This window comes from Scaptodrosophila lebanonensis, unplaced genomic scaffold, assembly GCF_003285725.1.
Source record: "Scaptodrosophila lebanonensis strain 11010-0011.00,11010-0021.00 unplaced genomic scaffold, SlebRS2 tig00000001-arrow-pilon, whole genome shotgun sequence".
In the NCBI taxonomy this organism is placed as follows: Eukaryota; Metazoa; Arthropoda; class Insecta; order Diptera; family Drosophilidae; genus Scaptodrosophila; species Scaptodrosophila lebanonensis.
Genome location: NW_022060529.1, coordinates 7,571,406 through 7,622,353, shown reverse-complemented (window position 1 = coordinate 7,622,353; position 50,948 = coordinate 7,571,406). Strand labels below are relative to the sequence as shown.

Here is a 50,948-nt window from a genome sequence, read left to right as displayed (position 1 = left end):
TCTTGCTTCTCGCCTATGGTTTGCCTATACATATATATTTCTTTAAAAAAAAGATGCGTGCAGACAAGCGGAAAAGTTGCGGTAATACACACACAGGATAGTAAGAGGGAAAACAAACATAAAACGAAAATTGCGACCCTCAGGTGTTAATGAGGTGAACTGCGACCCTCAGGTGTTATTGAGGTGAACTGCCCTCCCTACCATGGTCATTCCTTACCAAAAAAATAAGGACTAACTATTAGAATGACCCCTAAAATTTCCGGGAGACCTACAGGGGCGGCATGACTAGCATTGATCAAAAGAAGTTAAGTTAAAACATTATAAAATATAATTTATTCACAAAAAAAAACGAACGTGGAAAAATAAGAAGTGCATGACAACCAATTATAAATAACAATTAAATAGGTATAATATAAATGAAATTAAATGTGTATGTATATGAATGCTTAAAATATATAGATAAAAGGTAATAAAAAAAATGAATATGAAAAATAAATAGAATTCAAAAATGATTTATAAAGGTATAACCAAAATGAAAAATATACATTCTTATGAATTATTAAATTAGAAAAAAACTTTCGGCATGGAAACAAAATGGCAGTAGAAAAATGATGCAAGAAAAAAGAATTGAATCAGTTAAGCTAAGTAATGAAACTATATGTTCTGAGTTTTGCCTCTTTAGTTGAGTTTTTTTTTTTGTTACGTGATTCGCAAAAAAAATAATAACAAAAAAAATAATTTGCAAAAAAAATAACTTACTTGGCGTTATCCATCGCTGAAAGTACTTTCCCGATGAGACCGCTGCTGAAAAGGAAAATCTTAGATGATGGGAATACAATCCAACCATCTGTGTGGACACAAAACAGAATTTCGTTTCTTTTTCTTTTGCTGTACTCAAAAAAAACTCACTCGAAAGAAAACACTCAACAAAACATACAAAAAAAACGGTACTCCTCTTCCTCTTCAATATTCGAAGATACGGCCTCTCTTCGGATTTCGAGAACCAAGATAAACTAATAATTAAAATTCGGCCATGTGTTTCCCTATGCCTTCACAAAGTAAAATTAATGACATCGAACAATGTAATATAAATGGTCTGAACCAAGATTAACAGTAAAAAAAAACTGTATAACTAAATAGAACTTTAAATATAAATATAATGAAAATTTAACCTATGGAGAAGTTGATTCTGGCTGGCCATTATATCGTTTTTTTCCAACAACCAAAAATTTAGCCACTACTGCCTTTTCCCTTTGCTCAGAGCCACACGTCTTAGCTGCACTCAACCTTTTTATTTAAACCAAACACAACAATGAAGCCGACGCGGGTAAAATTTAGCAGCGTGGATACGACGGCGCTGGTAGCTGCTTCGCGTACGATAGAAGACTGAGTTGCACTCAGGTGGGTCGGACGATCGCCTGCGGTTGTTCTGCTGCGTCGAACATAGGGTCCAAAACTTGAGTGATTTCGTCTTTTAGAATTTTAATGCTGCTGGCGGCTGCTGTTTATTGCATATGCCAATGCAATGGACTGCTCTTCGGTTTCAGAAACCCTCCAATACGATCAAGGGCTGGCATCCGGCGAAAATAGCTCAATATTATCACTGGCCTTTGTGTGGGCCTTTGTTTTATTTTTTTTTTTATTTTTATAAAACCAATCTGGATACGCTCTTTTTGGCGACTTTAAAATTTTTCTTCGACTCGGATATAAAAAAAACTTTGAACTGCAATTTGCACACGTCTGATCTCGGCCAAGTATCACCAGAAAAAGAAAGCATCTGACGCCTTGGACCAGGCGGGAACCTTTTTACAGAGGCGGTAGGTCAGCGAGGTGAAAGTAGCCATTTTTGGCGAAAGTGACACTTGCACCTGTTAAGCAAGGAGTTACCCTATTGACCTGCTTGCGCCTTTCCATCATACGACCAAGAGGTGGCGCTAAGAAAAATTACGATATTCGCCTATTAAACTGATTTAACAAAACAGTTGCTGCTGCAAGCGTTACAAATGCCCCCCACCAAAATCAGACTTGGTGGTTTTTAAAAAAAAACATCAAGGCTGATCACACCTAAGCTTGAAGCAACTATTGCTTTAAGTCTTTTGCGTGATATTTGCCAACAATTCGACCCTGGAGATCCTCCAGCTCGTAATAGCAATTGCCAATTTTACGTCGAACACGGGCTTTGATATAGGCAGGTCCCAATTTTGAGTTATAGCCAGCTTGAAAATTACTCTGTCGAAAATTTCTGCGGTAAATTTCCTGACCTACCCTATACGAAACTGCTCTTGAGCGTAAATTGTAATTGCGCTCATTTTTCTCATTTTGTTTTCGCATTACCTCGCATGCTTTGCTTCGTATAAGTTCGAGAGAATCTTCCTTGCTATAAACAGCTGCTTTATCTTCTAGCAATTTTAAGTGTCTCAACAATTTGTAGGTTGAACCCGAATTTAAAAATTGTTGACCGAACACCATATAATATGGAGTAGCACCAATTCCGGAATGAACTGCTGACCTTAAAGCACAACTTATACTGCTCAAATGCTCGTCCCAGTCTTTTTGATCTGGCCTTATATAAGAACGAATAGCAGCAATAATTGAGCGATTTACACGCTCGGACGCATTAGCCTGTGGCGAATATACAGCTGTCAATGTATGAACAACTTGATTGTCCCGAAGCAACTTTTGAAAAGCTTCAGCCTTAAATTGCGAACCATTGTCTGAAACAACTGTCTCTGGAACTCCAAATGTGTGGAAAAGCTCCTGTTGCATATATTTCACGACAACATCTGCAGTCAGTTTTTTCACTGATTTAAGAAAAACAAACTTGGTGTAGTGGTCCATAACAATAAAAATACCAATATTTCCACTACGAGAACGCGGGTACGGGCCTAAGAAATCAATATACAACCTTTGAAAGAATCTCTGTGATTCTGGGGACTTTCCAATTGGCGGACGCTGAACTGTATTTGGCGCTTTAGTCGTTTTACATGTTTCGCAAGAATTTATGTAACATTTCACATCGTTCACTAAGCCTGGCCAATAATAATACCTTCGTATCCTTTCCAAAGTTTTATGCACTCCACCGTGAGAAGCTAACGGGTGGTCATGTGCGTTTTTCAAAACCTCTGAAACTAATTCCTTAGGAATCCATAACTTCCAACCAAAAGAATCATGCAACTGGTCTCCCGTTGCATGGTCTGATCTACGGTACACAAAATTTTCAACCACTTTAACATCGGGTAATTTGTCTGCATTTGCCTTAACGCGTTCCATGAGCTCAGTATAGTCATCGGACTTAAAAAATTTAGATTCCAAGTCGACTAACAAACCATTACTGGCCTCTATCGCAGCTATTTCGTCATCGTGCACCCTAGACAAAGCATCTGGAACAATATTCAATCTACCGCTTCGATGTTCAATTTTAAATCTAAAACCTTGAAGTTTTAGTGCCCATCGAGCAAGACGAGAATGTAAGTCTTGTTGTGACATGAGCCACTTTAAGGACGCATGATCGGTTATCACCGTGAATTCGTGACCTTCAACATAAGCACGAAAACGCTTAATGCATACTAAAGCTGCTAAACATTCTTGCTCAGTTACAGTATAATTTTTTTGAGCCTTGTTAAGTTTTTTCGAAACAAAAGCTATGGGATATTCATCTCCATCTTCAGTCTTTTGAACCAAGACACCTCCGACTCCAGTTTTGCTAGCGTCACAGTGTATAAAGAAAGGCTTGCTGAAATCGGGACTGCGTAGCACTGGTGCTAAGCAAAGCAACTGCTTTAATTTTACAAATGATTGTTCACCCTCTGGAGTCATAATAAATTTCTGTCTGGGCTTTAACAGATCTGTAAGTGGAGCAGATATTGCGGCAAAATTGCTAATAAACTTGCGGTACCATCCAACCATTCCCAAGAAACTCCTTAGAGCTTTGAGTGTACGAGGAATTGGAAAATCTGTCATTGCTGAAATTTTTTCTGGGTCTGTACGAATGACACCTTCACCTATAATATGTCCTAAATATTTAACCGAGCGCATGCAAAATTTGCTCTTTTCTACGTTTAGTGTTAAACCAGCAGATTTGATTCGCTCAGCAACTTGAGTCAAAACCTTTAAGTGCGACTCAAAACTATTCGACACAATTAACAAGTCGTCCAAATAAACAAATACCTCATTTCTGAGCGATGGTGGAATAACTTTATCCATTAGACGAGTCATTGTTGCGGCAGCATTGGTCAAACCAAAGGGCATGACTTTATACTGGTAAAGCGGCCTACCCGGTATCGTAAATGCTGTTTTATCTCGCGACGAAACATCTAACGGAATTTGCCAGTAGGCATCTTTCAAATCTAGACTTGATATAAACATTGCTTTTGGCAAACGGCTTAAAATGCCATCAATTTGTGGAAGCGGATACGCGTCTTTTCGCGATACAGCATTGACTTTTCTGCTATCCAAACAAATACGAAATTTTCCTGGCTTTTGTACCAACACAACTGGCGAAGACCAAGCACTGTCTGACTCTTCTATAACTCCTTGCTCAAGCATGCGATCAATCTCCGCATATAGAAGTTTTTCTTGTGCCGGAGAAATAGGAAAATGACGCTGTTTAATTGGTTTTGCATCACCAACGTCAATTATGTGCGATATGAGCGAAGTCTTGCCAAGACCAGAAACTACAAATGAAGGAAATTTGTCAATTACTGCCTGAAGGCTTTCCTTTTGTAAACCCAATAAGTTGTGAGAATCTGATGACAGTTCGGAAATTTCTCTGTCCGGTGGCAAAAGATTGAACGTTGTCCAAAAATCGATTCCAAGGTACAGATCCTGACTTAAGGAAGGAATAATATGCAACTCTATATCTTTCGTCTCGTTTTTGTATTTTATTGCAGTTTTAAACCGACCTACAATTTCTTGTTTTTTTCCATCTGCGGTACAAGCTGAACTTGTAATTCTTTTGAAATTGAATCTACTTCGTATTAATTGTTCTGCCAATCGACCACCTACACAACTAATAGCTGCGCCAGTGTCCATTAATCCAAGCACAATTCTATCCAGCATACGAACTTCAGCATACGGGCGCTTATCATTATTTTTATAGCGAATGGCATTTATTGTTTTTGCAGATTGCCAATACGCGCGCATGCGTTTTGCATTTCTAGAAACTGATTTTCTTCTACCTAAGTTTTTAAAATTAAATATATCTACAAAGTTTTTGTACTTTTGCGGCCAATGCAAAAGTGACAACGTAGAACTAGCTGTACTTGTGTTTTCATCGGTAATTATTCGGCATTCGTTAATTTGCTGCTCTGAACACACGGGTGCTGCCGAGCCGGTGCGTTCGACCTCGAGTTTTTTGAGCATTTGGTGCAAGTTGGTTTATATGTATTCTTAGCACCACAACCATAACAAAAAACTCTACGCTTAGCTTCACAATCTTGATATCGATGCCCCTCTTTACGACAATTCCAACAAACTAGAGCCATTGCGCCAATTTCGCCTTCGCTCTCCATGTCAGAAAATTCTGCGGCATCCTCAGTTTCACTATCCTCTACCAGCTCAGAAACTTGCTTTCTAAAAGGAACTGTTTTTTGATAGCTATAATCTCGCTTTACGTCTTTTAAAAACGCTTCGCGACGGCGACAAATTTCACGCAGGCGGCTAACCGAATTTATTTGAATGTTTAATAATTCGTGCCTTATTTCGGGCCTTAAGTTTCGACGTAGTGTTTCGACAACAATCTCTTCAGACATAGGACTTTCTAAACTATCCATTAGCTGAACTATTGCGTCATAAAATGAATCGAAATTTTCTTTTTCGCGCTGCTTTCGATCCCTGATAGCCTCTCGAATGTCTACATCTGCACGCGAATCTCGATATTGTTTTCGAAGTGCGTTACAAAGTAAGTCCCACCTTGCCAAAGGAGTAGTTCGATGGAACCGCCAATAAAATTCTCGTGCCTTTCCTTCAAAAAGCAAACTGGCATTAGAACAAAGAAGTGCAAAATTTCCCTCTAGAGTTTGGTGTGTCATTGCCTCAGCTCTATATATAAAATTATCGACACTAATGCCCTCCGGATTTCCATTGAAGCGTAACTTCCAACTATTCAGAATATGACCAACTTTATCTGGACGATACGTTAAATCGCTGTGCGAAGTTGGTGTTCCAGTAGGAAATACCACAGACATTGACTCGCGCTGACTGCGTTGCGCCTCTTGCTCATTATTATTTCTACGAGTATTTTGAGCCTGGTTTTGAGTCTGAGCCACTAAAGAACTCATCTGTTCTGCTATGTTGGTCCGTATCGACTGAGCTATTTGAGCTGACAATTGGCTAAAAAGGTCATTTTGCATGGCTCGAACTGCCTGAGCCACTATAGGAACGATAGAATTTTCTTGGGAATTCGTGCTATTCCGTTGTTCTGCTGATCTACTAGTACCCGGTATGTCGTCTTGAGTTGCATACGTTTCGTGTAATCGGACTTGTTGCCTGGTATTCTGCGCTATTGTGTCTGGTTGGCTTTTGAAACAAACAGCTACACAGAATGGGCAAGTATTTGCTGTGCGTGCATGAGCCATAATGCACTTTTTATGAAATTCATGGCCACAAGTAGTCGTGTAGCCAGTAGTTGCTGCTATGCTCTTTTTACATATATGACACTGTGTTGTAGGTTGGGCATTTGTGCCTGCCTCCTCATCCGAATGATCGACACCCATGATAAACAACAGAACTTATTAAGAGCAAAAAAAAATAACAGAAATACAAAACAGCTGATCTAAGCAATTTCAAGGGCAAGGTCAATAACCCTTGGAGCCGCTATTCGCTAATCTCTTCAACTGCTCTCTGCATGCGAACGAAACTGCAAACACAACCTGAGCGAAATGAGTGTAATTCTAAACAAATAATAATTATGCTAAGACCTAAAGTAAAACGTGTAAACAATAAAAACTATTGCGGTACTTGTAAATCAACAAATAAATATCAAGAAGAACAAAAAGCATAAACATAAATTGATCTTTTGCTTAGTCAATGCTCCCTGCATGAATCCCTTATCAGCAAATTAGCAGATTTGTTTACGTTTGCGTCGAAAAGAAAAAGTAAAATATTACGTTTGATGCTGGCGGCGACAAGTCATTACAATCGTCCACAGCTGATCCAATAGAATCAATTGCGGTAGACCTGTCCGTTTTTTTTCTTTCTTATTTTTCGCGCAACAACAACAACATGAGTAAGCTGTGGCCAAATGGTGATAACATTTATCAACTCAATTTGTCATCCAAAGCAACTTACATATTGAAATATTTTTTTTTTTTTTTTTTTAAAGGAAAAGATTTGGTTTTTGATTTATTAAATAATTTAAATGTGGTCAGAGGAATTCTTATAAAAGAAAATCACACTGCAAAATCCTATGCATTTAAACTACAAATAAAGTTTACCCATAGATTTGTTTTGAGTCTTTTCTTTCGCCTTTCAGCCGTGGTCAGTTGATTCGTTACTAATAACAAAGTCATCTGCATATCCTATGCGTCTTGAATAGCAAAATTAAAACTCAAAGGAAATTTGTTCAAATAGAAAAGCTTTCTGAATTACTTTCTCCTACTTTCAGCCGTGGTCAGGTATTCAACTACTGGAAATTTAAATACCTGCATATCCTATGCGTCTAAATGAGGGATCAAATAACTCATAGGAAGAATAAATTTTAGCGGCAACACCAACCGTGGTTGAAAAGACAGAAGATAGGTAGCTGAACTACAAAGTGTCTCCAACCCAATGTTACTGCTATAATTTAGGAAAATTGAAAATGAAAATAAAGAAAAGAACATTGTGTGTATGTGAGCCTCTATGAGATTATGGGCTTCTTTATCTGAATGTGAGTTCTAGAAAAAATTTATAAAGGTCTAGATAAAGTATGCCCCACGTTGGGCGCCATTTTAAATAATATTATTGTATATTATAATTCATAACTGTAACGGGTTACGTATATAATCCAGGCTAGATGGTGGGCATAGGTGAGAGCGCACGCGAAATTTTTCCGGCTCTGGCTCGTCGGCAAGTGGGGTGGTGATCTTGCTTCTCGCCTATGGTTTGCCTATACATATATATTTCTTTAAAAAAAAGATGCGTGCAGACAAGCGGAAAAGTTGCGGTAATACACACACAGGATAGTAAGAGGGAAAACAAACATAAAACGAAAATTGCGACCCTCAGGTGTTAATGAGGTGAACTGCGACCCTCAGGTGTTATTGAGGTGAACTGCCCTCCCTACCATGGTCATTCCTTACCAAAAAAATAAGGACTAACTATTAGAATGACCCCTAAAATTTCCGGGAGACCTACAGGGGCGGCATGACTAGCATTGATCAAAAGAAGTTAAGTTAAAACATTATAAAATATAATTTATTCACAAAAAAAAACGAACGTGGAAAAATAAGAAGTGCATGACAACCAATTATAAATAACAATTAAATAGGTATAATATAAATGAAATTAAATGTGTATGTATATGAATGCTTAAAATATATAGATAAAAGGTAATAAAAAAAATGAATATGAAAAATAAATAGAATTCAAAAATGATTTATAAAGGTATAACCAAAATGAAAAATATACATTCTTATGAATTATTAAATTAGAAAAAAACTTTCGGCATGGAAACAAAATGGCAGTAGAAAAATGATGCAAGAAAAAAGAATTGAATCAGTTAAGCTAAGTAATGAAACTATATGTTCTGAGTTTTGCCTCTTTAGTTGAGTTTTTTTTTTTGTTACGTGATTCGCAAAAAAAATAATAACAAAAAAAATAATTTGCAAAAAAAATAACTTACTTGGCGTTATCCATCGCTGAAAGTACTTTCCCGATGAGACCGCTGCTGAAAAGGAAAATCTTAGATGATGGGAATACAATCCAACCATCTGTGTGGACACAAAACAGAATTTCGTTTCTTTTTCTTTTGCTGTACTCAAAAAAAACTCACTCGAAAGAAAACACTCAACAAAACATACAAAAAAAACGGTACTCCTCTTCCTCTTCAATATTCGAAGATACGGCCTCTCTTCGGATTTCGAGAACCAAGATAAACTAATAATTAAAATTCGGCCATGTGTTTCCCTATGCCTTCACAAAGTAAAATTAATGACATCGAACAATGTAATATAAATGGTCTGAACCAAGATTAACAGTAAAAAAAAACTGTATAACTAAATAGAACTTTAAATATAAATATAATGAAAATTTAACCTATGGAGAAGTTGATTCTGGCTGGCCATTATATCGTTTTTTTCCAACAACCAAAAATTTAGCCACTACTGCCTTTTCCCTTTGCTCAGAGCCACACGTCTTAGCTGCACTCAACCTTTTTATTTAAACCAAACACAACAATGAAGCCGACGCGGGTAAAATTTAGCAGCGTGGATACGACGGCGCTGGTAGCTGCTTCGCGTACGATAGAAGACTGAGTTGCACTCAGGTGGGTCGGACGATCGCCTGCGGTTGTTCTGCTGCGTCGAACATAGGGTCCAAAACTTGAGTGATTTCGTCTTTTAGAATTTTAATGCTGCTGGCGGCTGCTGTTTATTGCATATGCCAATGCAATGGACTGCTCTTCGGTTTCAGAAACCCTCCAATACGATCAAGGGCTGGCATCCGGCGAAAATAGCTCAATATTATCACTGGCCTTTGTGTGGGCCTTTGTTTTATTTTTTTTTTTATTTTTATAAAACCAATCTGGATACGCTCTTTTTGGCGACTTTAAAATTTTTCTTCGACTCGGATATAAAAAAAACTTTGAACTGCAATTTGCACACGTCTGATCTCGGCCAAGTATCACCAGAAAAAGAAAGCATCTGACGCCTTGGACCAGGCGGGAACCTTTTTACAGAGGCGGTAGGTCAGCGAGGTGAAAGTAGCCATTTTTGGCGAAAGTGACACTTGCACCTGTTAAGCAAGGAGTTACCCTATTGACCTGCTTGCGCCTTTCCATCATACGACCAAGAGGTGGCGCTAAGAAAAATTACGATATTCGCCTATTAAACTGATTTAACAAAACAGTTGCTGCTGCAAGCGTTACACAAAGCATTTAAGTATACGAGAGTCATGCCATAACTGGCGCTTGTGGTGTGTCGTAAATTGATTAATAAAATCCATTGGAGCATACTTCCTCCATTAATTGGCTGATATATTTCGATAACAGTAGTAGCATAAATATGCATTATGAATTATTGAACAAATCAATAAAGGATACACATATCTTCGTAGTACTATTATGTTATACATCATAAAATGTGATTGAAAAGGATGTCAACGACTGCAAAAAACGTTTATTTTTTTGTTTGTAATTAAGAAAGTATTACATTTACTTGAGCTTTCATTAAAACTAAAAGGTAAACTTACTGAAAACGAGTGTTCATCCAAACGATTTTCTTTCTCATAAATGTTCACTTAAATGGTTGCACTTACATAAATGGTGTCACAGCTTTAAACGCTTTCCAATGAGACATGCGCCCCGAAGGGAGGGAGGTACTGGGCCAAAAGGGTCATAAATATGAGCACTTTGGCATATTGCTGAACCACACTGACATGCAGACAGAAGGACCCACACACACACACACAGAAATACTTATACGTACATACGCATATTCATATGCCATGCACATCACATACACAGACTCTGCGGCCAGCGCCAAAGGCAACATTAAAAGGTCACCCAACGGCCTTATACTCATTTATAAGCATTCATCATTCATTTGGCACAATGTCTTCTGGCCAGTGTTTGCCAGCGTAGGCTCGAACACCTACGAAAGCCCTTAGACAGCCCTTAGTCCCTCCGAAAACAAAAATTCCACAAATGCTGAGCTGCATTGTTTGAATATGATGTGTTCGCTACCTTCGGTCAGCGAGCCAGAGAGTCAACGATAAGGCAAGCAAGCAAGCACGCCTCCGGGGTACGTTCGGCATGAAGTGCTGCACGCCACTTAAATGTCTCGAGTAGCTGAACATACAAATTAATCTTCATCTACATGCATTCGCACTCTCTCTCTCTCTCTCTCTCTCTCACACACACACATACAGAAACAACCACACCCACACATAGCTACAGGCTATGTGCTGCAGGCACCGGCAGCCGTTTGCCATTTGTTAGTCCTTTAATGGTTATGATGTGTTGCTTCTCTGCCAACTCTACTTTGAAACGGTCATCGTTTATATATTCGCTTTAAGTAATCTCCATCAACTCATTGCACTTTTTCATCCCATCTTAGCAGACGCATTTGCTTTTCATTTATTTTGGGATAGAAGCAGCGGGCAACATTTTCAAAGTAATCAATAGAGGAGTGCAGTATTTTCTGAATGAAGTAATAGGGCACTTTTTCTAACTTTCTTAATTTAATTAATTTTATCTATAATAAAAATAAATACAAACAAGAATGAGAATATTCAACTCGCAAGTTTTCCAAACATTTTAAATAATGTTCCATTGGAAGATAATTGAAAAACCATAAGGTAAAAAAATAACGAAAAGACAACAAAACAAATATTCAAATTATTGAAAAAAAAAAGAATTTAATTTACATTTAATTAAGAGGTTGCAATGCTATGTTTCGAGCCAGCTTAAGAACGAATTATCCATCCATAATTTTGAGGTAGCTCAAAAGAAGTGCATTTCATTCAATCTTCTTATGTGCGTTATGTTATGTGGACTTTCTTCATCTTAATTGTGTGGTTGCTGTGGTGGTTTCAATCTTCTGGACCGGCTCAAAGAGCTCACTGGTTCTCCCGCTGCTCTTTTATTAAAAAACGTATTGGAATTGAAAGTAGGCCGTACATGATAGGACTTTGGTTTCTCTATGCGGTCGTTGATATTATGGAAATAGATATTTTGCCCTTTGGCGGGTGAAGTTTTTGCTAATACTTGTTACCTGCCAGCGGTGTTTTTGACGAATTGTAACGTTTTATTCATTTTGACGGCTGAAGCGGCCATTTGAATATTCGATTCGCATGCACAGCGGGAATGGCGTGCATTTTGAGTGCGAATTTTATGACCACAAACCGCATACGACAGAGAACTATCAGGCCTGCAGCGAAAGGGCGAAATGGACGACAACAAATGCAAACGCTTAGCTACTGGTTGGTGGGTTTTAAAATGCGAAATTTTGTAATTTTCAAGTTAACAGCTCTTGACCCGGTTTGTGGCAACTGCCCGATGGCACTGCTTCAGTCGGGTTGATTTTGTTTGCCATTTCGACTGCTGTTGTTATTTGTGTTGTTCGTGTATATTTTCAGCTCGCCAATATGCAAACGCGCAATTGTGTGTTAAGTTGGCTTAGTTCGCGGTACGTTCTTCCATGACTGCTTGTGTTTGCCGCAATAATCGCCACTTTGCAGACTTTCCCAATGACGTTGCATATTTTTAGGCGTGTGCCCGCAAAAGCCCACACTCTGAAATGTGGCAACTTTTTATGGCCCTGAAAAATGCTGTGCACAAGTTTGATTGAACGACCAAAAGGCCTTGTTAGAAAACTTTAAGCCTTTTCAAACTTTTCATTCTCTGCCAATTGTTAGGTGCAGGCAGGCCGTTACCTGCCTGATGTTCTCGTTGTCAGTATAAGTTTTTATGTGGGACTCTGTGAGTGAGTATATGTATATATTTAGTATGTCAGTGGCGAAGCTTTTAGCATACATTAACCCCTTTTAGCAAAGCAAAGTTTTGCATACTTTCGAGAATATACCTTTTTGTTATTTAAATAACAATTCAAGTTGCGTGTTCCATTCCACCAAGCTGAAATAAAAACAGCAACAAAAACCAAGTTAAGAGAGAATAGCGCTCAACAAAACAATCAGAATGTGCAACACACAATGCGCAGAAAACATGTAAACAAGTGAGAAAAAATATGCTTCAATAACAAAACACTCAGCGCTTTGTAGTCTGACATAATACTTGCATAAAAAAATAATCATAATAACGGAGGTAAGCGCTGCCTACAGCGCATCGGAGACTCCATACCCTTTTAGGCATTAATGGGGTGAGTTGGGGCTAGTTGTTGCAGCTTTAAAAATGGATGTTTGTTTGTTTGTTTGTATATATGAGGAGGGCTTTGTGAGTTTTCAAAACACCTAGAAAAGCTATAAACTAACACAGGAACATGATTTGTAAACTAATATCAATACATATCGCTCGTCTTCATGTTTGAATAAATAAATAATACATTTTATTAGTTTTATAGTAGATAGATTGAGAGGCTTGTTCATGATAAATCTGCATAAATCTTAATTACTTGTACTACCGGTTGCAGAAGATGAAATATGCCAAATGAACGATACAAAGAGATGTGTTATATGTATAGTATGTTCGTTGTGAAAAACACAAGCTTGGAAACAATTTTTATACCCTGTAACCAAAGGATTAAAAGTGTATATTAGGTTTTTGGCAGGTTTCTCCGACTCTATGCTGGATGTAAGAATTTTCCTTATCAGCATGACGAGACAAATTCATATATACATGTCTGTCCGTCCGTTTCGATCATTGTCTAGAGGCCACATTGACATTACTCGGTATCTAGACTGACCTTGTTTAAGACAAATACAACATTTTTATGTTACTCCACAGTGGGTTCGTTTTCCTTCTTCTTCTTTTTGCTTTTGCTTGTGCGCATTTAACACCGTATATACTGGACTTTTTTGGGTGCAGGGTATTTCACCGATGAGCTTGTTTTACTCTAATATCCTCTCTTGTAAAAAAGTGGGATTGAATCTGATAAAACGAAGCTTGTATTGTGCACTTGATAATGATTTTTCACTAAAAATAAATACTTGTAGACGGAATGCATCATATACCGCTCCGGTGTGATAGTTGATCTAAGTAATGAAATGCGAATTGGCGTAGAAGTCACATCGCTTCCAGCAGGAGTGCTGTTATAATTGAGGATATCTAGACACCAATCCTTTTCAGTAAACCCGATTTTATAGTTTCAGTTGAATTTTTGTGCTGTTGTCTTTTCTACTGAGCTTCATTATGTGTTTCATTTTCAAACTGAACAGAATAAGCGGAAATGTAGCCATTTTGAGAAGTGATTACGAATGCTAAGCCAGGCGAATGGTGCCATTGTGACACAGCTAGTTGACTTTATTATAGTACGAGTACCTACTTGAATGTTTGCATGGCAATGCTCACTTAAGTTTGGACATTTCGAGTCATGTTCGTTGCTCGTATAAAAAGCTATCGTTGTGTGTTTTTTGCCGAGCTTTGTAAAAGCGGCTCAATATCCTGCGGATGCACAAATGTTCCACCTCCGCTGCAACAACAATAAAAATGCCAACAACATCAGCTTCAGTAGCGGAAGTTGAACGCCACTGGTGCTTTGTGGCCAAGCGGCGACCGTGGCCGGATATCGGCGTTTTCATGTACTGCGCTTGACACACGAGCAAACAAAGGGTGCGGACACAAAGCGGCACAAAGCAAATGGGCTGACGGCAACGCCTACAGCTACACAGCTACAGGCTCCTCAAATATTAAAATCTGCCAAGAATGGGTGTGCTGGCCCATTTGCATTGGGGTTTTATTTTTTGTGCCCCGCTCTCCCTAGGCAACAGAAAAACTATTGTGCAATGGCCATCAAATGCAGCGTTAAAAGCCAACGCGAACTCATTAGGCATGCGCCACGTTGGCTTTTAGCTGCATTGGCTTTTAGCGCATCTAATTATGCGATGGCGTTCTAATGGCACTTCCTCTCTCTCATTCTACTCGTTCTTTCCCTCTCTGTTTGCCTAACTGTTAGCTGGTCTGTTAAATCCGCGGTCAGACGGAAAAACGAAAGACCGGCGGATAAATGTCTGTTAAGGCTGCGCTGTGGGCACAAAATGTAAAGTGATCTTAACATGCATCCATAAAACCTTTGTTATAAATTGAAAGGAGGCAAGGCAAAGAAGCCTTTTTAAAAAATGAGTATTACTATTGCTTCACTTTGTTTAAACTAAGGGGTTAGTCATTCAGGTGTTATCGGGTTCAATATACTTTTATCTCAACTCTCTTTCTTTCAGTAGTTGTGCAATTTTTTATCGAGTAAATTAACTTTCAAATACTTTTATATTTTTGACTAGCTTGATTTCTAAGAAATTTTTTAGATAATAAAAAAATTTATACAAATTTAAGAAAATCTTCAAATCAACTTGATGCCAATTAATATAGTTTGTTCGATTTTACAATAGTATAAATATACCATTTATATTGAGCGATTAAATGGATATGTTCGGTTTTTCTTAGCTAACACTATACCGTTCATTTAGTTCCACAAGTTTCTGAAATTTGTTTTCCTGTCTGAACGGCTCCATTAGCAAGCATTCGTTTTTATATCTCCCGCTGTGCCAACGGAAATCGTTGCTGACATTTCCGCTACACAAGCGCATTGTTCAAATTGGTCAGCCACTAGCCAGAATGTTGTCTATTATGGTCAGTTGGTTAGTTTGTCTTCCATTTGCAAAGCCTGTTATGTGCGAATGAGTTTCTGGAAATGTGAGCGCGCACGCCCGCATATGGGAAAAAATTCAAATCTGATGGAAAAGTGAACCAACTTTATGGCTACTAAATAAAGTCCATAAACCGGGCTCATCATCAAAAATGTTTGTGTTTTTTTTTGTTTTCTTGACCTTCGTAAACATTAAAAAGAAATAAATAATAAATCAACTCGAGCATGAAATATTCAATAACCTAAACCGACAAAGATTTACTGCTCAGCCATTTATTTTTGCGGGCCAGGCTGACAACAAGCGGGCGAAAACAGCCGTAGGGCAAAGACAGCAAAAATAAAAAAAAAAAACACTTTCTAAGCAATTTGTGCACGAGCGAAAGGTGTATGACATGCGCCCGATGAGGGCTGCGATATGTTTGAAGAAAGTTCAACGAATGGGGGACGGACTCAAACAAATTGAAAGAGTTGCCAAACTTTATTGCCAGCTAAACGAAAAGGTCGAAGCTATAGGACAGTCAATCATTTGCCAGCCTAAACTGGCATTTGTATACTTACATATAAGCCATATAGAATGAGACTTAGGTGACTTATAGTTGTGGCTTTGTATAAAGCTCAAATGTCAAATATTCCGAGGAGACGGACAGCAAGCAATAGGCCAATAGCAAAACTTCGAATTGTTCGCTTTGTAGATTCAGTAAACAAAAAATATTTATTCATAATAACCATTATCCAAGCATTCCTCTCACAAATATCTTCAAGTATGCCACGTGTAAACTATTGCCATGAAAAGTCTCACTGTTACGGAAATTAAGTAATAAAAATGTATTGTTCCAAAGAAAAAAGATGTCAAAACATTGACATATCCTGTCTGTTGCTTTTTCATCATTAGCACAAATGAGCAAACTTTTTGTTTTTATAGCCATACCTCGAAAACCTGCCAAGAAAAGTAATTTCAGCTGCCCAGCAACAAATACTGACACCAAACATGAGGAAAGTGCATATTAATGCGGGCTTTATATTCACACGCAAGGTGAATGGACTCATTATATATGCAGACACTGTCAGACAGCAACGAGCGACAGCCTTGAAAATGCGGGTATCGATTCGAAGTCGCCTGCAGTCTAAAGTGAAACAAGAGAGAACGCTACAGTCGAGCAAGCCCGACAGTGTAATACCCTGTACCCAGGTAAACTTCCGTCACTGAGTTATATGCGCCCATAGCAGCAACAAAAAGAGGAAGAAGAAGAGCGAACTTGTTGCTGCAGTTTGTGGGGGTTGTACTGGCGAGAATTTGTTTCGCTAATAACTTTTCTTAGAATTGACCGAATTGAATAAAATTTTGAACAACAGTAGACAATTATATATAAATTATGTGTGCAAAGTTTGGTTTAGGTAGCATTTGAAATGTGGACGCTATTGACGAAATTCTGTAGCGGGGGAAGGGGGGGAAAATTAAAAAAAATAAAATAAACTCGTCCTTACTCGGACCTAGGAGAATCTGGATGCCAACTTTGGTTATTCTAGCTTTTATAGTTTCTGAGATCCTTGCGTTCATCCAGACGGACGGACAGACGGACAGACGGACAGACGGACAGACGGACGGACATGTCTAGATCGACTCGTCTCGTCATGCTGATCAAGAATATATATACTTTATGGGGTCGGAGATGCTTCCTTCTGTATGTTACATACTTTGCACAAACCTAATATACCCTGTTTACCCTACGGGTACAGGGTATAAAAACAAAACGGCTACAATGACAATCAGCCAATTCCTTCCCCCGCTACAGAATTTCGTCAATAGCGTCCACATTTCAAATGCTACCTAAACCAAACTTTGCACACATAATTTATATATAATTGTCTACTGTTGTTCAAAATTTTATTCAATTCGGTCAATTCTAAGAAAAGTTATTAGCGAAACAAATTCTCGCCAGTACAACCCCCACAAACTGCAGCAACAAGTTCGCTCTTCTTCTTCCTCTTTTTGTTGCTGCTATGGGCGCATATAACTCAGTGACGGAAGTTTACCTGGGTACAGGGTATTACACTGTCGGGCTTGCTCGACTGTAGCGTTCTCTCTTGTTGTGTGTCCTTTTGGGTCACTGCATATACAGGAATAATCGTCAATATCCAATGCATAACTACATCAAAATAAATATATAATATAAATAAATAAATAAATAAAATATAAAATCAGAAAAAAAAAACAAGAAAGGTATGCAAAAGTCGAGCAGGCTCTACTCTTAAATAACCTGTACCACCACACAAAAAAAGAAGAAACAAATGTAATTAATGAAATTAAATATAAACTAGATCTTATACTTTCTGAGGTCCATGCTTTCATACAGGCAGACGGACAGACATACAGACGGACATGGCTATATCGACTCATCTTGTCACCCTGATCAAGAATATATATACTTTGTCTGCCACGCCTCCTTCTCTGTGTTACATGTACACTCTCGCACAAAACTAATATACCCTTTTACCCTTTGGGTACAGGGATTAATAAAATTGAAACAAATCATAGCAACAAATTATGTTAAATTAAAAGAATAAATTAAAAATTCAGTAAGTATTTTTAACCTTTTAATTCATCATTTCTAACATTGTGGAATAATTAGATATAGTTATAATACTAGTCTAAATTTTAGCTAAAAGTGACAGCTAGATTTTTTATTAACTTATTTTCATTATTCGATTAAGATTAACGAAGAAGAAATAATTCCGGATGACGAAATTTTCTCAGTGTATTAGCTTGAGAAGGCGAAAGCAGGAAGCTGTAGCGTAGGGCGAAAGACATTTAATACAGGCAAATAAATAAGCCAAAAATAAGTGAATGTTGCGCACACAAAACGGAAACACTGCTCCAGACAGTCGAAAGATGGGAAATTAGTGAAGTTTTAGTGTATGAGTGTGTGTATGTGTGTGTATGTGATTGTGTACTACCATATAAATTTGGAAGGAAACACAGACATACCAGCGACCATAACACAAATGTATAAGAAAAAAAATTATATGTGTACTCTTATGTCTGTTCATATTTCTGTATGTTTGTATACCTACATATATATATATGTGTGTGTATATGTTTGCTTGTGCACATTCATATGCGAAAATGGAAATAAAGCGCCACTGAAAGTCATGCTCATAATTTTCAATAAGCTACGTTATGCTTTGAGCTGTGATAACCTTGCGTATTCGTAATCACTTGCCGTGCATAACTTTCGAAAACTTTGCCAGCAACTAACTGATTACGAATATAAATGCACAATATACTATACTCGTATATTTGTGTTTGTAGATATATGTATGCATATGTGCATATGTATGTTTTGTACGCATTAGTCAAATGGAAACATTTTTGTGCATTTATCAGCTAGCTTAAGATGGCGGAGCGCTTCGCTTGAATATCATCCTGAGACTATTTCCTTGCCACGCATAACATTTCTCTGCTAATTAACATAGCAGCGTGAGAGCACTGTGAACATTAAACACTGCTCTAGAAGTGCGAGAGATCTCTGTTAAGTTAACAGTTTTGAATGCGGAGAGCTCCACTACTATATTACGATTGCACTACTAAATTACAATATGAAATTATTGGAACTATTTAATGCTATTTATTGCAGTTGACAGTGTAAGCGTTGGCTCCAATTCTAAAATTCTAGCATATGTTTCTATGTATATGTTTCTCTTTCCATCTATGTATGTATTTGTCACTCGGTTTTGTCATTTGCTGTGGTCGTCATGCGTAAATGTCATGCTTTGTGTGCTATAAATCATAATCAAATTAGGTATTGTGATTATCTAGATGCCCCAGTCATGGCACTGATTAATAATCCAATGTGCTGTAATAAATCAGCGCACACTCGGAGCTCGTCAGAACACTGAGCGTACCATTAATATTGCATGCAACAAGCACAAGGTTTGGTCTAATTAAATGTAAAATTAACATTACGTTATTTGGCAGACTTAACACTTCATTGATTTCACGCAGCAAACCATATGGTAATCATGTTCATTGCCAAACGAACTTAATTTATTTATTTTAAAAATGTATTTGAAATAAATATTCTTCAGTAAATGCATGTACGCAACAATCGAAAATTTACAGTTTATCCAAACCTAAGCCCATTTAGTCTACATAACTTGTAGCACAGTTAATTAAAATTTAGAGTGGGTGACATCTTCTCCTCAGGCTTGCTAACTGTTTAACTAGTTAAATATTTAACATCAGAGTTGCTTACTGATTAATACAACAAATGGCAGTTCGTTGCTGAAATATTTCAGCAAGTATAACTTGCAACAACATTTTTGACTACAAAGCAAAGAATACTAAATTTCAGGTTTCCTATATAGTACGTTTTTTGTTTTGGTGATGGTTGCTCAGCCACACTCAGCAATAATGTCCCATTGTTACTTTTGTGAAAAACCTCAACCGTTTCGAAATATAGCTGAGATTGCCTTAATACTTATATACAAATATGTTCACATCAATCTATATTGAGCTATTAATGCGCTGTCAAATCTGTAAACATTGAGCTCTTTCAATAAAAATTATCAAATTATTTGACACTGATTTCCTGCACAATGTGCCTGACTTGGTTGCCCTTCCCTTTCCTGCTGCCAAATCAATTATGCTGACGATTTTGGTATTTACATGTGCAGATGTGATTTATACGCACAAATGAATATTCAATTGCTGGAGCGGATAGACGTTGGCATGTCAAACGAATGCAAAATACATATAAAATCAATAATCATATAAATTGCACAACACAATGGAATTCCAAAAATTTGCCTGCGCTGTTCGTTGCCTGATTGCCTGCTTGTGGCATGCATTCTGGCTAAAATCAAAGTTTTTGCTCTGTTTTAAGCGGCGCTCTGTCAGTCAACTTTTTGCATTGACTGAAGTTTGTCTATCAAAAATTCATTTCAAAATTAAATTCCTTTTAAAAGAAAAGAAACAATTCCTATTGCGTATCGTATTAAGTTTTCCTTGTTGCGTGATCTCATCCACTCTGCAGCAGTGTCGGCTTTATGTACGCCTTTCATACCCGAGTAACGATAACAAAACGTTGGCGTTTATTTAATTTTGCTTGTTGTGTGCACACAACGAAACTTTTTGTTGGCATTGCATGTGCAGTTGACATCTTTATGCTTGTGGGTATACAGCATTTTACTGGCTTCAGTTGTTTTTATTTAATCTTGATTTTGTTGCCGCCCTGCATTGTTGACAGTTTCAACATCAGAGAGGTGCTTAGGCAGGGGGTTTCAGCATCTTTCTCTGCGTGATTATTTAATATACATATAGTATATGTATAGAATAAAAAGTTGTGCAATATTTACCTTTTCCTGTTTTTAAACGCAAGCGAAACAATTCGCCAACTTTAATTGTAACACACACTGTAATGTATGTTTAGGTGCGCTTGAAAAATTGTTAAGAATTAATCACTCACAGCGCACAAATATAAAATGAACGAAGGCTGCCGAAAACTCATATTCCAGCTGATAACAAAAAAGGTTGCTGGCAATTTTCAGGAGCGTACACCGACTCTATAGTGCCCGCTCGAAAGAGTGAACATTAAAAATATTTTCTTTTAAACATTACTGTGGAAGCTTTTGCCTTTTTCAGATAGATCTTGAATTAACTTAATGCGAATACGTGAACCTGACAGTTTCTACAGTTACTTAATTATTAACGAAAGTACTGTAAAGGGGTTGGGCCGCAATTGGAGCAATCCTTCTATAGTTTGTATATATTAAATTCCATTGGCTTAGTTCATGCTGTATAGTTGCCCATAGCGGGCACATTCTTTACATGCAGAATTTTCGAATGAGTAACACCTCTAATTGCCGTTGCTGTTGTTATTCGAGTGTATAGCTTGTGGGTGTAACAGGTGCAAGTCTCGCTAACCGTTGAAATATATTTAAACCATAAATTAAATAATGGCCGTTAAAAGTTTACACCACGCAGCCTGGCAGAGTGTTTATAGCCATGCCGTTGGCCAAAAGCATTTAGCAGTTATAAATTCAAGCCAGTGGAAAATGCGTTCGCCACATGGAGACTCATTTACGAGTAAAATGCTCGGTTAGACGTAACGCATGTGTGTGAGGGTGGAATTATAAGTGGATTTGCGAATGAAAAGGAGCTCACATTCTTTTTTGCTTTTATTATTTATCAGCTTAAATTATGTCTTTTTATGGCTCATATTCAATGACGAGAATAAACGCCAACTAATTATATGAAAACGCTCATTTTTTTTAACGTTTTATATGAATATGAAAATAAAAGCGTCGCTTTTAACTGCTCTAAACGAGTCTTGCTCATTTCTGCTGGCATAATACCTCCTAGGGTATTACGACTTAGCCATGTCTGCCAGCTTTGGCCCTCTAATATCCTTTCGCCTTTAGGCATTAACACCGTCATTTGACGCAGCAAGCTGCATAGGACCTGGTTGGAATTGACTCTAACAGGGCTGGTGCTCTATATTAAAAGTGCGCCTACGGTACAACACAATAGCATCAGGGCTCTTTTCCTCTTTTACTTTTCTCCTTTCCCCCTTCCCGACAGTTCCTCGATGCGTGTGTGCGTGACATTCGGCGGCCGTGACAGGCACAGGCACACGCTCCTTTCCATTGCCCCCGAGTGGCACGGAACGGCAGGCGCGACGCGCTTTTGAATGATGTCAGTCAAGTGGCGCGCATGTGACAATGTAGGCGGGTAGTGGGTGTGGACGTGGTCGTGGACGTGGGCACGGACATGGACATTGTGTGAGTTATATTTTGAAGAGCTTTGCTGCTTCACTGCTTGGCTGCTTTGGCTGCTCCGGCTGCTGCGCTTCTGCTTCATCGCTTGTTGAGATTGACGAGGTTTTTTATTGATTTCAGGCAGAGCCTTGTCTGGCAGTGCGCGTGTCAGTTATTAAATGTCGTGATTAAGTGTAAAGTACAAGAACCCCCTCTCTCTTATGATTTCCTTTTGAATTGACTTGAATTGTAAACACATATTTATGACAAATTGTGCTTGCGTAGCCAATTAAGAAGTACTCGAGGCAAATAAAAAAATATACTACATATCTAAGAACTACTTATGAGGATTCATTTAATTACAATGTACACTTAAAAGGATTTCATGTGTGCGATAAATGTATGTGTATATATATTACATTAAAAAAGGCTAAGCTTTCGTTTGATGTAATAGTGCCTTATATATCCCGCCTTTTAATCAAAAATCGCAAAATCCAAAAATTGACTCAAGAACTAACAACGAAATAGAAATGCAATGCAAAAGTAATTTTGAAGCTGTTTAATTTATTTTCAAAAGTGCTGTCGCCTTAACTTAATTTATAATAACTTTATTAATACGCGATGTATTTTATCATTGCTATCATAACATAATAATACAAAATAAAAAATTTGTATAAGCTTTTTATTTTAAAAAAAAAACGAAAATATTTACAAAAGTTGTCTCAAGAAATATGACTTTGATTTTAAACAAAACTGCATATGGAACAATTTGAATGGAAAATATTTTAAATCATGCAGTTGAGGCTTCTTAAGGCCTTAATTCCATTGCTTGACGCACTTGTCCTATCTTATGGTCAGCTGGGCTATTAATTTAAACAAATATGAGGCTTGGTTAGTTCTTAAGACTTTGAAATTAAAATGGTTTAATGTAATATAAGTATAGTACATGTATATTTTCAATTGACATTTTAAAGGCAATACATCCCACTTAAGATACATTTTTACAATCGGTAGCCGGTGGCAATAAAATATCTGAAGGCGCTATAGTGAAATTGTATTCGTTCGCTATTGTTGGCTTGATTGCCTTTTATAGTCCTTGCGCTAGCGTTGACAACAACAATAGTAAGCATTAATACCTTAAGAGGATTTCGCAAAGTGCAACAAATGCCAATAAACATGGTGGTGTTGGGCTTGCCAACCCATTGGAAGCCTTGAGGTGCAATCAGAACGTGCTCGGCATCGATATGCGATGTGTTGAAAGTGAAGCAAATTTTATTTATGTACATGGTAGCATGAATATAAATTTGCGATGTTTATGAAGCAGCTATGCACTCTATAGATCAATAGTGTTAATGTATCTAGGAGCTATGTAGGTGAATTTATTGGGAAGTAAAATAAGAATATGGGCGAGCACACAACACTCCACTCATACACTCGCAATCGTTAATACTTAGGACATGCTCCTCTCCCACTTGCACCAAATTGTAAAGAGCTTCCGGCCACTTTGACGCACGCTCTCGACACTTTCGCAACAAAATTATGCAAATTTTGCGGTTCGTTTTACTAATATGCTCATTTGCATTTTGCGTCCGCATTGTTTACCGCAGCACCGGCTCAGCCCCGCATTGGACATCGATTGAAGCGAAAAATGAGAGCAGTGAGTGGCGCACGTTTATCCTTATTATGCAGGACACAGCCAGCGGACACGGTATGCGATGAGGCATGTAATTTTTTGTTTTTCCTTCACACCAAAACACACAATTCGGCTGCAGGCAAACAAACATGATTTGACTTATTAATGTCCTGCATGCCAAAAATTTAACTCTTTGACTTGAGTGTTGGATATAAGGGTAAGGGCGCAATGAGGTTGAATCATTGAAAAAAATCTCTTTAAACAGCTGTATGGGCGAAGCTGATGCTGCTACTTATACTAGTGACCAAATCTGTCGAATGTTTCGCCCTGCATGATGTGGCCTGTTTACTTAGGTCTCGTGCTCACGTGCTTGACGCCTAATGGCCGCACATGGAGGCGCGCATTCACAGACACCCACAAGCTCGCACATAATAGATCACTTAACGGTAAATTTATGTGCATGCTCAGGCATGTGGAAGCCGCTGTTAGTGCTTGCGTGCTTGGGCTAATCACATGTGTGAAGAGCTACTCGTAGAGCTCAAATCACCTGCAAACATATCCATTTACAAAAGAAGGGCCAATTCGAAACGCAACTCACTTCTGCCTTTAAAGCAACGGCATGGAAACATTCCATACCATGCTCGACCATATTTAATTAAAATAAAATCAATGGTTCTTCTCATGTGTTAAACAAATGGTTTCGCTATCTTCCAATCAAGTTAGCAATCAAGTCCAATCAAATCCAATACCAATATACAAGAACATTTTGCAAATACTTGTATCTTGCATTGTTTATTTATTGCTTTTGATTATGTATGGTATACAAAAACAAAAGTGAATGCTACCCTGTACCCAAACAAACTTGGCAGTTTAAAATTAAAACAGATGTACAGAATCACATATACAATGTTTATGCAGCTTTGTAATTGTGGACTGTATTGCCGATATTATGTAGCGGGCGAAGAGGAGGAAAAATCGAAAATAAAATAATCTCGTGTTGCCTAGAGAGAAGGAGGGTCTACACATCGTACATATAGTATAGTGTGGTGTGTATAACCTCAGCCATTACTTAAATCCAAGCGTTTATCCAGATGCATGATTGATTTGTCTCGTCATACTATTTAGAACTTACTTATACGTGTTTACCATAACGGGTCGGAGATGCTGTCTTCTCCTTGTTACATACTTTGCACATGTTTAATATTCCTTTTTATCCTTCATGTACAGGGTACATATGGTATAACTTCTAAAAACGAACCTAGCAGCCCTGTCCTAACAGCTATTTGTTCACTACAATGTTTTTATAAATTATAGGGAATTGCAAACATTTTGAAAATATTATTGAAAATATTTCTGACCAATCTGACAAGCCGACTCAATATAGTCATGTCCGTCTGTCCTTCCGGCTGTATTAACCTAAAAATCTCACAAAGTATAATTATACCATACTTGGAGTCCAGATTCTTCTAAGTTAGAGAAAGGACGAGCTTGTCTTTTTTTCTGATGCACTTTCCATTTTCCCGCTGTAAGTGATTTTCTATAACAGCCGTAATTACATCCCGTTATACAAAAAAATACGCAATTGGAACTTCACGAATTTCAGTTTAAATTTGCATAATTAACTCTTTCGAGCGACAATTATTTGCAAATATGTACGCACAACTACTCCTTTGTTCGACAGCTGCTTGTTTGTGGTTTAGAGCTGCAGTGCTGTTGACTTTGCGGGTGGTCCATTGCGTTGAGCAATTACGACAGTGGTGACAGCGATGCAATTTAAACTAATTAACGCTCTGTTTGTAAATATGTGTGTATGTACGTCTGCTATTTGTGTAGTAATTGTGTTGGTCGAAAGCTAGACTTTGGAAACCTAGCTGCAGTCTTTACTGGAATATTCGTACTGTGCTCAGTACAATCACACCTCCAGCTCTTTTGAAATGTATCCGCAGCTTTTTGGCTTTTGGAATCATGCTTGCCTGGCACCAAAAACACAAAGGCCGCAACGTTGCCAACGGTAACGGAAGAGACCACGTTGCCAACAGCAATGAAAGCGACCACGTTGCCAGCTGTAATTCTCCTAACCGTGGATGCGACGACACAGGAAGGCACAGTGTGTAATTTGAGGATCTAAGTGATTACAAATTTAGACTAGTGATTGGCATGTCTAGAGCTCCGACTAACAGCGATTTAGTTACAAATATGTAAGTTACTTACCTATAATTGTTCAGCTTAGTGCCTTTTATTCCATTTTCTGTAAAGCTGATGCAATCTTTTTTTTTTACATAGTGGACAGTTTTTTGTTTGCATTATGCATTTCATCAATCTGGATTGATGTAATTGTATACTGCCAGTTGGGGCATGGTACTCCTTGCAACAGAAAGCATTTCGGAGGTACATTTACTAACAAATCACCTTGCGTTGGCGTATTGTTGGTGAAAGCGTCAAGGTATAGTATGTTTGTTATGCTTTGGGCTTAGTATTTCAGCAATGCTTTGATTGCAATTTAATTAGCTGTCTGTTGCTAGCAGCTTACTTAGTCAACTCCATTTTCTCATGAACAGGCTCAAAAGCCGCATTTAAGCACCTTTAAGTGCCCTAATTAAACAGCGCCTTTTCAACCAAGCAATATACCTGCTAAGCTCATCCCATCTAATTAAGCGTTTAAGTTTCCTTAATACCATGTACTTATTTACCTGACTGCGCGTGTTTTTGATTGCTTTGAATTCGTTTGGACGTACAAGTACACAAGTGTGGAAGTCATGAAGTTTGAAGTTCACCTTTTGTGGAATCACGCAGAAAGTTTTTGCAACCACACTCTGGCAGTACTCGCATATAAAATCTTTACTTGATTTATGGCACGTTTGCAAGAGAGCTGAATGTATGTAATTGGAAAATTTGTTGTTTTCTCAAGCACAAGCGCCATAAATTTGCGTTCAATAAGTCGAGTATCTCAAATTTTAAAGAATGCACGCCTTAGTGCCGAAAACATTGGTAGGCAAAGCAATTTGTTTTACCACGAGTAATTTGTCTTCAAAGCAAATGTTTTGCAATTTGTTAACAAGAAATTTTCTTCGTACTTCTTTTTTTTGTGCTTCCTTTTTTTTGTCTTGACATGTCGGCAGTGGTGGCGGCATGTTTGCCGACGGTTTCCTTTATGTTTACATTGTTTCTTTTTTCTGTCTATTCGCTGCCAAAACGGTAACTGGCAGCAGACTGTGCGGCGTAGTCATTGTAAATGAAAATTGTACACGAATGCTGCCCAAATGATAAGAGGCAACGTGTATATGGGTGCGCGTGTATGTTTGTTTGTCTGGCCCTTGACTCGGCGTGTGTGTGTGTGAGTGTGTGTGGCAATATGCGCTCCTGCATGTCTGTCATCGGTTTTCTTTCACAGTTTGCTTTACTTAGTATAATAAATGATTTTTCCTTGAAAATTGAAAGTAAATACATACTGCCGCAAATTTCGATAGGCATATTGCCTACTTTCAGGGGCAATAACCATTCAAGCAGCACGAGAGTCTAGCGTGAGTGTAGAGATATCGTACAAATTTATTGTAATATCATTTCATAATTAATCTGCATTAATTCATAATTAATGTAAATTATCTGTTTCAATTAAAACTCCTCCCTTTAGCTTTGAAATGAGGTTGATGCACGCATATAATAGGTCGAGAAGGAACTGTGACATGCACATACTTGTCTTAAAACCATAAGACTTAAAAACAGTTAAAACTATTAAAAGCTTGTTTATTTGTACAGACATGGGAACCAATTTCTATTTAAAATAATAATGTATTATTTTAAAATTTGTGGTTTGACTCCGATGCATGAGAGCTAATGTGACTCCAACTACATCTTCAGCACCACTACTAAAATTTATTCTGAGATTATTCACGTTCAGGGAAAGTTTGCTAGGTATCTATAAGCTAATGGAAAATGTTGAATGAAAAACAATAAGATGATTCTGTCACCAAATGTGCTTGACATGCAACTTTGAGCTGTGTATCCTTGGCTTTTGCTGCTGTTATTGACGTTATTTTTATACCCTGTACCCAAAGGGTAAAAGGGTATATTAGTTTTGTGCGAGTGTAGATGTAACACACAGAAGGATGCGTGGCAGACCCCACAAAGTATATATATTCTTGATCAAGATGACAAGCCGAGTCCGTCCGTCCGTCTGTCTGTCTGTCCGTCTGTCTGTCTGTATGAACGCAAGGATAAACTTTTAAAATTTGGTAGTCACATCCAGTTAGTGATTATATATCTGTATACCAAGTTTCATTATGATAGGTTGATTAGAAAGAAAGTTATAGTCATATAACCAGGCCCAAGCTGTGTCCGCAGCTGTATTTGTTCCTACCTTGACATAATTATATAATGTGTAATGCACACATACATATGTACAAATGTACAAGTGTAATGTAAATGTAAATGTATGTATGGAATATTTTATATTTAATTAAATTAATTAATTAAGTTAATTAAATTTTTTTAAATAATTTTTTTGTTTGTGGAGTGGTACAGGGTATTTAAGAGTTGAGCCTGCTCAACTTTTGCATTCCTTTCTTGTTTATTATTGTGTTGCAGTTCCAACACTTGTTGACCATCGCTTACAGTCTCCAACAAGGTCATTGAATATGATTGCTATGGATAGCTGCCAAGGTATGGATTAATTAAATCATAAGGAACATTCAGTTGCAGTCAGATGTGAATGTGTTGGTATGCATTTATATTGCGCTGTATATGCATCATATACATATTTTTTATTATGTCTGTCTGTTTTATTCCCTAGCGTCATGAATATGGAAAAAATAAATAAAAGGACAGTGTACTTTTATTCAATTATGGACATGACTGAGCACGTTAATTGGTTTGAAAAGTTTTCGCAAAATAGTTATGGCAACAGTTGTATGATAATCCATCAGGATAAAAGGTGCATTTGTTTCGCGTTGCTTGTGTTGATGGCTTGATTAATCGACATTTATAAAAAGTATATACAAAGACTGAATGATTTTTAAAAAAGTTGCCATTTAATATTTCACCGTTCAAGCATACTCTCATGTTTGGATGTAAAAACACATTTGTTCAGTGTCCATTTCAAAGAAAAATCAATCTGTAGCCAAAATCGATGATGCGAGTGTTCGTTGCCCACTGATATTGTGAAATTGTTCAGAGTTTTCTATTACTGGCCAGTAATGTTAAGAGCCATAGAGAAATTTAAAATGCAATACATCCCTTGGCGCAAATATTTTGGAAAAGCAACAATTCAAGTTGCAAGAGCATTATGAAATTATTTCGGGTAAGTGCTTGGCAACATACAGCATTACTTGAATTCGAAAAGCCAAAGTCAAATGTATATATGCCCTTGAACTAAGTCTGGTTGCTGCCAACTGCAACATTGTATTCACATTACATATTCTTTGTGAGCTTGTTGCTTGCGGCGCCAAGAAAACGGAAACACTATTTGCATAGACCAAAAAGTACAAGTCTGAAGTTCTTTATCTTTATACGCTTTTATGCTTGGCAATCATATCAGACGCATGAGCACACACACACACACACGCACACTAAGAAAGCTTACACGCGCACTTATAAAACGCCACAATTTGAACTTTAACACCTTCAATGACAGGCTACAAGAGAATGACCTCAGGCGCAATTTTGTGTAAATAACAAGAAAATAACGAAAATAACCTCGAGCCAGCAGACAAGAGAAAGCTCCACCCACCCATACTACCACAAATAAACACCAGCACACACACACACACACTCACACACACCCACAGAAAAAGAGAGAGGGGCCAACGGCAACCACTTTGCCTTTTGTTGAAAGCAAAAATTCAGTGTAGCTGCCATTATGCACATAAAATATAAGTAACAGGGTTGTTCGGCTGCTGAAGTCGTGTAAGGGGAGAGGAGAAAGAAAAACTCGAAACAAAGAACTAACGCTGAGTACCCGCAGCATAAATCTAAGCTCCTTCATGAGCAATAGAAATGTGCAATCGTTTCTTGCTTTCGCCTGAGACCGCACAAGACAGTTTTAGCCAGCACACGTTTGCAGCAAATGACAGACTTATTTCCACATTTCTGTTTCCATTATTAAGTTTAGCTTAAGTCTGGGCTTGAAAGAATTGCAGTGCCACGGCAATGGGAAATAATAAAAATGTAAAATCTTAAAAGCACTCTCAGATAAATAACAATTTGCCGGCATGTGTAGTTATATTGATGTGAAAAGCTCAAAAGTCAACTGTGATTGAGCATAGTTTTCTTTTATTGTTTGTCCAAAGAAATCTCCTGCTGGGTTTGTCTTTTCTTTGAATTTGTTTTTCATAGCTGACAGTTTTATTTCCTTGTTTGTGGACCTTTTTCCAACCTTCTTGGAATAGGGGTCCTTATTTCATAACACAGTACTTGGATTGCATAAATAGAATCAAATTGTTAACACTCATCAATAGAAATCAGAGGATTACGAGTCAGCTGCTTGGTGTCAAGGTTTAAATCATTTGCTTCCTAGTAATACACTTTTTAATTTACTGTATGGGCCGCATGCCGCACACCACAGCATTGAAAAGATCCAACTGCGAAATAATAAAAAAGTACGGTCATTCAGTTCAAACTTACTGCTTCACAACATTTTCGCTATCGTCGGACACGCTTTGGGTTGCTGCTTTCTGCTGACTCGTGCGCCTAATTGTAAGTAACAAGCAAACAATTTTTAGCACAAAATGGGATTGGATCGTTCGTCCGGGCCAATTGAGTGCGGACGGAGGCAGAAGTAGAGGTCGAACCTCTACTGGCGCCCCTGACAAAAAATAAATGGCGGCCCAAAATTCTTTGCAAACACTTTTTCATGCTTGATTAATTTTCGCAGCTAACTTTTTTTTGTTTTTGCCACTTTTATTTCGCCTTTTATTACCATTCATTTTTTAATAGAAAAGTGTTAAGTCTGACAGTTCAAGTCGCCCACTTTTTGTGCTTTGCGAAGTATTATGAACGCTTGAGTAAATGCCCATACTGGCCCATAGACCATTGCTTAAGCATTGGCTTAAATCGCTCAGAAAGGGGATCGGTTGTAAAAGTTCAGAGCTGAATTGAAGTTTAAAAGTGCCGTGTCAATGCTTTCGGAGCATGCATTTCCCTATCTGACGTGCTGGTAATTAATTCTGACAAAGTTTTTTCTTCCGCTGTCTTGTGAACAGCGTGGAAAACATTTGCCAAAAATGAAAACTTGCATCAACCCATTATAGAACAGAGGCAAGTCAAGACAGAGTTTGCATATTGTAGGTGGATATTGGAAAAAATATTAAAAAGAACTACTGCCTCTTATCGGTGCGTATTAGGTAATGATTGCTACACAAGCTCCCATCATTCAATGTCTTCAATTAGAATTATTTCTTGGACTTCACCTTATTAGCTGCTCCCTGCCTTAATTTGGCCCTAGAGCACCATAATAAGTAGTCATGCATACGTTAGAATGGTCTGCTAAACGATTAGACTTTAACTTCTACGAAGCTGTTTAAAATAGGTAGCATATTGCTGCTCCTCTCTCTTATGATAGATCTTGGCCAAGTTTCTTGCTGGCATCTAAATAGCATGTTAAATGCACGTATGTTATCTTGCATTAACTGATATTTGTTGAACGTATAGTCAGCACTGTATTTGCTTTCAATTTACTAATGCATTGCTTTGCTTCTTTGCCTTTAACCTACACATACTCACACATGGTGAACACACACACACACATACCTAGTCGTTGGAAAGGGACAACGCTTGACTGGCTGGTTGCCATTGATGTTGCATAAAAGCACGTATCCGCTGAAATAAAGACAGCTTTCAGATACGTATTTATTTCGATTTCGTATTTTTGTTGTTGTGCTGCTTGCCTTGCCTCGCATGTTATTGTTGGCTCATATTGCATGGCAATACACAACGAATACAAGTATACTATATACATCATGATATGAAACGCATTGTAATCAGCATTGTGTATTGTGTTTTGGCATTTTATGCTATTATTGTTGTCGTGCATGCACTCGCCAGGACTTCAATAGCAAACTATTTCGGATTCATGGAACATTTAAAATGTACTTTTATGTATTGTTATCACAAACAAATAAAGCCAATTTAGCTGATTAAGTTTTAAAAAAGGCAGCTGCCCAAAGTGATATTGCTAAATGCGCGGAACTACGAGATACCCTCCACTTATTTCTTATTAAAAGGTGAACTATTAAACAATAGAAATTGTTTAGAAATTACTTATGAATTGCATTTTGAAACATGGTTTTGTTTTATAAGTATTTCCAGACTTCATTCCTTTAGTTCTTTTAATAAACATGATTACACAAATTTAATTTGTAATTAAATTGCATTTGATATGATGATGTTTATTTGTTTTAAGCCGACATATTTACTTACATATGTACATATGTTAACAATAATTGTTTTGAAGGCCGCATTTTAACTTTGTCACAGAATTTTTTTTCTAAACAAAGTGTTTTTTTATTGTAAACACGAGAATGAAATAACTCAATCCTTACAGTATTTCATATTAAATTTACTTTTATATATACGAGTATATTGGCAAAAATAATGCTGATCCTTGGGCTTAATCAATCTGTCGCCTTGTCAGCAGTTTCGGTTCTCAGTAGGAGCGCGATTGAAGTGGAAGATGCAGGTGTTTTACAAGAGAAAGGACTCAGATTTGTATTAACAACTTTGCCCGCGTAGTTGCCAAAGAGAAATCATGATTCGAAAACAAAAGTCTCGAGTTGCTGCAATATACATACATACATACACATTTATAAAGAATTTATTATGTTGTATATACATATGTATAATGGATACGTTTCTATCAGCAACAGGCTGGTCGACAAATGCACTTAAGCAAATGGAAAAAGTTTAATTGGTTAAGTGGGGGAGGGGGACAGAGGGTGGCCTAAAACAAATGGAAAACTAAAGGACACACAAATGAGGTAAAATGCTGGATAAATTTGCTGCTTTAATTCATTTAAATAATACGCAACACAGCGCAAAGGGCAATGAAAATAAATGACTGCTCATCAAAATAAACCGTTGAAAAATTAAGAAAAATGTTTGAAGCGTCTGTTGGCCGACAAAACAAAATAAAACGGAGAGAAAAATAATTTGAAACGATACGAGAAAAAGAAGTTGGCGTGGAAAATGAATTTAAAGTGTGTAGCAGGTGCGCGCATTTGTTGGGCAACAGAACGGTGAAGAACGTTTTGAATTTAAATAAACTGAAATATGTTGTTTGCCTCAATTGGCAACAGTTGCCTCTCGCACATGACTCTTGAAATCAGGTGCTGAAATAGCGACCAAGTCAAGGTTGAGGCATCCATGCTTGTACGAGTGTGTGTGCAGTTTTTTATTTTTTTCCCAGTTTTTTGTCCTCTTCATATAGTGGTTTTTGTGTTTGTGCAACGTGGCGTGAATGAGCTAAGCCTACAGTTCCTCCAGAACATGCCCCCATCCAGCGTCCAAATTCGAAGTGCAAATGTGCAGTGTAATTAAAAGTGTGCAAGTGCATGATAGCAATTTAAAACAAAAAGAGAGCAGATTTCTGTTTCGTTTCCTCCTCTTCTTTCGTGTTTACTGTCAGCTTGCCAACTACTTGGGCCCAAGTTCATTTCCATCGTTACCTACAGAACGAGTGCGAGTGTGGGTAATTTCCACGATTATGAACTGTGTGAGGGCTGGCTTTTGATTGCGCTTATGTCGGTCTGACTGTGGCTATGTGTGTATGAGTATTGAAGGCTACGGGACGAGCTTGTCAATCATGTCAGCCTGACAAAAACTGAATATGCCAAGCCATTTTAGCAATAGAACCTTTGGCAGACATACTCGTACAAGGATATGTGCTATGTATTGGTTTGCTATGATGATGGCTTCGTCTTTGAGTTGATGCTTTTAATTAACGTTTGGCCAACATAAATTGAGCCGACATACATACATACACGTAACTCTACACACATCTCAACTGACCGATGACCAGTTCCACTTTTTCATAATAGAGCTGCTCTTTGAGCGGAGCAATTGGCATTAATTGAGTTTCCACTTGCTTTGCTCCCACTTCCCAAGTGATAATTGGGGTTTCTGCCTTTACAATAAACCCATCATTAGGCCAAGAGTCATGCAAGTATGCTAATTGCCGGCATTCACTAGAGATACTGTCTCCTTTTGCAATGCTCTTTTTAGGTTCTTATCAGAAAGAGTTTGCGGATCAAAAAAACTAGAGGGAATTATAAATTCATAAAAATTAAATTATCAAATACGATTTATATTCTTTTGTTTCCCCACTACAATGTTCAGTGCATAAGTCAGTTATTGTACAGCTTTTTTGTAGGCTTTCTTACCTTGTAAGTTGAGACTTTGTTATATTAATCATATTTGTATTTTTAATTTTAAATCTTAATAAATATATAATATGTTAATACATTTATATTGTTTTTGAATAAATCGACAGAACTACTTGTTGATTTAAATAAATAAATAAATAAATAAAATTTCCTGTCATTTTTGCTAATTATGTGTAACCCTCGAAAACAAAAAAAATAATAATAATAAAAAGAGCACTGAATAAAGTCAAGTCTAAATATTTGAATAAAATCAAATTGAAGCTTTGTCCATTTCATTAGTTGACAGGATTAGAGAACCAGCAAACTGGTCCATAAAGAGAATTAAGTATTAGGGATTCTTGCCAATTCCAAAATAAATATTTAAGCTACGAATTGGAAGGCGGAATTGAGTCTCAAAAACTTGCCTTCTTCTTCATTATGGAAGAAGCTCAAGTTAATCTTTTTACGGTGTTTTTGAAACCTTGTTCATTCTATGATGAATGAACACCTCATACTGTTTTAGAAAATATATATTTCAGAGAAACGCTGTGTTATAGTAGGGAGCAACTGCATCATGTCTAATCAAGCGTTAAATTAATTAGAAGCGCTATAGAGTTTTGCCTTAAAACACTGCTTCAACTGAATAGGAAGTATCAGTTAAATTCGAAAATCAACAAGTAGAATGCGTTTGAGGAAGAACAAATGGCATTTAAAATTAAGGGGTTTGTTGCTTATCAATAGTTTCCTGCTCTTTGGGATCCTAGTGGTCATCAGCTGGAAGCCTCGCACGCAAGGCAAGTCGGAAAAAATATCTCAGCCAAATTTTGAAATTGTGAGATTGGATGAAGAAGTGAATACATCGGACGGACCGAAAAAGGACTGGCATGACTATAAAGCCATGATAATCGACGCCAAACGTGTGGGCATTGGAGAGCAGGGAGAGCCGGCTACTTTGAATAACTTGGCCAGTGATTTGAACAAAGAACTGTTTGCAAAACATATTTTCAATGCGCTGCTTTCCGACGCTATATCGGTGAATCGTTCATTGCCCGATGTTAGGCCTAGAGAGTAAGTTTTATTATAGTTTCTCCCAGAAGCTAATAAATTATTAAATCCATTCATCCATCAACTCAATCGATGGATCAATTCAATAGGTGCAAAACCAAACTATATCTGAAAAAGCTGCCTATGGTGAGCATCATTGTAATTTTCTTCAACGAGCACAAAAGCGTTTTGTTGCGATCCGTGCACAGCTTAATCAACCGTTCGCCGCCCGAGCTAGTTAAGGAGATTATTCTTGTGGACGACTTCAGCGATCTTGACTCTCTACACAAGTCATTAGACGACTACATCGCTCAGCACTTTACGAAAGTGCGAATTTTGCGTCTGAACGAGCGATCTGGTTTAATACGCGCACGCATGGCCGGAGCGCGCATTGCGAAAGCTGAGGTCTTAGTCTTTATGGACTCACACATCGAGGCCGGATATAATTGGCTGCCACCGTTATTGGAGCCAATCGTGTTGAACAGTCGGACAGTAATGGGTCCCACTATTGATTTCATAAATGGCACACAGTTCTTCTATGGAAAATATGATTATGGGATGCGTGGTATCTTCGACTTTTCATTGAGGTATTTAAAAACAAGCAGGCTGCCCGAAGACCAAAAACATCCATCGGAGCCATTCAAAAATCTTATAATGATGGGTGGATCAGTCGTTATATCCGCAAAGTTCTTTTGGGAGCTGGGAGGTTACGATGAAGGTCTAGATATTTACGGGGGAGAGCAATTTGATTTGAGCTTCAAGATATGGATGTGTGGCGGCCAACTCTATGAAGCACCCTGTTCCCGTGTGGCACACTTAAGTCGTTCATCCCATTTGCACCTCTACAATACAAAGAACGTAACAGTCACAAAATATATTTACAGGGTAGGCATTCGTGAACACTGAAACCAAATTCGAAAAGGTAAATTATTTGCACATAAATTTTCATTGCAGAACTATAAACGCGTGGCCGAAGTTTGGATGGATGATTACAAAAAGTATGTGAGCATGCGTATGGGCAGTTCTTATAGAAGAGCTAATCCCGGTGATCTTACATTAGCGAGAGCTTTGCGCTCTAAATGTAAACCATTTAAATGGTTCTTGCAGAATGTGGCATATGATGTAATGAAGAGATTTCCGCCTATTAAGCCTCCTAATTATGCTTATGGCGCCATACGAAATGTAGCCGAACCAGACATGTGGTAAGGCCTATTATCCATTCGTTGTTAGCCTTTACTTATTTTTCACATTTCATAATTTTTATAGTGTAGATGCTCATCCTATTACGAACGGAAACCATGTTGATCTCGAACAGTGCGCCGAGGCCGTGCCGCAATCCAATAGCTCGCAATTCTGGGAACTTACCGCGTATCGGGACTTACGCTTGGCTAGCAAAGACTTTTGCCTTGAGGTTAGAGCACCGCAATACATTACATCACTTTGGATCTGGAGATGCCACTATCAGGGTAGAAATCAATATTGGTTGTACGACTTCCAAGCCAAGCTACTGAAGCAAGTGTTTAAAAACACAACACGCTGTCTCGAGATGTTGCCACACACCAAACAGTTAATTATAAATCAATGCAACAGCAGTAATAGATATATGCAGTGGACTTTCAGCTTCAATAACCCCAATGCACTTGGTAATAACCAAAACAATTATAGTATCCAGAGTGCTTAAGTTTGTTTTTAAAATCAATCACTAAGCTTGTTATATTTTAACTTTCAATATGTTATCCTTTGTTGAAACAGAGCTTAATACCAATTCGAATTTATTTACAATTTTGTAGCAAGGAGGGGCAAATTATTGTACTCTGCAGGTTATATTTTCCATAATAGTTCTATAGATTATATTCAAATTTGAAAACCATAAATGAATATTTCGATTGATAATGAAAGAAACCATTATGGGACGAATCTTTACAGCTATGTCCATTTGTCTGTCTATATGAACATCGATATCTTTACAACCATAATAGCTTGGGACATAAAACTAGGTGCAGAACAAGTTGATTGCAACTCATATACTCTTAGTATATTTTGTTTTGCATTAGAAGGATCGGGGCTAAAGCATCATTATGCATAGTCGTATGTTCTTCAAAAATATTTAAATCTGCATATTTAAGAACTAGGTCATAGTCTTAAATACAATCAAGTGGGCTGCATCATTTATGTATAAAGCAACTGCACGATTCTATATAATATTAATATGTATATTTTGTGGCACAAAAATGCTTGCTTTTGCTAAATAAACTACATTTTTCAATCAAAGTTGAACTATGTGAAAAATTCAATAAAGCAAGCATGCATTTAAGCAAAAAATAACTTTTCACAAAAAGTTTAGGCAAAGTAAGTTTGTACGTAATTATTTTTATGCATTTTATGTGAATTTGTTTGCAAATATTTGGTATCTTCCATTCTGGCATTGTGGTAAGTCAAGCCTTGAGCAAAATTTATGGAAATTTTCTGCAATATGCAGAAATTCAGATAAATGCATACAAAAGCACAAAGCGCAAAAGTCGCGCAAAATAGAAAATACAAAATGGCTTGGCTTTGTGGAAACTTTGCCGGTGCCGTATGTTAAAGTGCGAATGGGGAATAAATCTCGGCAAATACGAAACGCCATGAAGCGAACAACTGAACATGGAAGCACTTAGCGAGTTGCTGTCAAGCTGCCTAATTTATGAGTTCTCGGCGACTGCACTGGGAAAAACGTAATCAGATTTCACCTTCGAATCTGGAACTTTTCAATTGGAGCCATTATTGGTAAACAACAGCGGGCATTGAAAGACTTCTTTGAAATAAGAAGTTAAATATTTGTAAACAAAAATACTTGTATATACGTGTGTAATCTTTATAAAAATATTCCAAACAAAGCAAAACTTCTGCCTTTAACAAGATTAAGTTATCGAAAAAGCAAAAGCTATGAAATATGGAGTATGTTAATATTTTATTGTTAAAGTTACATTAGCGCATCTAAAGATGGACATTAAAATGTAAATTAAAATGCATTTATTAGCACAACAGAAAGTTCTCTAATATGAATAAGAAAATAATGTTAAAGTTGAGCAGGCTCAACTCTTAAATACCCTGTACCACTCCACAAACAAAAAAATATTAAAAAAATTGAATTAATTAAATGAATTAATTAAATTTACATTTAGATCAGAATCGTGTCTATGCCTGTTTGTGTACTTGAACATATGTATGTATGTGTGCATGTATGTGTTACATAATTATGTCAAAGCAGCAGCAGCAATCAGAACTTGGTCTTGGTTATATGGCTATAACTTTCTTTATAGTCAACTCAAAAATATCAAAATAAAACTTGGGATGAGAATATATAATTACTAACTGGATGTGACTAGTTTAAAATTCCAAGAATAATGGACTTGGTCATATCGACTCGGTTTGTCATCTTGATCAAGAATATATATACTTTGTGGGGTCTGCCAAGCCTCCTTCTGTGTGTTACATGCACAAAACTAATGTACCCTTTTACCCTTTGGGTACAGGTATAAATATTATGTAAAGTATGTGTTTTTTAGATGGGGTAACTCGTTCCTCAGACAAACAGCTAATATGAAAAAAATGTTTCTTCGAAAAGAATAATCTATACCCTAAGCAAACTATATTATATCCAAGAGCATAGGGACAAATTCAAAATTTCGTTAGCGTATGGCACCATAGATTCTCTCAAAGATATGTCCTTCAAAAATAATGAGGGTGTCAAATGTGTTTTAGCAATAAGGAGCTTGAGCTTAAATGGAAGGAAATGCTGCCTCAAGGAAAGATGCCTTAGTTCACTATAAGGTTTCCTACTGCCTTATCAACGTGATCATGGCAAGATAATGTCTTTAGATACTTGTAGTGTTTTTATGGTTATCTCTAAAATAATTGCCTGCTTTACGTATTCAATAGGTTCGATGGTAAGTTGAAATTTCTTTAGATTTCTGTAATATAGAGCATTTAGATCTATTGATTGTGTATGTAGCGCTTACATGAATAGGGTTTGTGTTGCAAATTTTTGTGAGTGTAGGCCGCAAAGGTAGGTGTGTCGGTTATTTTGCCAAAGACATCGAGAAAATAGCTGCAGATTAGACACAGACGACTGAACTGAAACAATGCATCGGTTGGGAGATATGCAGTCCTTGCTTGCCCGCAAATCGATTCGTGGAAACTTGGCTTTGTTTGCTTGCTCATGTGCAGCAAATTTAAATATATTTTGGCATAACAAAAAAAAGCAACAGTATATGTAATTGAATAACTGGAATATATGTAAATGGAAATGAATCCTGAATTTAATAAAATGGCAATGGCACAAGTTTTCCTCATTTTATGGGCTTTTCATTTCGCTTTGCCTTCCATTTCAATTTGCCTTTGAGTTTTGTTTGAAAATGTGTCTGCGTTTCCGTTTCGGCCACGTGGCCCACTTAGTGACAACTTTTGCGCTACATTTTCCTTATTGTTATTATTATTACTTTTATTTCGAGGTTTGCTGACATTTATTGCAAAAGTAAATGTTTGATGATAGTCACGTAGTGGCCATCACATCCACCAGCATAGAGCGGCATAGAGGCGAAAAATGTTGGAAAGTTGAAAGTTGTCAGCATGACATGCAAAAAAAAAAACAAAACCAAAAACACAAAAAAACGAAATCACAAAACACTGAAACGTGCCTTTTGACATTTTGCGAGACAAGTAGGCCTGCGCATGTGTGTGTGTGAGACATAACATGCTCGTCTATATGTATAAACAATTTTTAAAACAACCAACAACACACGATTGCACAGAGCCAGCACGTTTGAGTGTTTGTATGTGTGCGTGTGTGTGTGCTGTAAATTGAATTTCGTTGCCAAAATTGTATTGATTTAAAAGGCTGCAACAGCAGCCGAGCAACAGCATTAGGGTCAATTACCGCTACAAAGTGAATTGTCAACAAAATCAGAAGCAGCGGCGTCATTGTCGTTGCCGATGTCGTTGTTGCCACTCCGATAACGTGCACTTTACTCAACACATTGTTAAAATGCTGACAGCCAACTAGTCGTATGTGTGATGTCTTTTGTATGTGCACTTTGAGTGTTGCTGTATTACTTTCATTATCTGTGCTCATATTTGCCAAATGTGGCAGTGGCAGTGGCAGTAGTAGTTACAACACTCCCAGAGGCTGGCACAGGACAAGTTTTAAGCCGCTTACACTTCATGTTCGTCTTCTTCTTCTTACGCTATTACAACCACCTCACACTGAGTGAAAGTTATTATGTATGAATGTATGTATGTAGGCGACAGCTTACATGTCGTGTTGTGGCTCTCGTTTCATAAATGTGGCAAAAGAAAAACTATTTCGAAGTGTACAATATTTTGAGAGCGCTTTTGAAGAAGTTTACTCTGCGGTTTGCTATGTTTAAAATGTTATAACGCTACCCGTTAGAACGCAACTGAACTGAGCTGAACTGAACTTTTGTGTGCCAAAAACTATGCACATGAGTGCCACAACGCTAAAGTCCCCCCTTAGGGCCCCAAGGTGCGTCAGCTGTAAATATTTGCCTTTGTGGCGCTACTGAAGGACCAAGACATTTACTAACTGAACAAACAGCTTTCATGCATGTGTGTGTTTGACTTTTAGACAGACTCTTAGTTTAGTATAGTTTAGTTCAGTGTTTACTGTATACAATGTATGTACCTGGAAGCTGGTCCCGCTGGCGCAATAGCGGAAACAACAGCAACAAACACAACTGAATGAAAGTCAATTTACGTGCATGGCATGTCATCTTTGGCAGCGTCTAGTCAAAATTTGTCCAAAGCTATTACAAAAGCTCGCCTACATCGCTCACATGGCGAGCAAGGTATTTAAGAAATTTCAATTTGCGATAGCTAGCGAGCAGTGTTTTGAATATGAACAGTGGTTTGACTTTGGAGGGGGGAGGTGTGCTGGCAATGGCGGATGTCAGACCGGGCTTGAAACAAAACACATTTCATACTTGAGAAAGCTAATTAACTTCGTTTTACGAGGCATAAACTTCCGACATTAAACGCATTTATTCTCATGTGAAAATAAACAAAACACCATAACACAACAACAACAAAAACATTGGGTATGTTTTGACGTGGCGACAGCGTGTGTTATATTTTTGTATGCATTAAAATTGCGCTACGCATACAAACAAAAAACGTACACTCGTACGTATTCCAGTATATATAGCAAGTGTAAATTTACGACTTATTTGGCACGCACACAACACACTTACACACACACACACGCGCGTCCAGGGTAAAGAGAGCCGCCGCTTGAAGGGCAAACAGGCCAAGTGTCTGCTGATATTTAGCATCTTGGTTGAACCATTTGGTGTATTTATTTAGCACGTACAGGCACACATACCTCTGAATATTTTGTTTCTTCTTTTTAATTAACAAATTCCTCGACTCTGCTCGTAATCATTGACTCATAATTAACTTTGCCGTAGAGCTGTACAGCAATGCTTAAATGAAAAAACAAGGCATATGTTCAAAAAGGCCTGAAGTGTGTAAGTATTTAGTGTGTTTGTATTTTTCTGTAAATCAATTATTGTTAACTGTACCCTAAAAGCATGCTACACTTTCCGTGCAAAACGCATTGTCTTGGTGTGGAGGTTATCAGTAGTTTCTTAAATAACAGTGAAGCTTAACAGCTTTGAGCATATTTCATTGTTAACATTAACATTATCGTTACGTTACATTAGTAATACGTATGTATACACTCTGTGTAGCTGGCTCTCTCTTTTTCGCATTCTCTCGCAATATTTGGTTTAGTGAGACCGGCAAAATGTGTTACGCTCGTGTTGCTCAATGTTTACAGTTCTGTTACTAAAGCTTGTTGCCATTCAAAAAGTAAATATAAAACAATTTTAAATGGAAAAAAAATCGCTTAGAAAAACAAAAATACTTTTTATTTTGAAATACATTTGCTACAATGCACATCAATTTTCCTGTGTAAATACAACTAAAAACAAATAGCTTAGGCGAAGCAAATATGCGAGTATGTACATATGTGTGCATGTTAATTGCAACCAACTGTAAAGCCAGCGCATTACTAATTGTTTATTTTGCAATATGCACATCGCACATATTTAATTAAAGTGTCAAAACTATATTCAACGCGTTTATAATTACATTTTGCAAACTAGCGTATTTCATTGTCATTGTAATTATAATGAATCACGTGGCCATGTTAGCAATTGACGAAGCATCCCCAAACGTTTATGCTGAATAAACAATTTAATTGAATTTTCGGGAATCGGTGAGAATTTCAAACTGGCGTGCGTTCTGCTGTGGTCGAGTATTTTGTAAATTGCAACAAACGGCTTATTAAATTGCACCACAATATTGGCCACTAAGTGCTTATAATTGCAGCTCAATGTGAACTTTGTGCCTTGTATTGTAAAGTTGCATGATCCGTAACACCTTGAAGCACTTCAAGAGCCGCACTCACGTTTCGTTTGTTCGGCCAAGTGGGCTTTCTAAACTTTGAAAGTGCTTCTTCACGCGCAGGCACATAGACAAGAGCTGAGTGTAAGGGAACTGAGACAGACATTTACCCGGCGAGTGGACACAGCTTATTACGTCGTTTTTAAAAGGGCAGCTGTGATGAAATGTTTGTTTAATAATACATCCTAACATCATAGATAAGGAACGATTCAATGGCTCTGACTCAGCAGCAGCACAAAATTTCGGTAAAATAAATCGTTTGAGTCGCCACAATAGCAGTTTTCCTTATACTAATGACTTGGTCTTATCAATAACTTATTTGATGACTGAGTTGTTAGAAACTTAAGTGGACACTTCTTCGCTTATCGTTACGAATGTTTGGACTGCCCAAACGATTCATATAAAAGCGTGTAGTGCAGGTATTAGCGGCAGAAAAGACTATTGATCACTCGTCTAAGAATACTATTTGTTGCAGTACCCGATAAACTTGCTAGGATGAAGTTGCTTTTCACACTCGCTGTGTTGTCTTTGGTTGCAATAGCCATGGCCAATGCAGGACGAACGGCCACACGCTATGATAACTTCAAGGTATACAAAGTCTTTATCAAGAACCGTCTGCAGCTGGAGGAGTTTAAGAAAATCCACCACCAAATACCCGTAAGTTCGTTTAACTCAAGCCTAAAACCCTTATTTATTAAACACATTTGTGCCTGCTGCAGGTGCATTTTCTAAATGAGATTGCGGGTCCTGGTCGCAGCTATGATATAGTTGTGGCACCCGGGCATCAGCGAGCCATAGAGAAGCTTTTTGACTTTTTGGAAATTGTCTTTGAGACCGTGATCGAGGATCTGCAAAAGTAAGTGCTTAGCGATGTGAAGTAAGCACATCCAAACTGTAATCGAATTTGGAATTTATTTACAGAGTGCTGGACATGTCGGCCTACTCCTCTGGCTCCGACATGGACTGGGATACGTATCATGAATTGGATGTAATTTATGATTGGATTGATCAGCAATGTGACAAGCATGACTTCCTGGATTGCGACGTCATCGGGCACTCGCACGAGGGGCGTGCCATCAAGAGTGTCAAATTGTCTAAGAAAGGCGGCAACAAGGCCGTATTCATTGAGGGAAACATTCATGCCATGGAATGGATTTCGTCAGCCACCGTAACCTATATTTTGAATCAGCTTATTAACTCGGACGACTCCAAGATGCAAGAGTTGTCCGAGAAATACGATTGGATCTTTGTGCCCATGGTTAATCCAGATGGCTTCGTATACACTCACGAAGTGGAGCGTTTATGGCGCAAGAATCGTCGCCCCAGCGGCTACACCAACTCCTCGGGCGATTGCTATGGCATTGATATGAATCGTAATTTCGATTACCATTGGGGCGGCGCTGGCTGGAACATAGATGAACCTTGTGATCATTGGTTTGGTGGAGACGAGCCTAACACTGAAGTCGAGATTGTTGCATTGCAGAAGTTTGTCAGCTCCTTCGATGATGGCTATATACGCTCATACATGGCGTTCCATGCTTACGGCCAGTACATTCTGCTGCCCTACGGCCATTCGAACACCGAGTTCCCGCCCAATTACGACCAAATGATGCGCATTGCCGAGGCATTTGCCGATAGCGCCGTTGAACCCTACGGCTCGAAGTTCACATATGGTGCCAGCGGCTTGTTGAACTGTAAGTAAATGCTTGAATTCTAGTCGACTTGAAACTCCATTTGCATTGCTTGCAGATGTGGTGTCCGGCGCTGCCAAGGATTGGGCGTATGGAGAGAAGAAAATCCCTTTCACCTGCACTGTCGAGTTGCGTGACAAGGGCACATATGGTTTCTTCCTGCCGTCAAACCAGATCACGGAAGTGGGCGTCGAGGTTACGGAAGGTCTAAAGGCTTTGATTGACAAGGCCGAGGATGAGGGCATATTCGACTGAGAACACGACTTGAAGTAAAACACATTGTTATTGAGCATATAAAAAATTGTTACTTGATTTAAGTTAATACTCAAGTTAAACAGCAAACTTTATTGAAATGTTAAATTAACCAAACAACTTAGAATGCGTATCACAACGTTTAACATTTGCCTAAACTGCTTGTCAGCTAAGCAGTCACATACTGCTTGGTGTGCGTGTGGGTACGGCATTGCCAGCCGCACATACATACAAGTATGTCACTAAAGCACGGGGTATGCAATGGTTTGTGCACGTGCTAAGCTTTAGTTGGTCGCGTTCCTTACGAAAAAGTAACCGCGTGCTGCAGAGCTTTTTGAAAGCTTGAAAATTAATTTTTGAACTATTTAAAAAGTGCAGCACCTGCTCTTTATCCTTGCTCGTGATATGTGCAAATCATATGCAAATCTGCCACGTTCCAGCAGTATCAATAAATATGAATGTAAAAGAGCATCTTCTTCGTCAACTTACAGGTGTGTGCAGCAATTTTTGGTTTGTGGCCACTCGAGCCCCCATTTGCCAAAAACTTGCACAGGACACGCAACGGCAAAACTTTAGCCAAACGCTGCCACCTTCGAAGACAATGCTGATGCAGATGCAGATGCTGCAGCCAACGCCAACGCCATCAACACCAACAGCAACAGCAACGGCCACAGCATAAAATTTTTGACTACAAAGTGGTTATTTTGTTTGAAGTAATCCACAAGAAGTCGTTAAAACTGTCGTTGCAAGTAGATTGATGATGGTTTCACGTGTCCGCCACAGATACGCGGGAAGCCGTGTGCTCCTCGCAGTTAAGCAATCCGGGCGTGCTCTTCAAACTTTCAGAAGGCTGGTTGCCAACCAACGCAAATCTGCAGCGGCTGCAAATGATATGTGGCATGGGATTTGTCCAAGCACATGACAGCTTTAAGAAGGAAATCACTTTATGCTTCTTCTTGTAACCGAATAGCTGCATAAACAGTATTAATTAACAATATATTTTCAACAAGTGATGCATTGAGAACTTCTTTAAAATAAACTGCCGAGCTAAAGTACTCTCTCTCTACAACAAAACGCACGTTGAACAAATCCCTGTGACATGCAAATGCGAGCAATATACAAGAAACCTTAGCTTAGCAAACACATCTGCTGTGCCCAGCAGTATGGGAAAAGAAATCAATAGGAATGAGAGTATAGTACTTTATAAAACGTTGCATTCGTTATCCATTACTCTTTAGCTTGGAGATAACTTTGTCAAAGTGGAGAAGGATAATACATGTAATCCAATATACTCATCCACAAGAAGGATAACAAAGCCAAAGGGGGAAATGTGATATGTTCACGTTTCGATACAGAATCCACGGGCTGATGTCGAGTATTTTTCAATTAATTCCTGCTGCAAGGCTAAATTGTTTTTCTATGGAAATGCTTTGGCACTGTTTTTTTCGCTTTAGCGTGGGTGTTGAGAAAGGAGAAATATATAAAGGTACGCAAATTAACATAAAAAACTCGTGCCTATAAGTGTTACACTTATTGGTGCGCAATATTAATGTAATATAGTTGCGCAAATGAGTAAAACGTGACGGAATTGAGGCTGGCCGGGTCTTCACCCAATAATGGGCTGTAGATCCATAATCTTTGGACACGGCTAGACACGCACAATTCAAAGCGAAATGCTAATTGCACAGATAAAAGTGGCACATTCGACTTAATTGTAAGCGGATAGGCAAAGAAGAACTTTATTTGTTTCAACAATATGAGTATGAGTGCTTGACTATTAAGCTGTCGTAAATGATAAGATGAAAGAAAAGGTGGTTTTATCTTGTTGCTGATAACAGCTTAAGGAGGCGTGCAGTTCGTTGGTAACGATATGGAACTCTCCCAGACAAGCTGGAAGTTTGTTGAGGTGGGTAAGTGAGTGGGTAAGTGAGTATTTTTTTTTTTGACTTTTGAGCCATAAACTAATGATATTTTATGCTGAATAAAATGTATAAAAAGCTTTGAGTGGCTTCCAACGCCAGCAGTCAGCTAGAATCCCTCAAGATGAAGCAATTCTTTGGAGCAACATTGCTAGTTTGCTGCCTATTGGCCGGCTCGGCCATCGCAAGTCAGCCAGAGGCAGCTCGCTTCGACAACTACAAGGTCTACAAGGTCTCTGTCAAGGATGAGGCCCAGCTGGCTGAGTTCAAGAAATTGGGAAACAATCTGCCAGTAAGTACATATACTATAATATTGATTTGGTTTTTTGTTTAGAGCAAAGCCCTCTGCCTCACTCTTAGGTGACCTATCTGCAAGACGTCGGCGGTGCTGACCGCGAGTATGACATTGCGGTTGATCCGGCCAACCAGCAGCGCTTGGAGCAGCTGCTCCAGTATTTGGAGCTGGCCTGGAATGTGCAAATCAACGATCTGCAAGAGTACGTTACACATTTCATTTACTGGCGAAGCGCATTTGTATAACCAGGCCTTTTATTTTAAATTGTAGCATTCTCGAACAGGCTTTATATAACAGCACCTCTCCTATGGACTGGGACTCGTACCATTCGCTCGATGTGATCTATGATTGGATAGACAGACAGTGCTTGCGCAACTTCTTGTTCGTTAAGTGTGAGGTTATTGGCTTCTCCTATGAGGGACGTCCAATTAAGAGTTTGACGATATCTAAGCGACAAGGAAACAAGGCCATATTTATTGAAGGAAATATTCATGCGGTCGAGTGGATTTCATCGGCCACCGTCACCTACCTCTTGAATGAGTTGCTCAACTCTGACGATCCCAGCATTCTTCAACTGACCTGGAACTATGATTGGATCTTTGTGCCCGTGCTTAATCCCGATGGCTTTGTCTATACCCATGACGTGGTAAGATTTCTTGAACTTTGAATACTGTCGATTGGAATTAATACCTGACCTTTCCACAGAGCCGTTTGTGGCGTAAGAACCGTCGTCCAACTGGCTTCAGCAACTCCTCAGGCATCTGCTATGGCATCGACATGAACCGCAACTTCGGTTTCCACTGGGGCGGTAAGTGAAATTTGTTCGAGAAGCTTGTTGCATGCAGCACTAACAGTCGCTTCGCTATCGACGCAGGTGCCGGCTGGAATATTGATGTGCCCTGCGATCATTGGTATGGCGGTGCTGAGCCCAACTCTGAGCCCGAGGTCCAGGCCCTTGAGAGCTTCGTCTCAGCTCTGCCAGACGGCTACGTCGGCGCCTACATTGCCATGCACTCCTATGGCCAGTACCTGCTGCTGCCCTATGGCCATACCACCACCGAATTCCCAGAGAACTACGATCAAATGTTGCGCATTGCCAAGGCTTTCGCCGATGCTGCTGTGGTGCCCTACGGCACAAATTTCACATATGGTGCCAGCGGTATCTTGAGCTGTAAGTGAAGAAGATTTACTCTCGCCCGTACGACTTTCAAACTAAACGTGTTTTTCTGCTCTTTAAAGACGTCGTCTCTGGTGCTGTCAAGGATTGGGCCTATGGCGTTAAGGGCATTCCCTTCACCTGCACCCTGGAACTGCGTGACAGAGGTCAGTATGGTTTCTTCCTGCCCGCTGCTCAAATCAAGGAGGTCGGCGTCGAGGTTACCCTGGGTTTGAGAGCTCTGATTGCTAAGGGCACAGAGGAGGGCATCTTCGGCTAAATAATAACTAAATAAAGCGTATTAAATAAACTGCATAATCACACATTTTTGTACTTGTATGGGAACTGGCGGCGGGTTTTATTTCTCTTTCAGGAGCATAATCTCGAATTCAATCCGATAAGAACTGATAGTACAAAATAAATACAAATACTGACTTTTCTTCCAAACCACACAACATATTCTGCTTTCTTTTTCTATTTTATTTAAAAACTGTAATATACAAGAATTGTAATTTCATTTTAAAGTGTAAATTTGTAAAGACTGTTTTATAAGTGCAACCCGTAAGGACCCTTACATCAAAAAAGAACGTGTGTTTAATTTAAAGTCCCGTTTTATATATAAAAACTGGTTCATATAGGTGCAAAAAGCTGGACTTAAACAACCCTTATATCGATTGAATCACCAGCTGACGTCGCTTTGCTTTAGTCATCAGCGCAAAAAACCAAAACAGCTTTGAATCCCTACAAGTCGGGCCCAAACAACCTGCTCAGCTGCCCCAGCAGATGCGTTTAGACTTCCCTTTTTCTTGCTGCCTGCTTCATTAAAAATTGAACCAGCTTAATTGCAGCTTTCGTGCCCCGAAACATGCTGCAAATGGGAATTGCAATCTGTTTGATGGCCTCAACAATCTACACAAGCCAGGCAAAGAAAGGACCTCGGATTGAGGAAGAGTGTGAAGTGTGGGGAAGAGAGTGTGGAAGCGCAGCTGTCACTGCTGATCGAGTCTGGAAGCAGCCTGCCAAATTTGATATATGGCTTTGGGAAGGGGTGCCAGGATCAATGCAACGACCACTGTCAGATTGCAGCTGCAAGTTCGTCTTGCCCCAGCGGGCATTGTGGATGCGTGCGTGAGGATTAGTGTTCGCGTGCCATCAGCTGCGGCAACTTCTACACTTTATACTAAATGTTGCAAGAGCCGAAAGCATTTAGACAACATCGTCGTTACTGGTAACAGACAACCGCTCTGGGCTCAAAACTTTTCACCGCTCCATTGGCGGAGCAAAGAACTCATTTGGCTGTCAATACCTCGCCGCACATGCAATCCAAAGTTGAACTGTGGCATTCAGCTTGTCACAAATTACGTGCAGCTTTTCAGTGGGTGCGACATTTGCAAGCAACTCGCACACACAAATACACACACACACACCTACACATTGGGGCATAGTAAGGCAAGTGGGGCCGTTGATGCCGCAGGTTATTGCCACAGCTTGTGAGCTACTGTCTCATTTCCGCTTTTGCCCAAACAATGCCAATGCACTGTGGAATCAAAGAGTCCGAAATTATCAAAGTTCCTTATACTAGGAGGAAGAGTCAAATCTTAAAACAATTCTTTTAGGAAATCTCTGTAAACGTATCAAAAATATGTTTGAATAAGAATCAAAAATGGTTGCTTATACTTGTTTGTTTTGTTTTAACTTGTTTATGTAACATTTATGCACGAATCGATTTATTAAGTTAAAATTTTCTGTTTTTTCGACTCTTTGAAAGCTATCAAGTTGTGCTTACCAGGTCCGAAGTCAAAACTTTTTTAATTTTATGTTTTTAATGGAATTTCGAGTCTCAAGGAGAGACACTTTCTTAGGCTTTTTAAAGGCCTCATATGTTGACAAACATTTGACACTTATGTGTGATTTAAATTTTATTCAATTCCCTTAATTAATAAATTGTTTTCATTGCAGAATACTACGACATCCAGCACACGACATTTTTTATTGGCAAACAAACACAACACATTTTTATTTTATTTATTCAAACGACCAACAATGCTGTCTATGTAAATAAAAAATTACAACAATGAAAAACGTATACAAAATAAAACTAAATCATAAAAAAGCTTATCTAATAACGAATCCAACTTGGTGGGGGAACCTTATTTGCCAAACGTCCAGCTATGCCCCGATTCACAGCAGAGAGTAATCAGAGACGTTAGTAGACCTAATAAAAAGCTGCCGAAAATTGCAGTTCAACATGAAATAAATACAATTTTATTGAAATTTGGCAATTACGTTATTATCACAATTAGCTGTTATATATAATTTCTGCTTCATTTGAGTGTGAATTGGCAATTATGTTTACTTATTAACAGTAATTACATATATGGTCGTTTTTTCATTTGTAATTTGTTCACATCCGATCAGATTTTAACCAGAATTCGTTCATCAGCAAATGCAAATGCAACGAATGTGCAATGAAATTTAATATTTGACATTGTCATTACGTTGCCAAAGTGTACAAAGTGGCCAATGCTTTGGAAATTCAATTCCAAGTCGTGCCAATTGAGCGACAAGCCGCACCCACCCACACAATTGCACACCTACCTTAACCCGATGAGGTGGCTGGCATTTGAACAATACGTGCAATTTGTCAAAATTTTGCCGGCAGGAGACTTTGCTGCAAACAACTGGCCGACAACTGACATCAATTTGCACCGGGTCGGGCAATTAATTTAAAGCGAACAGCACGAGCACGTTTTGGATGTCCAGTACTGTCCGATGTTAAAGTATGGTATAGTGGTTTAGTGTCACATATTCATAAATCGCAATGTCGCACTTATGGCCATGGCCATGGCAATGGCGGTGGCGGTGGTGGTGGCAAGTGGCTAAGAGGATAAATGAGCCACTGCTGTGGTCAACTGTTTAACATGTGGCGGCGGC

At 38.4% G+C, this 50,948-nt stretch overlaps 3 protein-coding genes across 3 annotated transcripts; all 3 read left to right on the top strand.

Moving 5' to 3' along the window:
- Positions 1–34,883: 34,883 nt before the first annotated feature.
- Positions 34,884–36,918, top strand: LOC115634706 (N-acetylgalactosaminyltransferase 6-like). Its single transcript, XM_030532586.1, has 4 exons — positions 34,884–35,261; positions 35,348–36,122; positions 36,192–36,439; positions 36,504–36,918. The coding sequence occupies exons 1-4, from the start codon at positions 35,092–35,094 to the stop codon at positions 36,916–36,918; spliced, it is 1,608 nt and encodes a 535-aa protein (XP_030388446.1). The 5' UTR covers positions 34,884–35,091.
- Positions 36,919–43,143: 6,225 nt separating this feature from the next.
- On the top strand, positions 43,144–44,764 carry LOC115622221 (zinc carboxypeptidase-like). Its single transcript, XM_030516122.1, has 4 exons — positions 43,144–43,358; positions 43,421–43,557; positions 43,623–44,395; positions 44,451–44,764. The coding sequence occupies exons 1-4, from the start codon at positions 43,197–43,199 to the stop codon at positions 44,645–44,647; spliced, it is 1,269 nt and encodes a 422-aa protein (XP_030371982.1). The 5' UTR covers positions 43,144–43,196; the 3' UTR covers positions 44,648–44,764.
- A 1,923-nt stretch (positions 44,765–46,687) lies between these two features.
- On the top strand, positions 46,688–48,294 carry LOC115634703 (zinc carboxypeptidase-like). Its single transcript, XM_030532582.1, has 6 exons — positions 46,688–46,855; positions 46,924–47,060; positions 47,129–47,504; positions 47,564–47,666; positions 47,733–48,029; positions 48,098–48,294. Exons 1-6 carry the CDS (start codon positions 46,688–46,690, stop codon positions 48,292–48,294), a joined length of 1,278 nt encoding a protein of 425 aa, XP_030388442.1.
- The last annotated feature ends 2,654 nt before the right edge of the window (positions 48,295–50,948 follow it).

Bases quoted from the DNA above. Each gene is read 5' to 3' on its own strand.
- LOC115634706 (XM_030532586.1), top strand. From the start codon at position 35,092: ATGATAATCGACGCCAAACGTGTGGGCATTGGAGAGCAGGGAGAGCCG. The intron at 35,262-35,347 runs GTAAGTTTTATT...TCAATTCAATAG, and splicing joins CCCGATGTTAGGCCTAGAGA to GTGCAAAACCAAACTATATC. The intron at 36,440-36,503 runs GTAAGGCCTATT...TAATTTTTATAG, and splicing joins GTAGCCGAACCAGACATGTG to TGTAGATGCTCATCCTATTA.
- LOC115622221 (XM_030516122.1), top strand. From the start codon at position 43,197: ATGAAGTTGCTTTTCACACTCGCTGTGTTGTCTTTGGTTGCAATAGCC. The intron at 43,359-43,420 runs GTAAGTTCGTTT...TGCCTGCTGCAG, and splicing joins AAATCCACCACCAAATACCC to GTGCATTTTCTAAATGAGAT. The intron at 44,396-44,450 runs GTAAGTAAATGC...CATTGCTTGCAG, and splicing joins TGCCAGCGGCTTGTTGAACT to ATGTGGTGTCCGGCGCTGCC.
- LOC115634703 (XM_030532582.1), top strand. From the start codon at position 46,688: ATGAAGCAATTCTTTGGAGCAACATTGCTAGTTTGCTGCCTATTGGCC. The intron at 46,856-46,923 runs GTAAGTACATAT...CCTCACTCTTAG, and splicing joins AATTGGGAAACAATCTGCCA to GTGACCTATCTGCAAGACGT. The intron at 47,061-47,128 runs GTACGTTACACA...TTTAAATTGTAG, and splicing joins CAAATCAACGATCTGCAAGA to CATTCTCGAACAGGCTTTAT.